General features: G+C 49.1%; 1 protein-coding gene across 1 annotated transcript; it reads right to left on the bottom strand.

Moving 5' to 3' along the window:
* Positions 1-7,516: 7,516 nt before the first annotated feature.
* On the bottom strand, positions 7,517-44,313 carry LOC127580931 (cilia- and flagella-associated protein 45-like). The gene is made up of 12 exons (XM_052034908.1): positions 44,235-44,313; positions 41,654-41,786; positions 31,391-31,536; positions 29,925-30,069; positions 29,482-29,652; positions 28,951-29,129; positions 28,356-28,485; positions 27,306-27,452; positions 20,099-20,212; positions 12,174-12,367; positions 8,131-8,355; positions 7,517-7,652 (listed from the first exon to the last, which is right to left on the bottom strand). Coding segments are annotated over exons 1-12 (1,653 nt in total). The 5' UTR covers positions 44,237-44,313; the 3' UTR covers positions 7,517-7,585.
* Positions 44,314-68,245: the final 23,932 nt, after the last annotated feature.

Below are 68,245 nucleotides of genomic sequence, written 5' to 3'. Positions count from 1 at the left end.
ATAAGCATTGGTAACAAGGAATCAGGTATACATACTTGACCGACTGGAGTAACCCAGGGGCCATGTGGCGCAGAGTACGTACACCCGTGTGCCTTCCGTACTTGTTTTTCTGAGTCAGGGGCATCTCCCTGTAAGTGCTGCACAGTGACCATGTCTGGGGTGCCCTGCGTTGTTACCTTTGGCTTGCAAGCAATTGCCTGTTTTTCCGCAGTCGAAATGATTTTAGACCTCTGGTGTGCTGCCAATTTAGCCTCTGTGTCTGCCCTGTTGTTGCCCTGTGTTACTAGGGAGGCGTCTGAATTTAATGATGGCAAATTTATTAGGGAGGAGGATGGCCTGGAGGAGGTTCTTTACATAAGCTGCATTCTGTATGGGGCTACCTGTAGAGGTCAAAAATCCCTTGTGCGCCCAGAGTTGGCCAAAATCATGGGCAACTCCAAAAGCATAGCAGGAATCAGTAAAGATGTTAGCTACTTTGTCCTTGGCTAAAATACAAGCTCTGGTCATGGCAAAAAGTTGTGCTTTTTGGGCAGAGACTGGGGGCTGCAAAGATACAGACTCCACAACGTGGGAGTCGTCTACTATGGCATAGCCGCAAAGGCGGTTTCCCTGTTCAGAAATGGAGGAACTACCGTCGACATACAGGTTTAAGTCTGCTGACTGGATGGCCTTATCCAAAAGGTCCGGACAGGCTGTAGCCAAAATGTGGTTACGCGTTAAACAGTGATGTGGCGGATCTTCAAGTTCCTCCAGTGGGGCCTGTAGAAAGGTGGCAGGGTTAATGGTGGTGCAGTAGGCAAAAGTGAGGAGTGGGTTATTCAGGAGCGCTACCTCGTATCTGTTTAAGCGGGCCTGGGTAAGATGTTGCATCTGATGAGAGGTCAGGAGTGCTGTTACGGTATGGGAGGAATAAACAACCACTGACTGTTGCAGGGTTATATTGGAGGTTGCTGTTACCAGGGAGTAGATGGCTGGAAGCATCTGTTTGAGCATGGCTGGAGCCCCCTAGCAACCGGGCCCAGCCGAGTGGAGTAATATGCCACTGGTCTTTTTCTATCCCCATGGGTTTGATTAAGGACGGCTGTAGCGCAGTCCTCCAGAACATTCACAAAAAGCTGGAATGGGCGGTAATATAGAGGGCGTCCCAGGGCCGGGGCACTGGCAAGGGCTTGTTTGAGCTTATCAAAAGCCACCTTTTGCTCCTCTGTAAGTTCAAAAGGTTCCACGGACTGGCTTGAAACCAGGGATGTGAGGTGCTTAGTAAGGAGGACCACATTAGGTAGCCATTGTCTGCAGAAATTTACTAAACCTAAGAATGCACGCATACCCTTCGGGGTAGCGGGCGGTGGGGTAGCAATGATGGGTGCAATACGTTCAGGAGTGAGCTGCCGCACAGTAGCACTTAAAAGGGTGCCCAGAAATTTCACCTGACGCTGGGTTCGTTTTACTTTCTGTAGAGGAATTACGTATCCCCAAGAATGGAGTGCGTGAAGTAGTCTGTTGGTGTCCGCGATGTTGGCGGGCTCCGAGGGGCTTGCCAATAAAAGGTCATCGACATACTAGACCATGGTGGATTTGTCAGAAAGTTGCAAACCTTGGAGTTGTTGATACAAAACTTGGGAGAAAATAGTCGAGGAGTGTATAAACCCTTGCGGGAGGTGCATCCAGGTATATTGCTGACCTTGGAAGGTGAAAGCAAACAGGTACTGTAGAGTTGGGAGATAGGGGAATTGCAAAAAGTGCCTGCTGGAGATCCACGAGTGTAAAAATACAAGAGTCAGCAGGGATGCTGCTGAGAATGATGGCCGGGTTCAGGACCACAGGATGCAGTGGTTCCACTATCTCATTGACCTTACGCAGGTCTTGTACTAGGCGCCATTCCATCCGTCCGGGTTTGGGGACAGGTAAAATGGGGGTGTTGCAGGGTGATTGGCAAGGAATCAGAATGCCCTGTTTGCAGAATGAATCTATAAATGGGTTATTCTGTCAACTGCCTCTCTCCGAAGGGGGTGCTGTGGGACAGAAGGCAGTTGTGCTCCCGGTCTCACACGGATTTGGACTGGGGTCACTGGGGTAAACCCTACCTCAACTTTTGACGCAGCCCATGAATCGGGGGTTAGCTCATCTGAAGGGAGTCGGTGGGGCTGATGGTGGCGTAAACAGCCTGTCACCGAGAAAGGGGTGAGGTAATAAGTCAGGGTCCCTCCTGGCAGTATCTGGGGAACCCCGTAAAGGCCTGTATCTGCCTGTGCCTCAAGCCAGTGGGCTAGGAATCCCAGCTCCTTCAGTTTATGACCCTCATTAACTGACAGGGTAATGTGAGGGGACATCAAGCCTGACTGATTCCACAATTGATTAGGCACTTGAACTAAAAGTGCTGTACCCTCCTTACCCGCTACTTCCCCTAAAATAGTAACAGTCACCATGCTACCCAGGAGGGGAGCATACAAAACTTCCAGCTCCCTTGAGACCCCTGAGGGGTCATAAGCCAGCATCACATGCGGGTCAGGGGCCTTAAATGGTGGGTCAAAATCTCCATTCGTGCAGTCCACCGTCCACCACTGAGGAGGCTGGTGAATCCAGAGGGTCCTTAGGGGTTTAGGGCCAGTAATGGTAATTCCTTCAGCCAGACATTGTATTTTGAGTCGGAGGGAGCAGAGCAGGTCCCTCCCAGCCAATTTAACCCCTAGGTCTGGGGTTACTGCAAATTGGATCAGACATTCCTGATCTCCAAATTCCACTTGTAAAGGTTCAGTTAAGGGGTAGGACCTTCCCTGTCCCTCCAGCCCGCTCGATAAAACCATGGCCGTGGACAGTTTAAAATCATGCTGGGCGATACGAGGAGCTTCGAGGGTCGAGGTATTGGCCCCCGTGTCTATCATAAAGGGGATCGGCTTTCCCTCAACTAAGAAATTGACGATAGGTTCATTGACCGGGTTCTCGGTGAGGGTAGGTTACATGGAATGGCTACTTCCCGCAGGTGGAAAACGGGTTGCTAGTTGAAAAAGGTTGTCGTTTACCAGGGGGGGGTCTAGCCTGCCGTTGGTTGTAGTGGGGGCAGTCCCGCCACCAATGGTCAGGTGCCCTGCAAAGGTAGCATCCTGTCGACCTGATGCTCGCCAGTTCGGGTTGTTGGGGTCCCCTGGGTCCTGGTCCACGAGGGGGCGGTGGTGGCTCGTGAGGGGATCCATACGCTGGGGCCTTGGGCCATTGGGGTGCATTGGATACCCTTTACCAGACTGGTTAACCCCTCCTGGAACGCAAAACTGCGGTTCCATTTGATATATTATCGGAGTAGGGAGGTTGGGGCCGAGGGGGTCTCTGGACCATTTCCTGTTTCACCCTTGTGGCTTTCGAATCGCGCCCGTTACTCCAGAAGTAGACTAGGGCCCTCCTCATGGCTTGTCGTGTATGGTCAGGCCAGTTCATGTTATTAGTGTGGATAGCTGACGCCACTCCCTCGGGAATACATTGCAGTAGGAGGGCGTTAAACTGGGGGGAGGCATTGCCTCTGTTGTAGGCATCATCCCCCGCATAGGTACCATAAAGTGCACAGAAACGGTCCCAAAAATCTGGGCCGTCCTCACCCTGTTTCGGTCGGCATTGTAAAGCCTTAGTTATGTCAATAGGCTGTTGGAGGGTTTTGCGAAGGGCAGTTCTAATGGTGTCTACCTGGTCCTGAGGTCAGACGGCGGCCTGAAAGGCTGCCCAATCCGCATAGTTTCCCAGGTGTTCTTTCCATCTTTCCGCCTCATTAGTTGTAAGGGCCATGCAACAAAGACTGGAAAAGTCTTGGGTGGTGGCCTGGTACATCTGAATTGTTCCAATCACATAATCTATGAAATCCTCTGGGTTGGTCTTATGGTTGGGTGCCTGACTCATGATTAGGTACATCTCCTGAGGCTTCCAAGGGGTGTAGATTTGGATCGTAGGATTAGCGCTCGCTTGGGCTGGATCGGGATTGGGAACACTCCTGCTGGGGAACTGTCGTTTATCCTTTGCTCCCTTTACCTTATTCAACATAGGTGGTGGGCCGGGATCTTTAGGGTTGTCATAACCAAGGGTAGAATCGGAGTCATAATCGGTGTCCGTCTGAGGATCTACTAAAGGTCTGTCGTCTACCAAAAAGTCCCGTTGCTTGTCTGTGGCCTTAGAGCCGTTCGTATGTGGGCTTTCTCTCCGTCTAAGCTGATTCCTAATTCGGGACACAATAGGGCCATGGAATTGTCCTTGGGACGGGACTTGGCTAGCAGTTATTGGTGATGAGAGCGGAACAGTTTGCGGACTAGTCGCATTATATGGGGGCGGCAGTGAAACGTGGGGGTAGGTAGGGGCTGTGGGGTGGACCATCCAATCCTCATTTTCCTCTGTATCATTACTTTGGAACAACAGGGAGGTACCTCCACTTTATCATTTTTTCTATTTTTATTCCAATGTTTTTCCTTATTCTCCTGATCTACCCCTTCCCTCTCCCTTCTGTTCCTCTCAGCATCGTGGTCTCCACACTGAGACTTCAGAACTTCCCAACTCTTAGGATTTCCCTTTTCACCACATACGCTAATCCCCCTTCAACGCGCATTATGTTCCCAACTATTCTGTTTAGATCTATTTGTTAGGTCTTCGGCTGTTTTTCTCCAAGCAGAGATTAATATTTTCCATTTTTCCCCTGTATTGCGTTCCCAAATCACCCTTTCTGTCTTTAGGCACTTATCCACATCCCAAGTTCCCCCTAATGGCAATATTTCATTTCCCAATTTTTTATTGAGGCGTGTCGATAATTTACGGAAGTTATTCTCATTTTTCAGATCGTCTTTACATAACTTAGATAGTGGGGTATTGGACCCAGACTTATCGAGAGATTGTCTCATTCTTTTTTCCCAACCGTATGGTACAAATTGCTGCGATTATCCATAAGATCGGTCTCTTTCCTTCACCCACTTCAGGTTCCTGACCTTCCCATGGGGGAATTCCCCTCTTAAGAACTGGTCTAAGGCAGGGTGGTAGTACCAGAGAACCGATCTCAAAACTTAGAGCTCAAAACCTTGAAATTCACAAACTAAAAACCCAAACCTGGGGACTCGAACCCCAAACCTGAAACTAACTGGGGACTCGAACCCCGAACACAAAACTAACTGGGGACTCAAACCCCAAACCTGAAACTAACTGGGGACTTGAACCCCGAACACGAAACTGGGGACTCAAACCCCTCTTACCTGTGGCACTCGGACAGGTTCGTGAGGAGTCCGACTCCCTGAGAGTGATCAAGGTGAATTTTACCTTGTGGGCCCTTCCGTCTCAGGTAGTCGTTATCCCTGTTGATCACTCACCCCGCTTCTGAAACCTCGTCTTGGACTCCTGGCTGGCTCGCCAAATTGTTGGCCTGATTTTAAGTTCCCACTTCTGTCCGCTGCAAAGTAACACAGTGCCACCAGGTTGATTTGATAAAACACGTTTATGAGCAGCACACCGCTAGGGAGAGGTCTCTTCAGCACTCGTTGAGAGCCACTTCCCAAGGTCTCCACAGTACAAAGGAGCAGACAGTAATTTATACAGATATTGTCAGGCACACTTAATGAATGCGGCGCCGCGAGTTTCGGTCAGGCCTCAGAGATCCAAAGGCAGACATCGCACCTATTGTCCAACATAATTGAGTTATAATCAAGAGATTCAAAGACAGGTCTCACCCTCATTGTTTAGGACAAGCTTCCCACTCATTGTTTATTGTACCCACCACCCTTATTGTCTGGCATAACTGGTCTGCAACCAAGGTTCCGGACACAGTAATTATCACCTATCCCTGAGTCAGTAGCTTGCATGCTCTTGCTTGTGAGGTATTTTTCCATTAGTTGTATGTACAGTTACAGTCAGTCACAGTTTCTTAACCCTTTACTTCCTCAGCCTGGCCTGTTTATGTGTCCCGATGTTGGAGTTTGATTATTGGAGATACTCAGCGTTGGTTGTTTTGTTTTAAGGTTTACACTCTCGCCCTTCCTCAGGCAATGTCGAGCACCAGATGGAGACTGAATCCCTGAAGTGCAACAAATTGTGTGAAGATAATTTCATTAAACCTTTCAATTTTGGCCTGAAATGTTTCATTGCTGTTTCTCCAATTTCATTGCACACCTGGCTACACTCGATGAGATGGGAAGCTCCACAGCACACCTTCCCCATCCCCACTTCCAGAGCAGTCAGTCACCCTACCCATCATAGGCTCTACTAGTCTTTCAACCTCCTCCTCCAGCCCATGGATACTTTCCCCCATCCAGACTTTCCCCGTCCACTGAATCACCCACAGTCCATAGATGCTCTCTCCCATCGACTGTCCCCATAGTCTCTCCCCATCACTGCCTCTCCTCCCACAGCCCACAGGCACTCTCCCCATCACCAACTCCCCTCCCACAGCCAAGAGACACTCTCCCCATCACAGACTCCCCTCCCACATCAGGTGGTCTCTCCCCAATTTATGTAAACCCTGATCCATTAGTGTGGTTACCTGAGAAATGAGCCAGCACACCACCCCATTTTGGGACCAACAATATGCAGACACTCAGTGCAGGCCTGGTTGTTCTCTTTCAGCCCCCAATCCAGTTACTCATTTATGAGATATGGGCATCGCTGGCAGGACCAGCATGTATTGTGTTTCCCTAAGTGCCATCGAGAAAGTAGTGATGAGCTGCCTTCGCAAACCTCTGCAGTCCTTCTGGTGAAGGTGCTCTCACATTGGTGTTGGGGAGGGAGTTCTGGGATTTAGACCCAGTGACAACGAAGGAGCGGTGATGTATTTTCCAGTCAGGATAATGAGGGACGTGGAGGGGAACCTGCAGGTGGTGGTGTTCCCTTGTGCTCTTGTCTTTCCTGATGGTAGAGGTGGTGGGTTTGGGAGGTGGGGTTGGAGTAGCCTGGGTGAGAGTCTGCAGTGCACTTGGTAGATAGCCACACTGCAGCCAGTCCACGTCAGTGGTAGAGGGAGGGTATTGTTGTCACATGTACCGAGATACAGTGAAAAGCTTTTGTTTTGTGTGTCATCCAGACAGATCATGCCACACACAAGTACACTGAGGTAGTAAAAAGAAAACAGAATGCAGCCTATAGTGCTAGTTCCAGAGAAAGCACACTGCAGGTAGGCAAACAAAGTACAAGGGCCTTGACGTGGTAGATTGGGTGTTTCCGGTGGCGGATGGGGTGCTGATCAAGTAGGCTGCTTTGTCCTGGATGGAGATCAGCTCCCTATGTGTCCTTGGCTGGGGAGTGAGAAGGTTGGCAGGTGAAAGGGGGTGTTTGAGTGATGAAGTTGACTGTGGTGTTAATGTGAGGGGTCTTAGGTCAGTGGTTGGGACAGAAGGGATGAGGTTGCGAGGCCGTGGCTGTTGGCTGGAGGTTTCTGGTTGAAGGTTCAGTGATGCAGGAGCAGGGTTAAGTGGGACAGGATGGGGTGCATCGAGTGCAAGCTGCAGGCTTCCCAGGCGAGTGGAAGAAGGTGTCAGAGGACATTACGAAGGACAATGACACAAAGACGGTTAATTTACTCTTTATATATTTGACACAAAGACTGCAATAAAAATCTTGGTCCCACGTAGGTGAGTCTCTAGGTTGAGATAGCTTGCAAGCGACGCTCAATTTGATGACAGTATTTCTCCGGGAGTCCGACAGATCTGTGGAAGGGGGTCGGAGAGAAAGGAAGGAAGAATGAAGGAAAAAGAAACCTTCACCACCAGGCTGGGAGGCCGGAGCGATCGCAGTGACACAGACACCCAGCCTTGCCTCCTGACCCAGTGCACTCACTCCAGCACCACGACTCAACTCCAAACCTTTCTGCCAATTCCCGAACCCCAAATGATGGCAAATCCCTCACCACACCTGATTTCCACTGTGCACAATCCCAATGGCACCAGATCCCTGCTCATTCACTCCAGCAGTAACAGTCTCAGTGGGATCCACACCTTCCCAATGTACTCACCCATGGGAACCACCCCTTCCCATTACCCTCCCCCCACACACCGTACACAATCCTTGTGGAACTGACCCTTCTCGTTGCCCCCGCCCACAAAATGTACACAGTCACCATCGACCCAACCCTTCCTATTGCACCACACTCCCCCCCCACCCCCCCATCCCTCCCCCCGGGCTGACCTCAGCTCTTCCAGCTTCTTCCTCTTGATTTGGTCGAGGCGGACCCGGCGCTGGTGAGCTTCGTCCTTCAGACGCTTGCCTTCCTCAAAGAAGGCAGCTCTCTCTGCAATCTGCTTCTGCTCCTTTTCCCGGATCTGCTCCCTCAGATCATTGGCAAACTTGGTCCTGCCGTGTCTCTTCTCCCCTTCCTCCTTCTGCTCCTTCGCCATCTGCTCCTCCTGCACCCTACACGGCCGAGAAAGAGGGAGAGAGCGAGGAGAGCATGAACGGGAGAGAGAGAGGAGAGAGGTGGAGAGGGGTGTAGAGAAATTGGGGAGAGAGAGTGGGTGGAGAGAGAGAGAGAGCAAGAGAGTGAGAAGGGTATAGTGATGAAGGTAGAGGGAGACAGATGGGGGTGGGGGGGGTAGAGAGACGGGGGTAGAAAGAGGCAGAGAGAGAAAGAGAGAAGGGATTTAGAGAGAGGGGCCAGTTAGAAGAAAGGGGGGGGGGAAGGGGGGGAGAGAGAGATGAGAGGGTTAGAGAGAGGTGTGCGGGGGGGAGAGAGAATGAGTCAGATGGCTCTCGCTAAGCATTCATTTCGCCTCCTCCACCAGCGCGGAGCAGTGAGTGCACGGTTACAGCCACTCCCTCACGGCTCCAGAAACCTGGGTTCAATCCTGACCTCAGGTGCTGTCTTTGTGGAGTTTGAACGTTCCCTGTGTGTCTGCCGGGTTCCCTCGGCTGCTCTGGTTTCCTCACATCCCAAAGATGTGCTGGTACTTTAATTGACAACTGTAAATTACCCCAAATGTTGACAAAAGAGCAACAGAACCACAAGGGGAGCTGGTGGGCAAGTGAGGGAGAATGATGTGGATCCACACAGAAATCAAGTGGAGGATGGGTTGATGGGATTGCTCTGCTCGGAGCTGGTGTGAACCTGATGGGTGGAATGACCTTTTTCTTCGTCATAACATCAAAAGTAAGGAGCAGATCAGTCCCCAGCCGGACAGGTACGGCTTCCTGCGGCGGTGCAATGAGCATTGAGGCAATGCACCTCCAGGCCAGGCAGAGATTTACAGCAGCTGACCAACATCGCTGGCACACAGGAGGGGCTGAAGTAGCACAGGGAGCACAGAGAGACTCCGGAGACTGAGAGGCAGGCAGAGGCAGACAGTGAGGATCCATGGAGACTTCAGCAGGTGCGATCCGTTTCCTTCCTTCAGAGGAGGGGGTTCAGAGGCTGGAGGGGTTTACAGAGATAGGATGTAGGGGCTGGGGGAAGTGGGAGGGGAGGTTACAGAAATAGGGAGGGGCGTAGAGATCGGAGGGGGAGGTTACAGAGATGGGGGGTGGTGTGGAGGTCAATGGGCGGGGGGTGTTGTTTATAGAAACAGGGTGTAGGGGCTGGAGGGGGTTACAGAGGGAGGAAGCGGTGTAGGGGTGGGGGGGTTACAGAGATAGAGAGGGGTGTAGGGGTGGAGGGAGGTACAGAGATAGGGAGGGGTGTAGGGGGTTACAGAGATAGGGGAGGGTGTAGCAGCTGGAGGGGGTTACAGTCGTGGCAAGTGCTGAGATGGGCCTGGACCAGTGCAAGGTACAGTTGAGTTTTGGACCATGCAGCCCCTACATTGGGTGGCTCCAGCGCTCCAGGTTTCTTCATCCCAACCTCCTCTGAAGCCAGGGATTCTGAGACACAAGAGATTGCAGATGCTGGAATGTGGAGCAACAAATAATTCTCTGGAGGAACTCAATGGGTCAAGCAGCATCTGTGGAGAAAAAGGAATTCTCGAAACCCTGCATCAGGACGGGAATGCTGAGGTAGGAGTGGTGTTAGGTGGGAAGACACAGTCTCTGCTGCTGCAGACTGCAGTCTAAGGATCACCTCAGGCACCCAGTGGTCTGGTGGAGGGAGGGAGGGAAACGGACACAAATTTGGTTACAGGTGAAGGACACCTTGTTCCACAAAGGCAGTGCTCTATTGGTGCTAATGGACCCTTGCCAACAGTGGCCTGGGCAAGGAACGCAGGGGCAGAGGGCTGTGCACCGTTCTGGCCACCACACCGCAAGAACATAGTACAGAACAGCACAGGAACAGGCCCTTCAGCCCACAATATCTGCACCAAACATGATGCCGATTTGAACTAATTCCCTTTTGCCTGTACATGACCCATATTTATGTGTCTATCCACAAACCTCTTCCACCATTCCCTCTGGCAGCCCGTTCCAGGCACCCACCACTCTCTGTGTAAAAGAACTTTCCCCCTCTCACCTTAAACACATGTCCTCTAGTACTTGACACTTCCACACTGGGAGAAAGATTCTGACTGTCTCCCCCATCTATGTTTCCGATAATTTTATAAATGTCTACCAGGTCTCCACTCAGCCTCTGATGTTCCAGAGGAAACAACCTAAGTTTGTCCAACCTCTCCTTATAACTCATACCCTCTAATCCAGACAGCATCCTGGTAAACCTCATGTACCCTTTCCAAAGCTTCCACATGCTTCCTGTGATGAGGTGACCAGAACTGCACACAATACTCCAAGTGCAGCCTAACCAAAGGTTTATACAGCTTACATCTGTACTCTCCCTTCTCTCTTTCCCCTCTCCCATCAGGCAGAAGACACAAAAGTCTGAAAGCATGTACCAGCAGGCTCAAGGACAGCTTCTATCCCACTGTTATAAGACTATTGAATGGTTCCCTAGCATGATAAAATGGACTCTGGACCTCACAATCTACCTTGTTATGACCTTGAGCCTTATTGTTTGCCTGCACTGCACTTTCTCTGTAACTGTAACACTTTAATCTGCATTCTGTTATTGTTTTATCTTGTCCTACCTCGATGCATTATGTAATGAATTGATCTGTATGAACGGTATGCAAGACAAGTTCTTCACTGTAGATGTGACAAGAATAAGCCAATTTGAATTACTCAATGCCTCGACCAATAAAGACAAGCATACCATGCACCTTCTTTACCACCCTATCTACTGGCGTGGCCACTTTCGCTGAGCTGTGGACTTGGACCCCAAGATAGTTCTGTACATTAACTGTGTACTTTCCCCTTACATTTGGCCTGTGAGGAGGGTGTGATAACATGAAGGAACTGTGCACAGGAAGTTTGCAAGGCTGCTCATTTCACCAAAAGATACAAAGTTCTCTCAGGGTATGACAGATGGATACAGGGAGGATGTTCCCCTGGCTGGGGCACTGACAACCAGGGGGCACAGTCTCTGAGTAAGGGGCCGGCCACTTAGGACCGAAATAAGGAGAAATTTCCTCACCAAGGGGGTGATGTTACCCAGAAATGTGTTACCCAGGAGCTGTGGAGGCTCAGTCACTGAGGGCATTCAGGACAGAGATAGATGGATTTGGGGATAGATAGGGATATGGGGATAGTGCAGGAAGGTACTGGCACATTACAATCTCCAGGCCTCCGAGCCTTTGTGGACCTGTGGATCAGTGTGACCCCAGGCACCGCTCAGAGGCTGCAACGGTGAGGGGAGGGTCCACACAAGACCTCCAGTGATGGACTCCAGGGGTGTGAGGAGACTGGAGAAGCTGTGGGCAGGAAGGCTGAGGGGAGACCCAACTAGAGGGCAGGGGCAGAATTTAGGCCAGAGGCAGGGGAATGGGCACTGTTTAGGCTGCTGGCATTGGGGAAGGACGTGAAGACCCCATACGAGGCTCAGGACACACTCGTCGAGGCGAGAGATTTCAGCTCCAAAGTTGGACTGAAGCTGGAGTTACCCTCCTTGTCTTGAGGAGGGGAGGCAGAGGGAAGATGTCCCCATAAGCAGACGGTTCAAGAAACAGAGAGTGCAGAGGTTTGAGGTTTTGATGAAGGTACGACGGGGAAGAAAGGGAGGTGCAAGGAAAAGTCCAGTCAGAGAGGGTATCTGCCGTGGACTCACAGGGCTCTGCACGAGGGACGGTGTTGGGCAATGGAGAGAGAGAGAGAGGGCAACAGCACGGAGAGGTGAGCAGCGCTGTCGGGCTTACTCCTGTGGAAGTCAGTCTGAGCCGCACTGAGCCTGCAGAGAGGGCTGACACTGGCTGACCTACCTGAGCACTCTCTCGAACTCCTGCCTCTCCTTGGTGGCCTGCATGGCCAGGAAGTGCTGCTTCTGCTGGATTTGGGTCGACCGGGATTTCTTCAGCTCGGCGTTCAGCTTGGCCTTCTTCTGCTCGTCCTCCAGCTCCTTCCGCCGCCACTCTCGCTCTGCGGCCTCCTGGCTTCGCTTGGCCCGCAGCGCATCCTGTGAAACACAGACACAGCTGTAGATCAGAGGCACTTCGTAGGCCAAGAAATAGTTTGGATGAGGACGGGTGCCTCAGTCCCTCTCTCTCAGGGAAGTTCTGTAATTGACAGATGTCTCTCAGTCCCTCTCCCTTTCAGGGGATATCTGTACAGTTTCTGGTGTCCCTCACACAGCCTCTAAGGGTAATACCTGAACACTGATTGGAGTCTCTCAGTCCCTCTCTCCCTCAAGGGATACTTGCATGCTGACTGGTGTCTCTGAGACACTCTCTCTCAGGGGATTTCTGTGCCTTGATGTCTCTCAGTGTTTTTATTTTAGTGACCATCATGTGTTTAATTAAAGTATTAGTAATATTAGGAGTAATAGAAGCAGCAGGTGTGTTAGGAATAGTCCCAGATTTATTGATGTTGATAGTTTTGAGACGGTTGACAATGTGAGGGATCTGAGGAACATCAGGGATGGTGAGATTGTGGTCTTGAATGGAGTGGCGGAAGCAGGTAACGGATATGGTCTGGAATTGTGAAAGATAGTGGTTAAATATCCAGGTACCAGATTTTTATGAGAGTTATGTAGCGAGGGATCTTAAAGCTTTTAGGAAATATTTCAAAAGACACCATCCTGATGTGGTAATCAGCACTGTATGTGATAGTGTGGGAAGGCAGGGAAATATTATACAATTGCTGACCATTATCCTCATTGTAGAATCAGTACCAGTGCTGGTGGTGTTACCGATCTGGATATTGTTAATAACGGGGAGGCAGCTGGTATAAGATTTAAATGTGAGAGTTGCAACATGGAGTTTGCTTCTAAAATAGTGTCAGGTTATCTTGAGGTTCAAAATTTGAAAACAACAGTAGCTGAATGATAATAGGAAAGTACATCTGTGAGAAAGGAGGAAAAGAGAGGGGGGATTCAATCAGTTTAGACTCAAGAGAGACGCAAGAGACCGCAGAGGCCTGAAATCTGGAGTAACACAAAAAACGTTGGAGGAACTCGGCAGGTCAGGCAGCATCGAGGAAGGGAAATGGACAGTCAACATTTCAGGTCGAGACCCTTCATCTGGACTGGAAAGAAAGAGGGGAGATAGTTGGAAGGAAGGGATGGAGCAAGAGCTGGCAGGTCATAGGTGGATCCAGGTGAGGGGGGAGTAAGGCAGATGAGGGAGGGGAGAGTGGGGAAGGTTGCAGAAGCTGGGAGGTGATAGGTGGATGTGACAAAGGACTGAAGATGATGGAAAATGACTGGAGTGGACAATGGGACATTAAATCGAGGGAGGAGGGGAAGTGAACCAGTGAGTGGGTGATGGGCAGATGGAGAGAGTGGGGGAGGGAAAAGAGATAGGGTGATGGGGCCCAGTGGATCAACAGGAGACAGAAAAGAAAAAAGGGGAAAAGGGACAGTGGTTACCGAAAGTTTGAGAATTCAGTGTTCATGCTGCCAGGTTACTCCACGTAGCCGACGAAAAGGCAGGCATGACTGGGGACCATGCAAGTGCCCATGGCTATACCTTTATTTTGGACAAAGTGGGAGGAGCCAAATGAGAAATTGTTGGGGGTAAGCACAAGTTCTGCCAGACAGAGGAGGTTGGTGGTAGAGGGGAACTGCTTAGGTGTGTTTTCCAGGAAGAAACAGAGTCTTGGGGCCTTCCTGATGGGATTCAAGAAGAGGTTGTTCAATTAGTTAAGAAATTTCAGGGCCAGAGAAACATCAGTGTCTTAATAGCTATTGAGTTGACATTGCAAAAGTTCATTAGAAGGCAGGCTAATAGGGACCTCAATGATGGTCAGGAAGTAGAGAAGACATGGCTGAAAATGATGGTGAAATCAGAGATGATAGTGGTTTAAAGGTTGGTATTGGTTTATTATTGTCACTTGTACCGAGGTACAGTGAAAAACTTGTCTTACAAACCAATCATACAGGTCAATTCATCACACAGTGCAGTTACATTGGGTTAGTATAGAGTGCATTGATGTAGTACAGGTAAAAACAATAACAGTACAGAGTAAAGTGTCTCAGCTACAGAGAAAGTGCAGTGCAATAAGATGCGAGGTCACAACAAGGGAATTGTTGTTGAAGTTATTTTTGTAAATAATATTGTAAGCGCTAATATATGTAGACTATGTGACATTATGAATCCTATGAGTTGTTATATTGGCTGATGAAAGTAATGAAAGTAGAAAATCCTGTTTACTTTGACTGATAAAATCTCGCAGGTGATGGTTTTGAAGGGTGCGGTTAGGGTGGGAATGTAAATAGGAATAAAACTGGTAATTGGATACAAAATGCTCAAGCAGATCCATATTTTGGAGCAAGAAAAAGATTCTCCAAGTGTAAAGATAAATATTTGAGGACACAACATTTATACAGGGATAACAGAAGAGCTTTGACAAGACAAATGATGGGTGGTTCTGTTGGGGTTGGGAAATTAGTTTATTATTGTCACTGGTACCGAGGTACAGTGAAGAACTTTTGCATGCCATCCATACAGATCATTTCATCACATCGGTACATCAAAGTAGTACAAGTGAAAAGCAATAACAGAATGCAGAATATAGTGTTACAGTTACAGAGAAAGTGCAGTGCAGGCAGACAATAATGTTCAGGGCCATGACAAGGTAGATTGTGAGACCGTTCAATAGTGTTATAACAGTGGGACAGAAGTTGTCCTTGAGCCTGGTGGTACGTTCTTTCAGGCTCTTGTATCCTCTGCCCGATGGGAGGGGACAGGAGAGACAATTTCTGGGGTGGGTGGGGTCTTTGATTATGCTGGCTGCTTTACCGAGGCAGCGAGAATTGCATTCAGGTCTGTGGAGGAGAGGCTGCTTTTCTGATGTGCTGAGCTGTGTCCACAACTCCCTGTAGTTTATTGTCCACTTGTTGGTTCATCTGTACACTGACTGATGTCCCTCAGTCCTTCTCTCACTCAGCAGGATATCTGTACAGTGAAACATATTTCTCAGTTCCTCTCCCTCAGGGGCATATCTGTACACTGACTGGCGTCTGTCAGTTCCTCTCTCCCGGGGGATATCTGTACACTTACTGGTGTCTGTCAGTCCCTCTCTCCCAGGGGGATATCTGTACACTGACTGGCATCTCTCAGACCCTTGCTCCCTCAAAGGTTATCTGTATGCTGACTGGTGTCTCTCAGTCCATCTCCCTCAGGGGCATATCTGTACACTGGTGTCTCTCAGTTCCTCTCTCAGTGGATTTCCATACACTGACTGATGTCTCTCAGTGTTTCTATTTTAGTGATCACAAATTGAAGTACTAGTAATATTAGGAGTCATAGCAGCAGTGGGTTCGTTAGGTAGAGTCCCAGATTTATTGATGTTGATACAGATAATTTTGAGACAGTTGACAATGTGACGGGTCTGAGGGTGAAGGGGGGCCAGTTGGATCAAGAGGAGAGAGTGAAAAGAAAAAAGAAGAAAAGGGACAGAGAGGGAGTGGTTACCGGAAATTTGAGAATTCAGTGTTCAGGCTGCCAGGTTGGAGACTGCCCAGGTAAAATATGAGGTGCTGTTCCTCTAATTTGTGTTTAGCATCAATCTGGCAGTGGAGCAGGCCGTGGACAGACATGCTGGTGTGGGAATGGGAAGTGGAATTAAAATGCTGGCCACCGGGAGATCCTGGGTGGCACCGTGGACGGAGCTAAGGTGCTTGGCCAAGCGATTCCCCCATACTGCAACCGATCTCACACATGTAGAGGAGGGCACAATGGGAGCACTGGATGCAATAAATAACACTGTGGAATTCACATGTGAAAGACCGAAAGGGCTGTTTAGCACTCTGGTTGATGACGAGGGAGGAGGTGCAGGGGCAGGTGTAACGCTTAGTGTGGTTACAGGGGCGAGTGCCTGGGGAGGGAGGGGGATTGGTGGGGAGGGATGAGTGGATGAGGGAGTCATGGAGAGGGTGATCCTTGTGGAAAGTGGAAGGGGGAGGGGACGGAAAGAAGTGCCTGATGGGGGGATCCTGTTGTAGATGGTGGAAGTTGCAAAGAATGATATATGTGGATGCGTAGGCTGGTGGGATGGTAGATGTGAACTAGGGAGACTGCCTTGGGGGTGGTGGGGGGAAAATGGGGTAAGAGCAGAAGTGCGGGAAATAGATGAGATGCAGGTGAGGGCTCCATCAACAGCAGGTGGGGGGGATCCCTTTTTTCTGCAAAAGGAGGACGCCTCGGATGTCCTGGTGTGGAAGGCCTCATCATGAGAACAGAGGCGGCAGAGGCAAAGGAACTGAGAAAGGGGAATGGCATCCTTGCAAGTGACAGGGTGGGACGAGGTATAGTCGAGGTAACTGTGGGAGTCAATGGGTTTGTAGTGGACGTCGGTGGATAATCTGTCTCCGAAGATGGAGACAGAGAGATCAATAAAGTGAAGAGAGGTGTCGGAGATGGACCAAGTGAATCTGAGGGCGGCGTGGAAGTTGGTAGCAAAGATGATGAAGTTGATGAGCTCTGCACGGGTGCCGGAAGTGGCACCGATCCAGTTGTCGATGCAGTGGAGAAAGAGCTGGGATAGGTTTGGAACATGGATTACTCCACGTAGGCAGGTATACCTGGGGCCAATGCGTGCCCATGGCTATACCCTTATTTTGGAGAAAGTGGGAGGAGCCAAATGAGAAGTTGTTGAGGATGAGAACCAGGTCTGACAGACAGAGGAGGGTGGTGGTAGATGGGAACTGGTTAGGTCTGTTTTCCAGAGTCCTGAGGCCTTCCTGATGGGATTCAAGAAGAGGCTGTTGAATTAGTTAAGAAATTTCAGGGCCAGAGAAACATCAGTGTCTTAATAGCTAATGAGTTGACATTGTAAAAGTTCATCAGAAGGCAGGCTAATAGGGACCTCAATGATGGTCAGGAAGTAGAGAAGACATAGTTGAAAATGATGATGAAATCAGAGATGATAGTGGTTTAAAGGTTAGAATTATTGTTATAATACGTGTAGTCTATGTGACAGTGTGTATCGTATGAAGGTAGAGGAGTATGATCCTGTCAATGTAACTCGTGGTGTTAATGGAAATGATAGGTTTAACGGAATCTGTTTAGCTCACTTGGTCAAAGAGCTGTTATATTGGCTGATGACATTGATGCAACTACTTGAAAATCCTTTCTGGTTTGATCGATAAAATCTCACAGGTGATGGTTTTGAAGGGTGCGGTTAGGGTGGGAATGTAAATAGGAATAAAACTGGTAATTGGATACAAAATGCTCAAGCAGATCCATATTTTGGAGCAAGAAAAAGATTCTTCAGGTGTAAAGATAAATATTTGAGGACGCAACATTTGTACAGGGATAATAGAAGAGCTTTGACAAGACAAATGATGGGTGGTCCTGTTGGGGTTGGGAAATTAGTTTATTATTGTCACTGGTACCGAGGTACAGTGAAGAACTTTGTTTTGCATGCCACCCATACAGATCATTTCATCACATCGGTACATCAAAGTAGTACAAGTGAAAATCAATAACAGAATGCAGAATATGGTGTTATATTTACAGAGAAAGTGCAGTGCAGGCAGACAGTAATGTTCAGGGCCATGACAAGGTAGATTGTGAGGTCAAGTGTCTGTCTTATTGTACCAGGGGACCGTTCAATAGTGTTATAACAGTTGGACAGAAGTTGTCCTTGAGCCTGGTAATACGTTCTTTCAGGCTCTTGTATCCTCTGCCTGATGGGAGGGGACAGGAGAGACAATTTCTGGGGTGGGTGGGGTCTTTGATTATGTTGGCTGCTTTACCGAGGCAGCGAGAAGTATAGATAGTGTCTATGGAGGAGAGGCTGCTTTTCTGATGTGCTGAGCTGTGTCCACAACTCCCTGCAGTTAATTGTCCACTTGTTGGTTTATCTGTACACTGACTGATGTCCCTCAGTCCTTCTGTCGCTCAGCAGGATATCTGTACAGTGAAACGTATTTCTCAGTTCCTCTCCCTCAGGGGGATATCTGTTCACTGACTAATGTCTCCCAGTCCCTGTCTTGCAGGGGGATGTCTGTACGGTGACTGGTGTCTCTCACTCCCTCTTTCAAAGGATGATAGCTGTATGTTGATTGGTGCCTCTCAGTCCCTCACTCCCTCAAAGGTTATTTGTATGCTGACTGTTGTCTCTCAGTCCATCTCCCTCACGGGCACATCTGTGCACCGGTGTCTCCCAGTGGATTTCTGTACACTGACTGATGTCTCTCAGTGTTTTTATTTTAGTGATCTTAATGTGTTTAATAAAGATAGTAGTAATATCGGGAGTAACAGTAGTAGTGGGTGTGTTGGGAGTAGTCCCAGATTTATTGATGTTGATAGTTTTGAGACTGTTGACAATGTGAAGGGTCTGAGTAATGTCAGGGATGGTGAGATTGTGGTTTTGGATGGAGTGGCATAAGCAGGTAACGGAGAAGTTGGGGGTAGTCTGGATTTGTGAAAGATAGTGGTTAAATATCCAGGTGCCAGAATTTCACGTGAGTTATGTGGTGAGGGATTTATAGCATTTAATGCCTTCAGGAAATATTTCAAAAGAGACCACCCTGATGTGGTAAGCAGTATTGTATGTGATACATGAGGAAAGCCAGGGAAATATGACACAATTGCCCACCGTTATCCTCATTGTACCAGTGCTGGTGGTGTTACTGATGTGGATATTGTTAACAACGGGGAGGGAGTTGGTATAAGATTTAAGTGTGAGAGTTGCTATATGGAGTTTGCTTCTAAAATAAGGTTAGGTCAGCATGAGATACATAGACATCCTGAGGTTCAAAATGTGAAAACGGCAGCAGCTGCAGGGCTTGAAGCTAATAATAATGACGAAAGTACATCCGTAAGAAAGGAGGAGAGAGGTGGGGTTTAATCAGTTTGGACTCAAGAGGAGGTTGTCAAATTGTTACAATTAGTTAAGAAATTTCAGGGACAGAGAAACATAAATGTCTCAATAGCTAATAAGTTGACATCATAAACAAATAAACAGATCTCTGATAAAAGTCGGACTGTAGAGTTTCAGAAGGCAGGCCACATCTGTACAGTGACTGATTTTCATGCCAGCTTTAATTGATAAAATCTCGCAGGTTGTGGTTTCGAAGGGTACGATTAGGGTGAGGAATGTAAATAGCAATAAAACTGATTATAGGAAATAAAATGATCATGCCAATCCAGATTTTGGAGCTACAGAAAGTTGCTTGAGATGTAGAGGTGAATTTTCGAGGACACAACATTTATACAGGGATAATAGAAGGGCTTCGTCAAGACAATTGATGGGTGGTCCTGTTGGGGTTGATTGTTCTCTTGCTGGTTTATCTGTACACTGATCGGTGTCTCTCAGTCCCTCTCTCTCAGGGGGGTACCTGTACACTGACCGGTGTCTCTCAGTCCCTCTATCTCAGTGGGATATCTGTACACTGACCGGTGTCTCTCAGTCGCTCTCTCTCAGCGGGATATCTGTTTATTGACTGATGTCTGTCAGTTCCTCTTTCTCAGGGGATATCTATACACTGACTGGTGTCTTTTAATGACTCCCCCGCTGGGATACACTGACTGGTGTCTCTCAGTTCTCTCTCAGGGGAATGTCTGTACACTTACTGGTGTCTCTCAGTCCATATTTCTACACGTGCTTCGCTGATCAGTGGACATAATAGCTATCTGCAAGGCTCAGATGTACACATTGCTGGGCATATTTCCTCTGTCTCTTGGGAAGATTGCTGTTTTAATTGGATGAAAGTTGATTTTTGTGCTGATATTACACTAACCTGCTCAGCCTTGACATCGTGTGCACGTTCCTGCAGAGCCTGGAGGCGAGCAACCTCTATTGCTTTCTCTCGTCTCAAACGCTTCTGCAACTCCTCAAATTCAGCTTCTCTTTTCTAGCAAGGGAACAAGAAGGGAGAGGAGTAGACACAGAGTGAAGCTGCCTCTACACTGTCCCATCACACACTCTCAGGGCACGGGTCAGACACAGAGTGAAGCTCCCTCTACACTGTCCCATCACACACTCCCAGGGCACGGGTCAGGCACAGAGTGAAGCTCCCTCTACACTATCCCATCACACACTCCCAGGGCACGGGTCAGACACAGAGTGAAGCTCCTATTCTCTCATGTCAACACAGGACCTGCAGTGAGTTGGTTGACCGATTGGAAGGCTGGAGGCAACAATATGCACTCAGTGTGCAGGCTGCTGGCATTCAGTGAGTTGCAATCCAGAGACTGAGACTGGTTTGCAGCAATTTGTGCTAGTGAAGAAGAGGAGGGGAAAATACTTTATTCTTGGAGCAGAAGAAAAACATGTGTGATATGTTAGAAGGCTGGTGGCTGCTTGCGGGAGGACTGTAGGGGGAGGTAGATAGGGAGGGAGGATTGTGGGGTTGGGGCTGCCAGGGATTGATACAATCTCGTCTTGCACATGTAAGGTCCATCCCCAGCCCCACCACCTGGCCCACGTCAGTCGGAGCCGCTGGGTGAAGGAGGTTTACTCTTAGACTCTGGTAGGGTGCAGCTCAGGAAGCTCCCTGTGAATAATAGGATGTACATTTCTCAACAGCAGCAGCTTGTGACGGCATTCCTGCACTGAACAATGCAATGATGGTGAAGTCCCGAGGCTTCACCATCCACCACATGGACCGGACGGCGGCATCAGGTAAAGACAGAGGCGGCGGCGTTTGCTTCATGATTAACTCATCATGGAGCACAGATGTGGCAGTTCTGTCCCAGTCCTGCTCCCCCCGACCTGGAACATCTGGCGGTCAGGTGTCGTCCATTCCACCTGCCAAGGGAGTTCTCCACCGTCATCCTGGTAACGGTGTACATTGCACCCCCTGCAAACATCAAGCTGGCACTGGAGGAGCTGAGCACTGATCAGCAGTCATGAGACAACGCACCCTGGCACCTTTCCGATCATCACGGGGGACTTCAACCAGGCCAGCTTGAAGAAGTCTATGACAAACTACCACCAACATGTCACCTGCAGAACCAGAGGAGCCAACACACTCAATCACTGCTACACTGCCATCAAGAACATTTACTGTGCCATCCCGTGCCCACACTTTGGCAAATCCGATCACTTGGCTGTACTTCTACTCCCGACATATAGGCAGAGACTGAAGACTGCAGGTACGGTCAAGGGAAGTGGAGGAGCATGTTGGATTCAACTGTTTTAAGTAATTTTTCTTAACATGTATGGTGTTTAATACACCTCAGGTGGCTGCACAAGGAATGGCCACTTCCAAGCTCATTGGTTCATCCATCAGGTGAATATGTGTTTTGCCATTGGTTGGTTTTGCCACAGGTATCTACTAGGTTTCCCCACTGGACTATTGTTAGCAAAGGAGTACCAAGCACCACGTTGTTTTCAACTCATTCTTGGACTCCTGAAAGAACCTGCAGATTTGAAAATAACCAGATCTGACAATTTTGGTGTAGTTGGCAGGATGTTTATGAGAAACAGAGTTTGAAAATTCCTCAGACAGACAGGAGGTAAGAGCATCTTCCATTTCTGAATCATTGGGGAAATCATCAGATTCTGCTTCAGTACACCATCTGAAGGAAGTTTAAGAGTGAGAAGAAAACTATTTTACCTTGCTATTTGAAATATTTCGGGTTGAAACCCTATTGATAACTGTGATTGACATCTAAGTGAAGAGTATTCATTGAGATTGAACTGAAACAATGGCCAGAGTTGAGAAACAAACCACAGTGTCTCCAACTGAGAGAGAACTGATAACTGGGGGTTTACTTGAATAAAGTACACGAATTTGATGTGATTAACAAAACAATCTGGAAGAAATGTGCTATTGATGCCGGGTTGAGTGAAAATTGGCTTCTGAGTGATGTCGGGAAGATATGGAATAAGATTCAGAAAATGTGGTCGGGAAAGGCAAAAACTGGCTGGACGATCGCAGTATTAACAGAACTGGGAAAGTGTGAGCGTGTGGAGCTGAGAAGCCAAATAAGTGGATTTAAGGGTGAGCATGCTGAGCTCAGGAGCCAAGTAGATGAATCTAAGCATGAGTGTGCCGAGGTAAATAATCTAGTGTGTGAACTAAAGTGAGCACATGGTGAATCGACTGAGCAAGCAAATAAACTAACTGAACAATTGGGGAAGAAGGAAGAATTGTGCAACATGCTGAAGGAACAGTATAATAAAGACAGTAAAAAGTCCAAAGAAAAACTTTCTGCATTAACTGAATGAGTGAGAAAATAAAGTGATAAATGTAACCAGCTTAATACAAAATGTGGGGACCTCCAGTGCAGACTGAATCAGCTTCAATGTATAAGAGTCAGGACTTTCAGTGGGCGGTCCTTTCAGGGGCACGGCACAGAACAGACCCCAGCAACAGCGCCAACTTTGGAACTGTACGGCACTGCAGAATGAATATAACACTAACTCAGCAGAAACCTCTGGTGACTCAAGTGATGATGACAGCAATTGGTCTGGCAGCCACGTCACGGCTTGCCCCAATAATAACGAAGGCAATCAAAGCACGCAAAAATGAGAATGGAGATTATGAAAGGAGCAAGAGGTTTACTATCAACCACTGGACCCAGAAAAAATTGACAAATGGTCCAGAGAAATTCCACATCCTAAAAAAGGAAACTTAAGGACTTGGACTGAACTTCAACAAGTCAAGAACATATATTAACTGCATCCATATGATGGCCTCCAAATCTTGGCCACTATGTTGTCTTCAGTTGAATGAGAGAATCAATGACGGCATGGGAGATGACAGACAGGACCTAGGGGGTGGTTGGAATGCAATTAAGAGATGGCTGAAAGAACAGGCTCCAATGCAGATCGATTGGAGGAAAGTGGTCGATTGCAAACAAAAGGCTTCAGAGGATGTTTCTGAATATGAAGACCGGTATAGGACAGTTTGGATCAGCTACTCAGGAGTTCAATAACTGAAGATAATGTGGAGGAATCCAACAAGCATTTACAGGACTGTTTTGAATCGGTGGACTGGACCAAATTCAGGGATTCGTCTTCAGATCTGAATGAATATGCTACGGTTGTCACCAGCTTCATCAAGACCTACGTGGATGAGTGTGTGCCTTTGAGAACATACCGAGTTTTCCCAAATCAGAAGGCCTGGATGAACCAGGAGATCTGCAGTCTGCCGAGGGCTCGATCTGTGGCGTTCAAGACCGGCAATGCAGAACCCTACAAGAAGTCCAGATCAAAAACGTCAGAGCAAAAACGCAATCCTGTGTGAAATTAGCCACACAATCGATGCATGATAGCTGTTGGCAGGGTTTGCATGCCATCAGGCGAAACCTAACAGAATAAATGCAGTGTTGCTTCACTCCACGATGAGTTCAATGTCTTTTACGCATGCTTTCAAAGGAAGAATAGTGATAACATCTCCTTTTCACTGACAATCAACACAGGCGCACCGCAAGGATGTGTGCTTAGCACGCTGGTCTACTCTCTCTACACTCGTGACTGTGCGGCTCAGCACAGCTCAAATGCCATTTATAGATTTGCAGGTGACAGCACTGTTGTCGGTAAAATCTCAGATGGCAACGAGGAGGCGTACAGGAGTGAGGTCCATCAGCAGGCTGAGTGGTGTCACGACAACAACCTCACACTCAATGTCAGCAAGACCAAGGAATTGATTGCGAACTTCAGGAAGGGGAAGTTGTGAGAACACGCACCAGTCCTTATTGAGGGGTCAGCGGCGGAAAGGGTGAGCAGCTTCAAGTTCCTGGGCGTCAACATCTCTGAGGGATCTGTCCTGGATCCAACACATTGATGCAATCATGAAAAAGGAACGCCAGTGGCTCTACCTCGTTAGGAATTTGAGATTTGGTAGGTCACCAAAGACTCTTGCGAGTTTCTATAGATGTACAGTGGAGAGCATGCTGACTGGTTGCATCACCTCCTGGTACAGAGGCTCCAATCCACAGGACCGCAGGAGGCTGCAGAGGGTTGCAGCCTCAGCCAGCTCCATCATGGGTACAACCCTCCCCACCATTGTGGATAGCTTCAAGAGGCAGTACCTCAAGAAAGCTGCATCCATCATTAAGGACCCTCACCATCCAGGACATGCTCTTCTCGTTACTACCATCAGGGAGGAAGTACAGGAGCTTGAAGACCCACACTCAACAATTCAGGAACAGCTTCTTCACCTCTGTCATCAGATTTCTAAACGGTCCATGAACCCTTGAACACTACCTCTTCCCACCCTGTCACTTGTAAGGATGCCATCTCCTTCTCCCAGTTCCTCCCCCTCCACCGCATCTATTCCCACGATGAGGCTTTCCATTCCAGGACATCAGAAACTGGGGTTTCCCTTCCACCACCATCAATGAAGCCCTCACCCTGCATCTCCTCCATTTCCCACACGTCTGCCCTCACCCTATTCCTCCCCCCCCCACCCCCACCCCCGAAAAAACGGGGACAGGGTTCCCTTGTCCTCACCTACCACCCCATGAGCCTCTGCATCCAACACGCCATTCTCCGCAACTTTTGCTACCTCCAACTGGATCCAGCCACAAGTCACATCTTCCCCTCGCCCCCCTCTACGCAGCCCCCCCACTTCCACGGGGACTGCTCTCTGTGTGACTCCCTTGTCCATTTGTCCCTCCTCACTGATAACCCTCCCGGCACATCCCTACAACCGCAGCTAGTGCTGCACCTGTCCCTACACCTCCTCCCTCACCACCCTTCAGGGGACTGGACAGCCCCCTCAGGTGAGGCAGCACTTCACCTGTGAATCTGAGGGTCATTTATTTCATCCGGTGCTCCCGGTGCGGCCTCCTCTACATCGGTGACCGCTTTGTCGAGCACCTTCACTCCGTCCGCCGCAACAGCCAGGATCTCCCAGTGGCCGCCCGCTTCAATTTCACATCCCACTCTCCATACTGACATGTCTGTCCACAGCCTCCTCTACTGCCACGTTGAGGCCAGACACAGGTTGGAAGAACAACACCTCATATTCCACCTTGGGAGTCTCCAATCTGACGACCTCAACATCGATTTCTTGAACTTCTGGTAACCCCTCCCCTCCCCTCCCTTTCCCTTCTTTCCTTTCTCTCCCCTCCTTTTTTTTCCCCTCTTCCTCCCCACCCCACTTCTTTGTCTTCCCTAATTCCTGTGGCCCACTCCCCTGTTCTCCTTCTCCTTCTCCCACCCTTATGACCTGCCCATCTAATTCCCCACCTCCTTCCCTTTATTCCATGGTCCACTGCCCTCTCCTACCAGATTCCTTCTTCTTCAGCCCTTTGCCTCTTCCACCCATCACCTCTCAGCTTCTTATATCTCCTCCCCCACCCACCTACCTTCCCCCCCCCCCACCTTACCTGCACTCGCCTATCACCTGGACTCACCTGTCACCTATCACCTGCGTGTGCTGCTCCCCCTCCCCTGACCTTCCTATTCCGGCTTCTGCCCTCTTCCTTTCCAGTCCAGATGAAGGACCTCGGCCCGAAACGTTGACTGTTTATTTCCCTCCATAGATGTTGCCTGACCTGCTGAGTTCCTCCAGCATTTTGTGTGTATTAACACTACCTCATTGTTCCTTTTTTCTCATACTATTTACTTATTTTGTAATTTATAGTAATTTTATGCCTTTGTACTGTACTGCTGCTGCAAAACAACAAATTTCATGTCACATAAGACAGTGATAATAAACCTGCTTCTGATTCTGAAGATGGTTTACTCTTAAACTTGGGCTCCAGTAAGATGCCCCCAGGAAGCTCCCTGTGAATAACAGGATGTACATTTCTCGACAGCAGCAGCTTGCAAAGTCATTCTTGTACTGATCATAAGGATGTGGTCTAACGTCTAAAAAGCACATGCCCGTGTCTGCAGGATGTTTAGTGCTATGAATACAATCATCAAGCAGCGTGAGAAACAGTCAGGAGGAATGAACCTTGTGTCTTAGTGCCCTTTAACTCCAGGACTCATTTCTACCATCAGAGGAGTATTTTTGGCCCAATTTCCCCTACCATTGCATGGAGGAGGGGAAATGGCAGTTACACCGGGGTGAATCTGACACGCAAGTCCCTCTTCAGTTTAGTTTAATGCAGCACCCCTTTCAAAACTGGTAGAAGTGCATTAAAACATGTACTCAAATGATACAATGTGCATTTTGCAGCAAAGCAGAGGACATAACCCTCCCCAGTTTTTGGGTTTGGTTGTCTCGGTGTGCATCAGGAAGTCAAACATAACCTTTCAACGGGATTGTTATTTGCTCTGGCATGATGTTTTGATATAAACTCACCCAGGTGACCACAAAAGGAAAAGCCAAAGTTCATCTACTTTGCTTCTCAGAAAATACTGAGATTTTCTGAGAAGCAACCGTTCTTATTTACTCACAGAACCACAAGGTTTCACTCAACCCTGACACCATGCAAGCTAAAGATATAACATGCTGTCATTTCTGTGGCCTTGAATAAAGCCTCAATCACCTGCCTGGTGTGTTTGGCCCACGGTCAATCCCTCATCCTTTCTCTCCCAATCTCACTCTTTCCCCCTTCACACACTGCCCCCCTCCTTCTCATCTGCCCCACATATCCAGTCCCTCCCTCTCTTTCCCTCTTCTTCTCCCTCCACACACTCACCTTTCTGGCTCTCCATTCCTCTCATATGCCCAGTTGCTCCTTCCACATCCTTTCCTATAAACCCGAGAACCCCTTTCTCTCCACATTCAGTTCACCCCTCACTCCACCGGTCCCCCTGCCCTCTCTGTCCACCTCCAGTCTCCCCTCTCTCTCCACACATATACCTAACACCCCCCAACTCTCGTTATCCCTCCCTCACTACACACTTCCCTCACTCCTACTCCCCCCTCACTATCTCCTCGCCCCATTCTCTCACTGCCCCCCATCCAGTTCTGCCCACTCCCCTTGCCTGCACCCAATTCCCCTCTGTCCTCACTTCTCCATCCCAACTCCCTCCATGCTTACTGTACCTGCTGCCCTGCCCCTCAGAGACCTCCCCCCCTCACCCCTGCTGCTCACCATCTTGGCGTTCTGGAACTCGCGAACCTTCTGCTCAGCCATGCGGTCCTGCTCCTGCAGCTGCTCCCTCCTGCGCCGCATGGTCTCGTTGGCCTCCATGATCTCCTGGTGGGTCTTCATCTGCTTTTGCCGCTTCTCCTGCAGGTTCTGGGCAGGCAGAGAGCGGACCAATGAGCACTGCGTGGTGGGGCAGGGCAGGAGCCACAGGGCTGGGAGATGGGAAAGGAGAAGGGGAACAGACAGTGCATATGGGGGGTGGGGGTGTCTGAGAACGAGGATGAGATGGGTGCAGGGGGAAGGAAGGGTGGGAGGTGGGGAAGGACGGGATGAGGAGGAAGGAGAGGGGGAATGGGGTATGGAGGAGGGTCAGACAGGAGGAAAGCGGAGGAGGGTGCAGTCAGACAGTTGAGAGGGCAGGGAGAAGCAGGAGGGGCATGGGGTAGGGAGGGGCATGGGGTGGAGGGGTGATGGATTGGACAGGAGGTGGTGGAGTGGTGGGAGGGGCAGGGGGAAAGAAATGGGGTGGGAAGGGGCAGGAGAAGGGAACAGAGGAGTAGGCAGGCTGGGAGGGTGCGGGAGATTGGGACGAGTGATGGAGCGGGGAGGAGGAGGAGAAGAAAGGAGTAACACACAATCTGCTGCAGGAACTCAGTGGATCGAGCAGCATCTGGTGGAGGAAAGGAACTGCCGGTGTTTTGGGTCGAAACCCCGCATCAGGAAGAAGGTAGTGGGAGAGGCAGAAGGGGGAAGGGGTAGGAGAAGTAGATAGGGAGGACATGAGAGAAGGATTCCATGGCAGGGGAGGATGAAGGACAGGAGAATACAGGGGGTGAGATGAGATGGGGGAAGGGGAGAGGGCGGTGAAGTGACGAGGAAGGGGAGGCGGGTGGTTGAGTGAGAGGAGGTCAGGAAGTGGAGGGAAGGTTTGGGGGAGGAGTAGGGGTAGAGGAGGGTGTAAGGGTGGAGGGGAAGTGGGGAGGGGGAAGGTGGCAGGTGAGCAGGAGGAGGGAAGGGGATGAGGAAGAGGTTCTCTCTCTCTCTCCCCCTCACCTCCAGGTCCTCCTGGTGCAGCTGTTCCATGGCCTGCAGCCTGTCCCTTGCCTCCATGGCCTTGATTTCCTGCTGCAACATCCTGTCCTTTTCCTTCTCCTCCATCTGCTCGATGATGTGAGCTTTAGCTCTGCGAGGACAGTTGAAACAATGAGAGTCATCCCCACATCATCCCTCCTGTCTCTCCTTCCCTGCCCACCCTCTCTCGCTATACCCTTCACTCCCTCCCTCTGTCTGTCCCCCTACTCTCCTCTCTCTGCTCTCTTCCCTTCATCCCTCTCCTTGCCCTCTTACCCCTCTCATTCTGTCCTCTTCCTTCTTCCCCCCCACCTCTTTCTTTCCCCCTCCATCTATTTTCTTCAATCTAAGGTCCTACCTCCCTCCTTCTGCCTCTCCTCTTTCTTCCACTGCACCTTCCCAATTGCAGCTCCTCTCATTCTCAGTTTCTCTCTCTCTTTCTCTTCCTCTCCTTTCCCTTTCTAAGTTTCTTCTCTCCCTCCCAGGTCCTGCTGTCTGTGCACCTCTTATTTCTCTGATTCTCTCCCTCTCCTTGTCACTGCTCTGCTTGTCTCTCTGCCTCCCCCTCTCTTCTCACCTCAGTCCATCCTCTTTCTTTCTGCGCTCGATCTCGTCCTGCATCTTCATAGCTTTCTGCCGATCCACCTCCATCATCGTGTCCAGTCGCCGATCCTCTTCCAACATCTCCTTTGCTATCTGTTCCTTCTCCAGGATCTGGGCGTCACGAATCGCATGGCATCTGGCTCCAACAATGATCTAGAAGAAAAATCACACAAACATGAGAGTGAAGCTCTCCTTATGCTGGCCTATAACAGAAATCGCCCTCTCCCTCTCCCTCTCTCTGCATTCCCTCCCTCTCCATACCTCTTTCCACACATCCTTCTCTCTCCCCCTTCCACAGCTCTGCCCTCTCTCTATACCCTTCCCTATCTCCACAGCCCCCTCCCTCTCCCTATACCTCTCCATCTCCCTCCCTCTCTCCACAGTGCCCCTCACTCCCTCTCCCCACAGCCTCTCACCCTCCCTCTTTCCATAGCCCCTCCCTCTCTCCACAGCCCCTCACCCTCACTCCCTCTCTCCACAGCACCCACCCCATCCCGTCCCTGACCTCGTTGATCTTTTTGATCTCGTCCTCCTGCTCCAGCCGCATGGTGTTGGCTTTCTCCAGCAGGTACAGGGCCCTGTCCCGCGCTGCCTCCTCCACGTCAGTCAGCTTCTCGTTCTTCTGTCTCTCTAACTCCTTGGCTCGGATGAAGTTTTTCCGATCGGATGCCAGTTCCTGCAGTGATCACCGGAAATCAGAGCGGGCGATGGGAGAGAGGAGGTGACAGCAGGGGCAGAGAGGGGCAATGGTAGGGATGAGGGCCAGGGGAGGGGGGATCGAGGGTGGGGGGAGGGGAGGCAACAAGAAGAATGAGTTGGGAAGGAAGTGAGAGCTGGCAGTGAGGGACACTGCTTTGTGAGAGGAAGTGTAGACTCCTTTAGGCGGAGCCACAAGTCCCCGGAGTGGTGTTGTGGTCTTCGTGTGTCACTGGTGGGACAATCACCTACCGCTGCACGCATTTTCTCTGCATCGTTGGCCTTTCGTATGGCCTCCCGCTCCTTTTCACTGATCACCCGGGACGCTGCCTTTATTCGCTCGAAATCCACAGGACTGATGATCAGAGTCTTGCCTGAGGGGTCCTCTGTGGGAATACTGGGGTGGAGACAGAATGGGAGAGAGGGGATGAGTGAGAGAGGGAGAAGGAAGGCAGTGGGAGATGGGTGGATAGTTGCAGAAGGAAATTGAGATAAAAGGGAGAGACAAGCGTGGTGTGGGAGGGGGGGAGTAGAGAGAGAGAGATCAAAAGTGAGAGGGGAAAGAGGGACAGACAAAGGGAAATGAAGAGAAATAGGACGAGATAGAATGAGATGGGGAGAGAGAATGAGAGAAAGCGAGAGAGAGGAAGAGAGGTCAATAAATTAAAGAGACAAAATGGAAATGAGGGGCAGGAAGAGGGATGGAAGATGACAGACAGAGGCATGAGGTATCCAGAGTGAGGCGAGGGTCTGGGGATGAGGGACAGAAAGAGGAAAGGAAGGAGAGTAGGATGGAGGTGCAGGGGTCTCGGGGGGGGGGGGTGAAGGAGAAGGGGAAGAGTGGGTAGGGAAGGGATTGGAGTTGAAGGGTGGGGTACGTGGGGCTGGAATCTGGTTAGGAAATGGAGGGAGGAGGCAGTGTGAGGGTGTTGTAGGAAGGGTGGAGGTGCAAAGTGTCAGGATGATGATTAGGGAGGACGGGGGAGTGAAGAGGATGTATGCAGATGCAGGGAGATGGGAATAATGAGGGGAGGGAGTAGGGGAAAGTGGGGAGAAAAATCTGGAGGGGAAGAGAGAAATTGAGGAGGAGAGAGAGTACGGAGGGGAAGCAGATGGGTCAGGAAGGGATAGGGTTGGAGGAGGGGACGGGGTAAGGGAGAACGTTGGGAAGGGGACTAGGGATAGGGCAGGATTAGGTGGGGGAAGGAGAGGTTGGGGTAGAAGGAGTATCAAGTGAAAATAGAGGAGGACAGTGAGGGGGGAAAGTGGTAGGGATGACGAGGATGGGTCAGGGTGGGATGGGGCAAGAGCGAGCAGGAGCAGAGATGGGTTGGGGTGAGAAGGGGCAAGCTGGGAGGGTTGGGATGGGAGGAAAAAGAGTAGGGAAAGAAGAGGTAGAGGTAGGAAGGGTTGTGGGGAATGGAAGTGGCAAGGCTGGGCAGGAGGTGGGAAGGTGTAGGGGAGGTGGGAGCAGTCATGGGGACATTGAAGGTGAGGGGTGGGGGTGGGAGAAATGGGGAGGAAAGCAAGGATGATGAGGAGGGATGGGATAGGCCAGGAAGGTAGAGGGAAAGGGCTGGGAAGGGGGGAGGTTGGGAAGGAACGAGTGTGATGGTGTGGGAAGGGGAGAGTGCAGGGTAGGGAGAATCATGGAGAACGACCCAAAGATGGGCAGGAGCTTCCCTCACTACCTCCCCTCCTCCCCCTTTCTGTCTTACACGAGGTCCCGGACGTGGTCCTTGGTGATGATCCTCAGGCTTTCGATGACCTTGCTGGTGCCGGGCACAGTCTGCATTGGCTTGGCCAGGGCTTGGTCGGAGCAGGGGTCAAAGTCTGGGGCCGCTCGCTCTGTGGGGGCCGACCTCTGAAAGACCATGCGTGGCGACAATGAAAGCTCACTCCTTCACTCACACAAACCCCACCCCACCACCATCCCTCACTCCATCCACAGCCCTGACCAGGCCTGTCTTCCCTGGGTCAGGTCAGTAGCACCTTGTGGTGCTAAGGGACCAGGATTCTGGCTGGCTCCTTGACCTTTCCCTCAACTTGGCCTCACCCCTCTGCCCCCTCACCCATCTCAACACTGAGGGGAGAGAATTCCAGAGATTGCCAACCTCACGTCAAAGAAACTTTTTCTCATGTCAACATTTGGAGGACCCTTTATTCCAAGACTGGCCCCTTGACAGATTCTCAGCACCCACCCCATCAATTCCTCCTAGGAGGGCAAGGGGATCATCCCTCACTGTTGGAAACGATGGGAGTTGGGGGCCAGTTGAAGAGCTGGGACCTGAGGAAGTAACCTTAATAGCTCCACGGTTGGCCGACAGATTACACACATACACAGAGCACTCTGCACCACTCCACACTCATACACAGACCACTGTGCATACAGGCCCACACACCCAGAGCCTGGCTCACACATATGAGCAGACCACTCTGCACCACTCCACCTGTGTGTACACACAGACGTACACACACACACACACACACACACACACACACACACACATTTTACTACATAATACTGCACCTGACAAATTCTCGCACTCTCACTTAACCAATCTAAGTCTCTTTGTGTCCTCTACACGACTTGCTTACACACCCATCTTTGTATCTCCAGCAACTTTGGCTACAGTACACTTGGTCCTCTAATTCAAGTTATTGATGAGACTAAAGGTAGGACCAATTAGAGACAAAGGTGGGAAGATGTGCCTGGAAGCTGTGGAAGTGGGTGAGGTCCTCAATGAATACTTCTCTTCAGTATTCACCAAGGAGAGGGGCCTTGATGACGCTGAGGACAGTGTTGGTAAGTTAATATCCTAGAGCATGTAGATATCAAGAGAGAGAATGTGTTGGAGCTGTTAGAAAATATTAGGACAGATAAGTCCCCGAGGCCTGACGGAATATTCCCCAGGCTGTCCTCGAGGCAAGCGAGGAGATTGCGGAACCATTGGCTAGGGTCTTTGAGTCCTTGTCGTCCACAGGAATGGTACCGGAGGATTGGAGGGTGGCAGATGTTGTCCCCTTACTCAAAAAAGGTAGTAGGGATAGTCCAGGGAATTATAGACCAGTAAGCCTTACGTCTCTGGTGGGCAAGCTGTTGGAAAGGATTCTTAGAGATAGGATCTATGGGCATTTAGAGAATCATGGTCTGATCAGGGACAGCCAGCATGACTTTGTGAAGGGCAGATCATTTCTGACAAGCCTGATAGTGTTCTTTGAGGAGGTGACCAGGCAGATTGATGAGGGTAGTGCAGTAGATGTGGTCTACATGGATTTCAGTAAGGCGTTTAACAAGGTTCCACATGGTAGGCTTCTTCAGAAGGTCAGAAGGCATGGGATCCAGGGGAGCTTGGTCATGTGGATTCAGAATTGGCTTGCATGTAGAAAGCAGAGGTGGAGGGAGTGCATTCAGATTGGAGGGCTGTGGCTAGCAGTGTCCTACAGGGATCGGTTCTGGGACCTCTGCTATTCGTGATTCTATTAAAGACTTGGATGAGGGGTAGAAGGGTGGGTTGTCAAGTTTGCAGATGACACAAAGGTTGGTGGTGTTGTGGATAGTGTAGAGGATTGTCGAAGATTGCAGAGGGACATTGATAGGATGCAGGGCTGGGCTGAGAACCGGCAGATGGTGTTCAATCCGGAGAAGTGTGAGGTGGTACACTTTGGAAAGACAAACTCCAAGGCAGAGTACACAGTTAATAGCAGGATTCTAGGTAGTGTGGAGGAGCAGTGGGATCTGGGGGTTCATAGCCACAGATCCCTGAAAGTTGCCTCACAGGTGGATAGGGTAGTTCAGAAAGCTTATGGGATGTTAGCATTCATAAATCATGGGATTGAGTTTAAGAGCCATGAGGTAATGATGCAGCTCTACAAAACTCTGGTTAGACCACACTTAGAGTACTGTGTCCAGTTCTGGTCGCCTCATTATAGGAAGGATGTGGAAGCATTGGAAAGGGTACAGAGGAGATTTACCAGGATGATGCCTCGTTTAGAGAGTATGCATTATGAGGAGAGACTAAGGGAGCTAGGGCTTTACTCTTTGGAGAGAAGAAGGATGAGAGGAGACATGATAGAGGTGTACAAGATATTAAGAGGAATAGATAGAGTAGACAGCCAGCGCCTATTTCCCAGGACACCAATGCTCAGTACAAAAGGGCATGGCTTTAAAGTAATGGGTAGGAAGTTCAAGGGAGATATCAGAGGAAGGTTTTTTTTACCCAGAGAATGGTTGGGGCATGGAATGCACTGCCTGGGGTGGTGGTGAACATTGGTCAAGTTCAAGAGATTGTTAGATAAACACATGGAGGAATTTAAAATAGAGGAATATGTGGGAGGGTTAGGGTTAGATAGTCTTAGGTGAGGTTTAAAGGTCGGCACAACATTGTGGGCCGAAGGGCCTGTATTGTGCTGTACTGTTCTATGATTTTTCTATGATTATACACAGCTGAGGTTCCAGCACTGATTTTTGGTGCACTAGTACTTATCACTTGTCAAGCTGAAAATGACCCAGTTATTCTATTAGTCAGCCAACCCTATCCACGCTGATATATTACAGCTAATGCCAGGTCCCTACACAAGGTAAAACTGGTTAACCGAAGTCCTTACTAACAAAGGATATACTTGCCAGAGAGGGAACACAGTGAGGGTTCACCAGACTGTTTCCTGGAGTGGTGGGCTTGTCATATGAGGAGAGATTGAGTGGACTAGGACCGCATTCGAGTTTAGAAGAATTGAGGAGATCCTATTGCAACATAGAATCATAAGGGATTTGTCTGGCCGGATGAGGGACAGATGTTTTCCCTGACTGAGGAGTCTGGGACCCAAGATGAAGCTTCAGAGTAAAGAGTGGGCCATTTAGGACTGAGGTGAGGAGAAATTTCCTCATTCAGAGAGTGTTGGACCTTCAGAATTCTCTACCCAGGTAGATCGTGAGGGCCAGTTGGTGTCCATTTGAAACAGATTGTGATGGATTTCTGGACACCAAGCTAATCTAGGGCTATGGAGCTTGTGATGTAAAATGGTGCTGAGGTAGATCAGCCATGATCTTGATGAATTATGGAACAAGCTTACTGGGCCAGATGGCCTACTCCTGCTCCTATTTCTTATGTTGGATGACACCAAGGAACTGTTACCCATGAGGATAAATTTGAATGAGCTGATAGCATGGCATGTTCTGTGCAGCGGTCTCTGAGTGTAGCGCCATGGAACAAGGACTCGGGGAGCAAGAGGGGAATTTATTTCTATTTTAAGCATTTATTGGTTTAACTTGCATTGAAATTCTCTTGTACTTGTGGTTTAAATTGTAGTAGTCATATATTCATACAGCACGGAAACAAGCCCTTTGGCCCAACTCATCCATGCCGACCGTGTTGCCAAACGAGCTAGTCCCACATTTGGCCCCTGGCTCTCTAAACCTCTCCTATCCATGTACTTATCTAGATTGCTTTTAAATACTGCTAATGTGCCCGCCTCAATGACTATTTCTGGCAGCTCATTCCAAATTCGCGTGAAGAAGCTGCCCCTGATGTCCCTTATAAATCTCTCGCCTCTGATCTTAGACCTGTGCCCTCTTGTTTTTAGGACTTCCTCCCTGGGACAAACACTATGTGCTTTCACCCTGTCTATGCCCCTCATGAGCTTATATACCATGTTATCAGGTCATCCCTCAATCTCCTACGTTCCAGGGAATAAAGTCCTAGTCTATGCAACCTCTCCTTGTAACTCAGGCTCACAAATCCAGGCAACATCCTGGTAAATCTTTTCTGCTGTCTTTATAGCTTAAGAGCATCCTTCCGTTAACAGGGCAACCAAAACTGCACTCAAGGCTTCCTGTTATTTTCCATAACCTTCTACATTGTCTACAACACCACCTATTTTAGTATCATCCGCAAACTTGCTAACCGTGCCTTGTACATTCACATTCAAATTGTTTATATAAATTACAAATAGCAAAGGTCCCAGCACCAACCCCTGTGGCACACCACTAGACACAGGCCTCCATTCCGTGAAACAACCCTCAACATCACCCTCTGCTTCCTATCACTGAGTTAGTTATGGATCCATTCCTCTATCTCCCCCTGGATCCCATGCAATCTAATCTTCCAAACTAGCCTGCCATGACGCACCTTGTCAAAGGCTTTGCTAAAGTCGATATAGACAACATCCACTGCCCTCCCCTCATTTATCCTCTCGATTACCTCCTTGAAGAACCCCAGACTTGTCGGGAATGACTTCCCACGCAAATGCTGACTGTCCTGAATCAGAACCTCTCTCTCCAAATGTTGGTAAATTCTGTCCCTCAAAATCGCCTCCAGCAATTTACCCACCACCGATGTCAGACTCACCAGCCTATAGTTTCCTGGCTTGTTTTTGCTCACTTTTTAAACAATGGCACCACATTAGCCACTTTGCAGTACTCCAGAACCTCACCTGTGGCCAGAGATGAAGCAAAAATCTCTAAGGACCTCCACAATTTCTTCTCTAGCTTCCCACAAGGTCCAAGAATGCACCAAGCCAGGCCCTGGGAATTTATCCACCTTAACACACTTTAAGGCCTCCAATTCTTCCTCCCAGTTAATTCAAATGTGGTCCTTGACAACACCACTCATTCCCCATTTCCTTTCCTTCCATTGTTTTCTCCACAGTAAAAACTGAAGAGAAATATTCATTAAAAACCATTTCCTTTGGTTCCAAATGGCGAAATTGACCCTTAAGGGGACCTATTCTTTCCCTAGCCAACCTTTTACTCTTCATATACCTGTAGAATTTCTTGGGATTTTACCTCACCTTGCCTGCCAGATCCTTCTCATATCTGCTTTTTGCCCTCCTGGCCTCTCTTAAGTGCACTCCTACACTTCTTACTGAAAAACACGGCGACACTGGAGGAACTCAGCAGGCCAGGCAGTATCCATGGAGAAAAGCAGGCCGTCAACGTTTCCAGTCAGGACCCTTCTTTAGGACTGAAGATAGAAAAAGGGGAAGCCCAATATATAGGAGGAAAAAGCAGAGTAGTGATAGGTGGACAAAAGAGGGAGGTGGGATGGGCACAGGGAGGTGATAGGTAGATGCAGGTAAGAGATAGTGATAGGCAGGTGCGGGGGAGGAGGGGAGAGCAGATCTACTGGGGGATGGGTCAAAGGTAAGGAGAGAAAGGAAAAAAAAAGGCAGAGAAAAGGAGGCTAGGAAAGGAAAGAAGAAGTGTGGTGGGGTGGGGGGTGGGTTGTGGGGGGGGGGGATTACCTAATGTGGGAGAACTCAATGTTTTTGCCGTTAGGCTGCAAGGTTCCAAGATGGAAAATGAGGTGCTGTTCCTCCAGTTTGCGCTGGGAATTCTCCCGGCAGTGGAGGAGGCCGAGGACTGTCATATCAGTGATCATGTAGGAGGGGGAGTTGAGGTGACTGGCAACGGGGAGATGCAGATCGCGGTTCTGGACAGAGCTGACCAAGCGGTGAACAAATAGTCTTTGTCAGCCAGGTAACTGAGTTACTTGCTAGAACCAGTTATGTAAACAGGTGAAAGACAGGAACTGATACCTGGGAATATGAATCTGTCGTCCATCTAACAGCACGATGTGTTTGCACTCACACACTTGAGCAAAACTGTGCACAGTGTGGATTTTGGTGAGAAAGAGCTGCAGAATTAAATAGATTACATTTACATAAATGTCCTAACCAGGCAAGAGAAGTGATGTGTTGCAGCTGCATAATATGGGAGCTGATGGAAACCCATCTGGAATCCATGGCAACTACATCAGCAGTAATTGTCTATGGCTCAAGGAAACTCTGCTCAGACTTGATGAGCTGGTTTGAGATTCATGCACTGTGATGCATCAGGGAGGGAGGGAGTAAGTCATCTGGGAACTTTGTTCCTGGAGGCACCCTTTAGACCAAGTACTGTAGAATTCAACAGAGGGAGGGTGTGACTATGGGAGAGGGGATCCAGAAGGTGGCGCTGCAGCAGCCTCAGCCCTTGCCCTTGTACAACAGGTACAAGGTTCTTGCAGCCTGTGTGGACGAGACCAAACACTGGAGGGTGGGTAAGAAAACTGACCATGATACAGATCCATTCTTACTGGGGGAGTGAAGAGGATGTAGTGATGATCAGGGACAGGATAGTTAAGGGGACAAATATTGCTCTCAGCCATGAACAGGAGTCCTGAAGGGCTGTGTTACCAGCCCAGTGCCAGGATTAAGGACATCTCCTTGGGGCTGGAAAGAACCTGAAAAGTGAGGGGAAAGACCCAGATGGTGTAGAGTCGGTCATGGAGTCACAGAAAAGGGCCATTCAGCCCATCAAGCACCCATTGACATTAATCCTACACTCTCACTTATTCTCCCCACATTCCCAGCAACTCCCCACCAATTCTTTCACCATTGGGAACGAATGGGGATTTGGTTTAGAGGATCAGCCACAATATAAGCAAATTAATGGCACCAATAGAGAAAAATGGGGACAATTTATGAGCCATTTCAGGGATATGGTTGCAAAATGACTGAGGATGGGAATTAAATATTTCAGGATACTTTTAGAAGAGGTAGGCAAAATGGTAAAGGCTGTTGGATCGGCCTGATTTTAAGGAGTGTGATAAAGGCAAAAGATAGGAAGGATCTTCACTCTGAACATCGAGAAGTAGAACATGATTGGCTGGGGGGTGAGAAACAGCAAGAGGCAGAAAATGTAGAGAGTTGTTTCACGGCACCAAAATAGTATTGGCGAAGTAGAGCATGGTATGCATCAGGAAATTAGATACACAGGTAATAATATTCATGAAGTGCTTCAATCTAGATATAGAGTGGGCAAACTAAATCAGCAGTAATAGTGCAGAGGATGAACTTATGGAGTGTGTAAAGATATTCTACATGAGTATGTTGAAGAACCAGTGAGGGAACAGGCTATTTTTGATCTGATATTGCAGAATGACCAGGGCAATTTATGATCTGGTTGTTAAGGATGTTTGAGGGATTGTGATCATAATGTGATAGAATTTAATGTATAGTTTGAAAGTGATTTAGTCCCATCTGAAATAAGTGGTCCCCCTGCCTGGCAGGTCGAGAACAATGGGTCACAGTCTCAGGACATAGGGTAAGACCTTTTGGACTGAGATATGAAGAGGTTAATTACTCAGAGGCGGTGATCCCGTGGAACACTTAATCTCACAAGACAGCAGAGGCCAAATCACTCAATATATTTAGGAAAAAGATATGTGGACACACAGTATCAAGGGGCACGGGGAGAAAGTGGGGACTTGGTCTTGAGACAGAGGATTAGTCATGATCTTATAGAATGGTGAAGTAGACGCGAAGGCAGAAAGGTCCATTCTTGTTCCTATTTTTCTGTTTCTTTTCTCTAAAGGCATAGAGCATGTGTTGGCTATGGCAGCTGGAAAACTACATATAAAGGTATGACTGCAAATCAGCAACAACTAATGTATAAAGAATTAATACACACACACATAATGTGTATAATATATCCCATCTTTTAAAGTTAACAATAAAATGAAAGTAAGTTAAAATTGCATGAGCAAAAACTAGACAACATTGTGGCACAAGCTGATAAATGGCAAGTAAAATCCGTGTCACCAAAGCACTATGCAACAACCTTCTCCAGCATGTGAGATTCTAACCACTACCCCATCACATTCAATGGCACTATTGTTGCTGAGTCCCCCGCCATCAATATCCTGGGGATCAAATGACCCAGCCAGATAAATACTGTGGCCACAAGGGAGTGAATCTTTAGGATGATGGATGGAATGGCAATCAAGCAGGTTGCTTTATCCTGGATGGTGTTGGGTTTTTTGAGAGTTGCTGGAGCTGCATTTATCCATGCTCTGGATCTGTATCTATCCATGCTTCGGATCTGTATGTTAGATGGTGGAAAGGCTTTGGGGTATCGGGAAGTGAGTCATTCACTGCAGGATACCCAGCCTCAGGAGAGTGGCCTGGGGGGAGGAGATCAGCCAAGATCTTACTCAATGGCAGAGCAGGTGCTTGGGCCTTACAGGTCACTCCTGCTCCTACTTGTTTTACAATTGTACCTTTTTACACAACATCATATTGAAAGCCGCCTGGAAACTGAAGTATACCATGTCTACTGGTTGTCTTCAGTCACTCTGCTTGTTACATTCTCAAAGAATTTGACTTAATTTCCCCTTTATAAAATCAGCCCTACTATGTTTGTTTGCATTATAGCTTTTATATCTTCTCCTGCTTTCTCAGTAATGGATTCCTTGTACGTGTGAAACAATGTTTGGGCGAGTTCGAGAGAGTGTGTGAGCGTCAATCTACACAACACCAAGTGAAGGAATGTCCATTCTTAAATCCTCCTGTTATCTCAGCCACTCTCAAACAAGCCCAAGACCACGCTCTCCCTGCCTCATCTTTCCATAGAGTTATATAGCACAGAAACAGGCCCTTCAGCCTACACTGACCATTAAGCACCCATTTACACCAATCGTACAGTAATCCCATTTTGTTCCCATCCAACAACAAAGATTCTACCTCTCACCTACTCACCTAGAGGCAATGTACGACTAACCCACACATCCTTGGAATGTGGGCAAAACCAGACCACAGAGGAAACCCACACGGTCACAAGGATAACATGCAAACTCCACACAGACAGCACTGGAGATCAGAATCAAACCTGGGTTACTGGAGCTGTTCAACACAGCATTCTTCTTTTTGAAAGGCTTTTAATGTGTCAGTTTACTCTTCTTTCCTGAGTCCTCCCATTGGGTTGCATTTTCCCAAACCCTTGACCATCGTCTGATCGCTCAACCCCTGGGCTCCCAGTGCTTTCCCTCCCACCTCCCCCCCCCCACCACTCCAGACTACCAGCGCTTGAAACCCCAGCTCCAAGCTTCAGCTCGCATTCCAGAGCCAAAGTGAGCCTGACTCAAAGTCACTGATATGATATCCTGTGATTGTTACCCAGGTAATTTCTTTGACTGCCCTCTTTCAGCTCAGCACTGATATTGGGCTGACCGGGCCGTAGTTGCCAATGCTCTATCCATCATAAAATAATTCTTTGTGAAATAATGAAAATCCTCCTTTGTAAATTGTTGAAACTTTAATCATTCTTTTCCAACCCCTGGCTCCATGCCAGTTGCCAAAGTGGATCAGGAAGTCCTCCATTCCCACCCTTGCTTATTTGAGGAATTTGGGACACATTCTGACTGAGCCTAGCGATTTGTACTCTGTAGGATCCTTTAATATGGTATCCAATGCCATTGAAGTCACCCAGACATCCAATCAGGTATTCCTTCTGGAGCTGGCGGGTTGGGGTGCAGGAGCTGGGAACTGCAAGGATGGTATTGGTATTGGTTTATTATTGTCACTTGTACCGAGGTACAGTGAAAAACTTGTCTTACAAACCGATCGTACAGGTCCATTCATTACACAGTGCAGTTACATTGAGTTAGTACAGAGTGCATTGATGTAGTACAGGTAAAAAACAATAACAGTACAGAGTAAAGTGTCTCAGCTACAGAGAAAGTGCAGTGCAATAAGGTGCGAGGTCACAACAAGGTAGATCATGAGGTCAGGAGTCCCATCTCATTGTATAAGGGAACGGTTCAATAGTCTTATCACAGTGGGGTAGAAGCTGTCCTTAAGTCTGGGGATGGGGACTAGGGGCTCAGGGATGGGCACTAAAGCTTGGAGCTGGGGTCTGGGGAATGTAAAATGAAGCAGAGCTGGAGGCTAGAAAATGGGGGCTGAAGTGGAGCTGGGATTTGGGATGAGAACTGGGGGCTTTGGAATGGGGGTTGGAGCTTGGAGCTGGATGTTCTGGAATGGGGCTCCTAGCACCCACAACCTCAAGACTACCAGCACTGAAACCCCAGCTCCGAGCTTCAGCCTCATTCCAGAACCCAGAGGGTTTGAGACCTTGTCGTGACTGTGCCCAGTGCTCCCTCACACAGACTAAGGAAGAGTGTAGATGAAACAACCTCGGACCTGTTTCGTGCACAGTTTACCTGTTGACGGTTGCCAAAGAGAGACTCGTCGACCTGAGAGGATGTGGCCCTAGGGCGATATCGACGGGTGTGAGCCAGGCCAGTGGACGGAGCGTCCTTGCCATAACGGCCACAGCTGCCATGGCACGCAGGCTGGAAGAGGCAGAGGTGGTGGTCAGAAGTGAGCAGCGACTCCAAGCCCGGAGTTGGCCGGGAAACCAAGGAGGCATGGAGGAAGCAGCACACAGACCCCAACCCTGGCCCCGGCCTCTGCCCCCTCCGTGACCTCTCCCCCTCACTCACTCACTCCTCATTCCCCCCCATTCCCCCCTCCCTCACTCCCTCCCCCCTCCCCCCCTCCCTTCACTCTCCCCACTCACGTCCCTCCCTCCCCCACTCACTCCCAACTCAGTCCCTCCCCCTCACTCCTTCCTCCCCATTCACTCCCCCACCCACTCACCCACACCCCCTCCCCCTCTCACTCCCTCCCTCTCTCACTGCCCCCTCCATCCCCCTCCCTCTCTCCCCCCTCCCTCCCCCCTCCCTCTCCCTCTCTCTCCCCCCTCCCCCTCCCTCTCTCTCCCCCTCCCCCTCTCTCCCTCTCCCCCTCCCCCTCTCTCCCCCCTCCCCTCTCCCTCTCTCCCTCTCCCCCTCCCTCTCTCCCCTTCCCCGCCTCTCCCTCCCCCCTCTCCCCCCCTCACTCCTTCCTCCCCATTCACTCCCCACCCACTCACCCACACCCCCTCCCCCTCTCACTCCCTCCCTCTCTCACTGCCCCCTCCATCCCCCTCCCTCTCTCCCCCCTCCCCTCTCCCCCTCCCCTCCCCCCCGCCCCCTCCCCCTCCCTCCCCCCCTCCCCCCTCCCCCTCCCTCCCCCCCCCTCCCCCCCTCCCCTCCCCTCTCCCCCCTCCCCCTCCCTCCCTCTCCCCCTCCCCCCCCTCTCCCCCCTCCCCTCCCCCTCCCTCTCCCCCCTCCCCCCCCTCTCCCCCCTCCCCTCCCCCTCCCCCCCTCCCCTCCTCCCCCTCCCCTCCCTCCCCTCTCCCCCTCCCCTCCCTCCCCTCTCCCCTCCCTCCCTCCCCTCTCCCCCTCCCCCCCTCCCCTCTCCCCCCTCCCTCCCCCCCTCTCCCCCCCTCCCCTCCCTCCCCTCTCCCCCTCCCTCCCCCCCTCTCCCCCCCTCCCTCCCTCCCCCCCTCTCCCCCCCTCCCTCCCCCCTCTCCCCCTCCCCCCCCCTCTCCCCCCCTCTCCCCCTCCCCCCCTCTCCCTCCCCCTCTCCCCCTCCCCCTCCCCCCCCTCTCCCCATCCCCCCCTCTCCCTCCCCCTCTCCCCCTCCCCCCCCTCCCCCCCTCTCCCCCTCCCCCTCCCCCCCTCTCCCCCTCCCTCCCTCCCCCTCCCCCCTCTCCCCCCTCTCCCCCTCCCTCACTCCCCCTCCCCCCTCTCCCCCTCCCCCTCCCCCCCTCTCCCCCTCCCTCTCCCCCTCCCTCCCTCTCCCCCTCCCTCCCTCCCTCTCCCCCTCCCTCCCTCCCTCTCCCCCCCTCTCCCCCTCCCCCCCCCTCCCCCCCTCTCCCCCTCCCCCCCCCTCCCCCCCTCTCCCCCTCCCCCCCTCCCCCCCTCTCCCCTCCCCCCCCCCCTCCCCCCCTCTCCCCCTCCCCCCCCTCCCCCTCCCCCCCCCTCCACCCCCCCTCCCCCCCTCTCCCCCTCCCCCCCCTCCCCCTCCCCCCCCTCCCCCCCTCCCCCCCCCTCCCCCCCCTCTCCCCCTCCCCCCCCTCCCCCTCCCCCCCCTCCCCCCCCCTCCCCCCTCGCCCCCTCCCCCCCCTCCCCCTCCCCCCCTCCACCCCCTCCCCCCGCCCTCCCCCCCTCTCCCCCCTCCCCCCCCTCCCCCTCCCCCCCCTCCCCCCCCCTCCCCCCCTCTCCCCCTCCCCCCCCCTCCCCCCCCCTCCCCCCCTCCCCCCCCCTCCCTCTCCCCCTCCCCCCCTCCCCCTCCCCCCCCTCCCTCCCCTCCCCCCCCCTCCCTCTCCCCTCCCTCCCCCTCCCTCTCCCCCTCCCTCCCCCTCCCTCCCCCTCCCCTCCCTCCCTCCCCCTCCCTCTCCTTCCCCCTCCCCCCCCTCTCCCCCTCCCCCCCCCTCTCCCCTCCCTCTCCCTCCCCTCTCTCTCCCCCCCTCCCCCTCTCCCCCTCTCCCCCCCCCCTCCCCCTCTCCCCCCCTCTCCCCCTCTCCCTCCCCCCCTCTCCTCTTCTCCCCCTCTCCCTCCCCCACTCTCACTTCCCCCCCCCTCTCCCCCTCTCCCCCCCCCCTCTCCCCCTCTCACCCCCTCCCTCTCCCCCTCTCACCCCCTCCCCCCAACACCTCTCACCCCCCCGTCCCCCTCCCCCCACCCCTCTCACCCCCCCGTCCCCCTCCCCCCACCCCTCTCACCCACCCGTCCCCCTCCCCCCACCCCTCTCACCCCCCGTCCCCCTCTCCTCCCCCCCCCCTCTCACCCCCCCCGTCCCCCTCTCCCCCCTCACTTCCCTACACTCTCCCCCACCCTCATCCTCCCCACATTCCTCCTCCCCTCACTCCTCCCTCCCTCACCCCTCAGCCCCCACTCCTCCCCGCCCTCACCAATGGCTTCTCGCCGTCTCTTCCGTCACTATGGAAACGGACGCTCAAACAGGCCGGCCGGAAGTGACGCGTCGCAATCTCCTGCTGAGGCCGCCTCCGCAACAAGCGTTGCCGTGGAGACCGGCCGCGCGCTCTCGCCCTGAGGAAACAGAGCCGGCGAACTGACGGCGGCTGCCAATCACCAGACCCCGCCCATCTGCGACAAGCCCCGCCCTTTGGCTGGAGATCCCGCCCCGCCGCTCAATGACTCCGGAGCCTGACCACGACCTCACGCCCCGCCCCCGATTCCAGGCCCCGCCCCCCCGCTGCAGGCCCCGCCCCCGATGCCAGGCCCCGCCCCGGCGTCTGACCCTCTCCAAGTGGCGGAAGGCAAAGGGGATCGGAGGGGTGAACATCCCCCCGACGGGTAAATACCCGCCTCAAAGGGAAACAGCAGCCCCCAGCTGTGAATAAATGCCCCCATCCCGTTGCAAATACCTGCTCCCGAAGGTTAGATGTTTGCCTCCAAGGGATCAGTACACCCGGCGAAGGTTAAATACCAGCCTTGCAAGGAATGGGCAATAGACCACCGAGGGGTAAACAACAACCCCACATGTGGTGAACTCCAGCCCCCCGAGGGTTTAATAACAGCCCCCGAAGGGTAAACGCCAGTCCGCTTGGGGTAAATATCAAAGGGCCAGGATCCTTGCTGTTTGTTATATGCATGAGCGATTTATATGTATATATTGAAAATAAGATGAAAAGAGTGGAGACTAGAGACTGCAGATATAAGATTAGTAAATTTGTAGATGACGTGGGATTTGGCGGCATTGCAGAGAATGAAGAGGGTCCTGGTAGGCTACAGGATGTTGTTGATCAGCTGGTAAAATGGACAGGGCAATGGCCAGGTGGAATTTAATCCTGATAAGTGTGAGTTGATGCACTTCGGGAAGATAAGATAAGATCTTTATTAGTCACATGTACATCGAAACACAGTGAAATACATCTTTTGCGTAGTGATTTTGAGGGGCATAAGGATAGGATATACCCAATGATCACTGGAGCGCCGAGGAACAGATGGAGCTTTGGTTACAAGTCCACGGATCCCTAAAGTGGCAGCACAGGTAGATAAAGGAGAAATATGGATACTTTCCTTCATGAGCGGGAGTATAAAATATTAGGGCAGGGAGGTTGTGCACATGAAAAATTTTTAAAAAGCAGCAGATGCTGGAAATCTGAAATAAAAGAAAATACTGGAAATACTCAGCAGACCAGGCTGTATCTGTAATGTTTCAGGTTAAAAAATCATTCATCAGACCTGGGAAGGAGAGAAAAGGAGCTTGTAGGGAGGAAGGGAGCTGCAGGGAGGGTGGGGGAGGGGGATGACAAAATATAAGTAAGTTTGTGGATGACGCAAAAATTGGGGGCAAGGAAGGTTGTCTAAGGCTAAAAAATTGGGGGCAAGGAAAATTGTCTAAGGCTAAAGAGGCATATAGATCAGTTGAAAAGTCAAGCAAGTGTTGGCAGAAAGAATTGAATCCTGACAAGTTTCTCAGACTGGAGGCCTGTGTTTAGGCCTCTGGGGCTCAGTGTGGGGGCCTTTGTTGCTTGTAATTTATATAACTGATTTGAGTATGAATGTTAGTAAATTTACAGATTATACTAAAATAGGTGGTGATGTAGACAGTGTAGGAGATTATAAAAAATTACAAGGGGGTTCTTGATCAGCTGGGTATGTGGGCTGAGGATTGGCAAGTGGCTTTCAATCCAAATAAATGTGACGTATTGCATTTGGGGAGATCAAAGCAGGGTAGGACTTACAGAGAATGGTAGGGCCCTGGGTAGTGTTAATGGAACAGAGGGACCTAGGAGTGCAAGTGAATAGTTCTCTGAAAGTGGCATCACAGGTAGATAGGGTGGTGAAGGCGGCGTTTGGCACACTGGCCTCCATTAATCAAGGCACTGTGTATTGGAGTTGGGAAGTTATGTTGCAGTTCTATAAGACGTTGGTGAGGTCGCACTTAGATAAGATAAGATAGTTATTTATTAGTCACGTGTACATCGAAACACACCGTGAAATGCATCCTTTTGTATTACTGAGAATGTTCTGGGAGCAGCCCACAAGTGTCGCCACTCTTCAGGCACCAACATAGCATGCCCACAGCTCCTAACCTGTACATCTTTGGAATGTGGAAGGAAACCGGAGCACCCGGAGGAAACCCATGCAGACACACGAGGAGAACATGCAAGCTCCTTACCGACAGCGGCAGTAATTAAATCTGGATTGCTGGCATTGTAATAGCGTTACACTAACTGCATTGTGTACTATTTTAATCACCCTGTTATAGCAAATATGCTGTTCAACCAGAAAGAGTGCAGAAAATATTTAGCAGGATGTTGCCTGGATTTTGGGGCCTGAGTTACAAGGAAAAGTTGCATAGACTAGGACTTTATTCCCTGGAACGTAGGAGACTGAGGGGTGACCTGATAGAGGTATATAAAATTATGGGGGGCATAGATAGCATGAAAGCACATAGTCTTTTTTTCCCAGCGAGGGGGGTGCTAAAAACAAGAGCGCATAGGTTTAAGATCAGAGGCGAGAGATTTAAAAGGGACACCAGGGGCAGCTTCTTCATGGAATAAGCTGCCAGAAAAAGAGGTTGAGGTGGGCACATTAGCAACATTTAAAAGCCATCTAGCTAAGTACATGGATAGGAGAGGTTTAGAGGGCTATGGGCTTAACACAGGCAGATGGGACTAGCTCGCTGGGTAACACAGTCAGCATGGACGAGTTGGGCTGAAGGGCCTGTTTCCATGTTGTCTGGCTTTATGATTCTAAGTGTGAGGTGATGCATTTTGGGAAGTCAGGCAGTGGTAGGACATATACAGTAAATGGTAGGGCACTATGAAATGTGGATGAATTGAGGGACTAGGTCCATAGTTACTTCAAAGTAGCCACACAGGTAGATAGGGTAGTGAAAAAGACATACATCATGTTTGCCTTCATAGGTCGAGACATGGAAAAAAAGAGTTGGAATGTTTATGTTGCAACTTTACAAAATGTTGGTTAGGCCACATTTGAAATATTAGGTGCAATTCTGGTCACCACACGATAGGAAGGATATGATTTGTCGTGGAAACTCTAATTTAATCTGCAAAAAGAGACGATAACTCCGAGTTTCGTTCCAAGGCTTTATTTATACATGGTACCATGGAGAGTGGGCAGCGACCTCCACCGTCACCCAGACTCTGACATACAGAAGGTTACAAGCTTATTTTATATGTTAAAACAACGGCTATATCACGTGACTAGTTCATTAACGGTTGTTACACACTTAAGAATTTAATCAATGTGTCACATAGATCAAGATAAGATAAAAACACCAGTCGGTTCCCCTTATCAGTCTGCTGAAGGCTGACCTTGCACCCTGTTTTATTTCAAAGTCTGGTTTCAGCAAGCTTCTGCAGACCCGCTGCCTCCAACCCCAGATTTACTGTTGGCTGCAAGCCTAGTACTCTAATACAGTGTCAAGTGTCCCATCAGCCCCAGTATAGTCAAAAGACACCATTTATTCTTCTACATGATTGCACTGGAAAGAGTGTGGAGAAATTTCACCAGAATGTTCCCTGATTAGAGGACTTTAGTTGAGGGGAGGAGAAAGAAAAGGCTGGGCTTCCTTTCAGTGCAGTGAAGGAGGCTGAGAGGTGAAATATATAAGATTATGAGATACGGTTGGATACATAGTCAAAATCTTTTTCTCTGATAGGGCCTAGGTTTAAGGTGAGAGGTAAGAGTTCTAAAAGGGATCTGCGTCTATGTTTTCTTTACAGAGAATGATTGATATCTGGAATGCACTTCCAGAGGAGGTGGTGCAATCAGATACATTTACTATGTTGATGGCATTTAGACAGTTGAAATGGCAAGACATGCAAAGATATGATCCTCATATGACACATGGGATTAGTGCAGGTGGGCAAAATGGTGGGCATGGACATGGTATGCTAAAGGGACTATTTCTGTGCTGTTTGACTCCTTGATTCCTTTGACTATATTTTCCACCCGGAGGGTAGTAGCAGGTATTCTCACAACATTCAAACTGTGTCCAGACAGCACTTGGATCCCCAACCGATGAGATGGGACGAATATAGCTGGTCAGCATTGACATGGTGGACCGAAGGAGGCCTGTGACCTGTGCTGTGCTACAGGGATTGATGCTGCGACCTCTGTTGTTTGTCGTATATATTAATGATTTGGAGGAGAATGTAGCTTGCATGATTAGTAAGCTTGCAGATGATGTCAACATCAAAGCTGAGTTTACTGTCGTATGAACAAGTCCATGTGTGCACAGGTGCACTGAAGGACTTACTTGCAGCAGCATCACAGGCACATAAGCAGCATTCACAAAGAAAACATAAATTAAACATAAATTATGCATAATATTTACAAGGAAGAATACAATTAGAACAAAAAAGAGATGTCCATTTTAGTGCAAAGTGATCAAAATGGTCATAGTGTTGCTAAACCGCAGTGATTAGGGTTGTGCCGGTTGGTCCAAGAACCGAATGGTTGAAGGGAAGCAACTGTTCTTGAACCTGGTGGTGTGGGACTTCACGCTTCTGTACCTCCTGCCCGATGGTAGCTGCGAGAAGATGGCACGGCCCGGATGGTGGGGATCTTTGATGATGGATGTTGCCTTCTTGAGGCAGCGCCTCCTGTACACACCAGCGATGGTGGGGAGGGATGTGCCTGTGATGTATTGGGCAGAGTCCACTAGTCTCTGCAACTTATGTTCCTGTGCACTTCAATCACTGTACCAGACCATGATGTAACCAGTCAGGATACTTCAACAGTACATCTGTAGAAGTTTGTTCTAGAGTTTGGTGACAAGCCAAACCTCCTTAACCATCTAAGAAAGTAAAGACACTTCTTTCTTGTGTTTGGTGACAAGTCAAACCTCCTTAACCATCTAAGAAAGTAAAGACACTTCTTTCTTGTGTTTGGTGACAAGTCAACCTCCGTAACCATCTAAGAAAGTAAAGACACTTCTTTCTTGTGTTTGGTGACAAGTCAAACCTCCTTAACCATCTAAGAAAGTAAAGACACTTCTTTCTTGTGTTTGGTGACAAGTCAAACCTCCTTAACCATCTAAGAAAGTAAAGACACTTCTTTCTTGTGTTTGGTGACAAGTCAAACCTCCTTAACCATCTAAGAAAGTAAAGACACTTCTTTCTTGTGTTTGGTGACAAGTCAAACCTCCTTAACCATCTAAGAAAGTAAAGACGCGCCTTCCTATGTGCTGGGCCCAGGACCGGTCATCCGATATGTTAAAGTCCAGGAGTTTAAAGCTGCTGGCTCTCTCCACCTCCGAACCCCAATGTAAACTGGTGCATGTTTGTCCTCCTTCCCTTCCTGAAGCCAACAATCATCTCTATGGTTTTACTGACATTGAGCGAGAGGTTGTTGTTACAGCATCACTCAACAAGGTGACTCATCACCTCCTGTGATTGATGGTGTAGTGGACAGTCAAGAAAGTTGTCCAAGGTAAAGCCAGTATATAGATCATCTGGGAAAGTAGGCAAGGGAATGGCAGATAGAATTTAATTCAGACAAATGCAAAGCGATGCATTTTAGGAAGTTAAACCAGGGCAAGACATACTCAGTGAATGACAGGGTCCTGGGGAGTGTTTTGAACAGAGAGACCTAGGGGTCCAAGTACATAGTTCCCTGAAAGTGAGAACATGGGGTGACAGAATGGTGGGGATGGCTTATGGCATGCTTGCCTTCATCAGCTGAGGCACTGAAGATAAGAGCTGGGATGTCACGTTACAGTTGTACAAAGCATGGGTTAGGCCGCACTTGGGGTATTGTGTACAGTTGTTGTTACTACACTATAGGAAAGGTGTGATTATACTGGGGAGGATGCAGAAAAGTGACAGATACTTAAAAAGGCAGGGCATAGAAGGATATGATCCTCATACAATTAGTGTAGCTGGGCAAAAATGTCACAAGGATATTGCCTGGATTGAAGGCTTGAGTTATAGGGAGAGACTGGATGGACTGGGACTGTTTTCGCTGGAGTGACGGAGGCTGAGAGGTGACATGAGTTAAAACATAAAATTATGAGAGGCATGTGTTGGGTAGAAAGTAAGTGTCAGTTTCCTATGGTAAGGGTGTCTAAATCTAGAGGGCATAGGTTTAAGGGGAGAGGGAGGAGAGGTGATCTGGGGTAAATTTTCGATACAAAAATGTCTGGAATGAGCTGCCAGAGGAGGTGGTGGGGGCAGGAACAGTATCAACATTTATGAGGCATCTGGGCAGCTACTTGAATGAGCAGGGCACAGAGGGATATGGAGTTAAGGCAGGCGAGTGGCATTTGTATAGGTGGGCATGAGGGTCGTCATAGACGCGGTGGGCCGGTTTATATGCTGTACAGCTCTATGACTAGCCCCATCCCGTCCCCGTGGGGACGTAGCAGGGAGAGAGTGTGAGGATGAGAGGGTGGGGGGGGGGGGGGGGGGGGGGGGGAGAGGGCGGCCAAGTGAGGGAGGAGGAGAGTGTGGTGGGAGTCAGTGCCCTGTGCTCATCCTGCGCCCACTGCCCAGCGCCGTTATCAACGTTGTGGTGCCGGACCATCTCAGCGCAAATCAATACAAAACAAACTTTGATTTACACGTTAATTGTTTAATATTCGAAATGCACCTTGAACTTCAATATACATGAACATCTTCCTTTAAGTCGTAACTTTCTTCCTCATTGTGAAGATGGAGGTGATTTTTTTTTTCGAGGTCATCGTTACACCAGGGCGGTAAGATTGATTCGGAGAGAGAGAGGGTGTGGGATGGTGGGCCGGGGGTTGGGGGTGATGTCAAGAGAGAGGGCGCCTCCGATTCAAGGTCCTCTCGTTATTTGAATAAGCCCGCGAGGAAAGTGAAGGGGTATAACAGCGCCCTCCCCAGCTGCTCTCGGAACTTGGTCTGGGCGAAGGCGTAAACGCCTGTATTTGTGCAGCAGCTGAGATGTTGCATGGTGAAGCCCAACCTTTGCACAATCTCAGGTGGGACCACAATCCGATAGCCCAACCAGTAGATCCGGTTCCATATAGAATGTACTATGAAGATAGACCACAACAGGATGAAATTGCCCGAGACCGCCAGGAGCAGGATGATGGACTTCTGCGGCTGTCCGTCCCCGAGTCCTTGGGAGTCTCTCCGCTGCTGGGTCCCCGGAGTCTCTTGCGGGCTCGGTTGGCCACGAGGATGTGCCTGACGGTGAAAACGTTGAACAGCATAACCAGAAAAAACGGGGCCACCGGGGTGATGAGGTAGTGAATCAACTCAACCGCTGCCCACACCGGCGATTCCAGGACACCCGGCCGCTCCCAGCAAATCCAGGGGTCGTTGTTGAAATTGTACTCTCCGGTGAGCATGAAATACCAGAAGCTGTTCTTCAGGCAGCTCAGGAGGGCCAACGTCCACAGAACGATGGCCGCCGTTTTCTCCGTGCAATACTTCAGTTTCAGCTTCTGGCCGCAAATGGCCACCGATCGGTCGAAGGTGAAAGCCACCGTGAACCAGACGGAACAGTCGGCGTCTGCGTAAAGCAGGACGGCGTGGATATTACACACGGGGACGGTCCACAGGAAACTAAACTGGTCCCGGTAAGTCATCGGGATGTGCCTCCATATCAGGTCGAGGACAACGACCGTCAGATCCGCCGCTGCCATGGCCACCAGGTAGCGGGTGACACACTTGGACAGACCGCACTTGCCCCGGGAGAGGATGACAATCGCCACCGAGTTCACTGTGAGGGAGGAAGTAAACAGGGCGTTACACACGCGGCTGGGAGCATAGTTAGCAGAGTTACCGAGAACCAGCCAGCATAATCAAAGACCCCACCCACCCAGGTCATTCTCTCTTCTCTCGTCTTCCATCGGGTAGAAGATACAGGAGCCTGAGGGCACGTACCACCAGACTTAAGGACAGCTTCTACCCCACTGTGATAAGACTATTGAACCGTTCCCTTATACAATGAGATGGACTCTGACCTCACGACCTACCTTGTTGTGACCTTGCACCTTATTGCACTGCACTTCCTCTGTAGCTGTGACACTTTGTACTGTTATTGTTTTTATCTGTACTACATCAATGCACTCTGTACTAACTCGTAACTGCACTGTGTAATGAATTCACCTATACGATCAGTTTGTAAGACAAGCTTTTCACTGTACCTCGGTACAAGTGACAATAGTAAACCAATACCAATACCAAGACTTACAAATACTTTCTCGTGTCCAGCGATGATTGGGGCCGGAGGGAGGGAATCAAAGAGTAACAGATGCTAGAAATCTGAAATAAAGTTCCGGACATGCTCAGGAGGTCAGACAGCGGCCGTGGAGAGAGAAGCAGTGTTAGTCTCAGAGTCAAACCGGCCCAGCGAGTCCACGGCTACTATAGAGCACACATGTACAATAATGGAGGCACAGTTGGTGCTGGAATCTGGAGCAACAAACAAACTACTGGAGGAGCTCAATGGGTCGGGCAGCATCTGAGGGAAATGGACATTCGAAGTTTCGGGTCGAGACCCTTCGCCTGGACGAATTTGATCGTCATAGGGAGAATGTGCGGACAAGATTCAGACAGCAACGGAGGTCAGGATTGAATGTGAGGCAGTCTCTCTAGCAGCAGCGCCACTGTGCCAGGTCAGAGACCGCAGGAGGCCCCGGGGTCCTGCATGTTTCAAGGGGATGGGTGCAGGAACCCCAACTTTTACTAATTACGGGGATCGCTCGAATGTTTTCTGAATTTGCTGATGACACGAAGATATGTGGGGAAAAATGTCATGAAGAGGACACGAGGAGGCAACAAAGAGATTGTGATTGGACAAAGATCTGGAAAGTGGTGTTTTCTGTGGGACAATGTGGAATCGCCCATTTTGGGAGGGAAAATGAATCAATAAAGGAAGTATACTACTTTAATCGAGGGAGGCTGCAGATCCCTGAGATGCAGAGGTATCTGGGTGTCTTAGTTGCTGATCCATAAAAGGTTCAACAAGTAATTAGGTCACGGAATGTTATCATTTATTGCTGGGGAACCTGCACACACACAGGGAGGTGATGCTCCAGTTATATAGGGCATTGGTGAGACCACATCCGGAGTACTGTGCATTGTATTGGTTATATTTAAGGAAGAACGCAAATGCATTGAAAACAGTTCAGAGCCGGTTCACTGATTCCTGCAATGGGTGTTACTTCACACCTCGATGGATTAAATTCTATCTGCCACTCCTCAGCCTATTTCATCAGAGCATCGCCATCTTCCCGCAGTCTCCGTACTGCCAACTACACGCACAATTTTTGTACCATCTTGATCCTTAATCACAGCCCCCCCCCCCCCCCCCCCCCCCCCCCCCACCACACACACATATTTAGCTCTAAATAATTTCTATCTACAACACAGAGCGAGGGACGGCGCACTGACCCTGTGGATCCCACTGGTAACAGCTCCAGTCACGGAAACACACATCAACCATTATCCTTTGTTCCCCTCCACTGGGCAAATTTTGGATCCAATTTGCCTCCCTCCCTCGGGTCCCGTGGAATTTAACTTTCTTCACCAGCCTGCCACACGGGACCTTATCAACAGCTTCACTGAAATACACCTAAATCACTAAGTCACTAAGCCGCCCACCTCCAAAACAAAAACAATCATTACCCAAACGGGATCTTCCAGTTTACCGGCCGCCCCTGTTTAATCTCGACCTTCCCCAGTGAATATCTACGCAGTCCCTCCGAATTGCTTCTAACAATTAGCCCAACAATTAGACGAGTCGCGGGTAAGCCGGCAAAACAACCCATAGAGCAGAAAGAGGGGATATGCAGAATAGAAATGCAGTTAGTCAAGGTTTGTAGAGAAATAAACGGACAGGGTTACTTACCAGGCACAGTGAAAATGGCAAGGAGGGGAAAATAAATGGGTTGAATACCTCTGAGAGCCAAAATGAATTGTTCTTCCAACGAGAGAAAATCATAATTCGTAAAAAGATATTCAAATGCCCAGAAGACATTTGTTCCCAATGTTGAATCATCTCCGGTTATAGGTCCCGCATCCCGACTTATTGACGGAGCGTTCGGGTCTACCATTCCTGGATCCCGACCCATTAAGGTAACATTCCCGACTGTCATCCCCAGATCCTGACCCGTTGATGTAACGTTCCCGACTACAGTTCCCAGATCCCGATCCATTGATGTAAAATTCCACTCCAGGTTTCCCACAGAGCGGCCGCGCCTCGCCGTCGTTGCGCAACTACAGAGACCTGTAGGTGCGGCAGACGATGCATTCAATGGTAACGTGAACAGGCACCCCTTATTAAGAGAAGCAGCAAACCCTCCGATGACACAAATAGGCTCTAAGGAGACTCGGGCTAATTACAGTCATTGAACAAACAGTCTCACTTAACCCCTTTGAGCCTAACGCTTTTTATGCCAAAATTGAAGTAGAACATGAAGAGGATGAGGTGCGTAAGGGTTGAGGGGGGAGTGCGGTGCGAACGCAAGCTATTGCAGTCTCATACTAATGAGAACCTCACATTACTGAGATATCCAATCAAACATAAACTAATAGAAACCCCAAAATTAATAGAGATTCTAAGACGAACAGAGGCCTTAAAACTAATAGATTCCCACACCAATACAGACCAAAACTAATGGAGACTTTCAATCTAATAGGGATCTCAAACTATTAGAAACATTCAAATTGATTTTCTCTCAAGCGAATAGAGACCCCAGACTTACTGAGACTCCCAAACCGACAAGGACCTTGAAACTATAAGCAATCACCAAATGAATAGAGATCCCAACCTAACACTCAGAAGCCAACAGAGATCATAATGCTAGTAGAGAGCCTCAAATGAATGGATAACGTCAAGCTAACAAAAACTCCCAAACTAATGAAGGCACTCAGTTCGCGAGTGTCTGCCGAGCTGTAAAGAAGGAGGGGTGTGGGAGATTTAAAAAGGAAGCTTCTTTCCGGCAGACACAGCCCCTAGAATCAAAATAAATGAGGCAGGCTCGAGATGAGCGGCCGTTTTGAGAGCGGCTGCGTTTGAGTTCCAGCTGCTATGTTTGAAAGGAAAGAGCCGAGGCTTTGGCTCGAGAGGCTTCGTCGAGGAGGCTGAGCAGCAGATTAAGGTAAAATAAGGTAAAGTCTTTTCAACTCTCCCCTTTTGCCTAATTGCAGTCAGGATGGTAGTGAGGGCAGTCTTATGCTCCTCTTGCAGGATGAGGGCGATCGGAGAGACTTCCAGACTATACCCGTGGGAAGCGTGTCCAGCTGCAGCTCCTGACTGCATCCAGAGGCTGGAGCTTGCAGTTGGACTCACTCAGGAGCGTCCGTTATGATGAGAGCATCAAATGCAGGAGTATTAGCTAGGTGGTCACACCTAAGGAGCAGGCGACAGGTAGTTAGGTGACCGCTAAGAGCGGTAGAGGGGATAGGCAGATAGTGCGGAATTCCGCTGTGGCGATTCCCCTCAATAACACATCTACCATTTTGGGCACTGTTGGGGTACGGCCTGTCAGAGGAGAGCAGCAGCAGCCAGGTCTGTGGCACCACAACTGCCGGAAGGGCGGAGACTGAGAAAGCTGCAGTGGTAGGAGAGTCGATAGTTAGATGGACATACGTGAAATTCTGTGGCAACAAACGAGATACCGGGATGGTATGTTGCCTCCCGGGTGTCAGGGTCAAGGATGTCTCTGAGCAGCTGCAGGAAATTCTCAAGGGGAAGGGTGAGCAGCCAGAGGTTGTTGTACATTTTGTTATCAATGACATCGGTAGAAAAAGGGATGCCGTCCTACAGAATAAATATAGGGAGTTAGGCCGGACGTTAAAAAGTAGAACCTTGAAGGTTGTAATCTTTGCATTATAACTGGTGCCACGTAGGAATAGGAGAATATGACAGGTGATTGAGTAGCTGAGTAGCTGGTGCAGGGGCAGGGATTCTACTTTTTGGACCACTGGGATCTCTTCTGGGGAGAGGTGACATGTATAAGTGGGAAGAGTTGCACCTAAACTGGAGAGAGACCGATATACTGGTGGGGAGATTTGCTAAGGAGGGTTTAAACTAGTCTGGCGGAGGGGTGGGAACCCTAAAGGGCAGCGAGGCAAATGAGAAGGTTGAGGCAAATACAGAAGTTAAAGCGAGCAAGTTCAGTAGGCAGGACAGACAGGGCAGGACAGGGAAGGAGGAAGGTCTGATAGACTAAACTGCATTTATTTTAATGCAAGAAGGATGACAGGTAAAGTAGATGAACTCAGGGCACAGATAGGCACATGGGACTCAGATATTATAGCTATTACAGAAACATGGTCGAGAGACTGGCAGGACTGTCAGCTGAATGCTCTGGGGTACAGATGCTGCAGGTGTGATCGAGGTGGGGTAAGAGACGAGGGGTAATTGGTAATTGGTTTGTTATTGTCACATACCGAGATACAGTGAAAAGCTTTGTTTTGCATGCCATCCAGACAGATCATTCCAAATATAAGTACACTGAGGTAGTACAAAAGGAAGAGCAATAACAGAATGCAGAACGTCGTGTTCTAGTTACAGAGCAAGTGCAGTGCAGGTAGACAATAAGGTGCAAGGACCATGACGAGCTAGACTGAGAGATCAAGAGTTCATCTTTATCGTACAAGGGGTCTGCTCAAGAGTCTTATAACACCGCGATAGAAGCTGTCCTTGAGTCTGGCGGTACATGTTTTCAAGCGTTTGTATCTTGAGCCGAATGGAAAGGGAGAGAAGAGAGAATGGCCGGGGTGGGTGGGGTTTTCGATTATGTTGATTGCTTTCCTGACACAGTTGAAAGTTAGACAGTGTCAATGGAGGGGAGGCTGGTTTTCGTTATAGACTGGGGCGTGTTCACAACTCTCTGCAATTTCTTGCAGTGGGAGATATTTTATTTTGATTAGGGAGAACATCATGGCACTACTTAGGATATTTCTGGGGATTTGTTCAGTGAGGCTATATGGGTGAAAATCAGAAATAAGAAGGGATGATCACTTTGATAGGACTGTACCATTGGTCTCCCAATGGTCAGCGGGAAATAGAGGAGCAAATATGTTGGTAGCTGTTGCTGTACGATGTAAGTTGAGATCGCAGATAGCTGTAAGAATGATAGGGTTGTAGTAGCAGCGATTTTAACCTTCCAGACATCAACTGGGACTGCCACAGTGTTAGGGGCTTGGATGGGGAGGAATTTGTTAAGTGTGTTCAGTAAAAAAAAATCTCAATCAGTATGCAGATGGCCCTACCAGAGAAGGAGCAAAACTCGACCTCTTCTTGGGAAATGTGCAGGGTTAAGTGACTGAAGTGATAACAGGAGAGCACTTTGGGACCAGTGATCATAGTTCTATTAATATTAAAATGTTTGTGGAAAAGGATAGGACTGGTCCATAAGTTAAAGCCCTAAATTGGGCAAGGCCAATTTTGATGGGATTAGACAGGAACTTTTAAAAACTGATTGAGGGTTGGCAGGGTGGGATATTTGCAGGTAAAGGGACGTCTGGCAAGTGGGAGGGTCTTAGAAGAGAGATAGCAAGAGTTCAGGGCTATCATGCTTCTGCAAGAGTGAAGGTCAAGGCTGGGAGGAAGGAGCAGGGGACGCTGGTGGACAAGAGATATTAAGGCTTTAGTCAAGAAAAAAGGAGGCAGGTACAGGAAGCTGGGAAGAAGTGAATCCCTTGAGGAATATTGAGGGTGTAGTACACGATAGGGACATTAAAACAGCTCTGGCAGATAAAGGAGAATCCATAGAGATTCTACAGATACATTAAAGGCAAAAGATTAAATAGGAAGAGAATTGAGCCCCCTAAGGATCAACAAGGTTGTCTATGTGTGGAGCCATAGGAGATGGGCAAGGTCCTAAACGAATATTACCGCGGAGAAAGACATGGATGCTAGGGAACTCAGGGAAGTTAATAATGATGTCAATGGGAGGTTCTGGATGTCTTAAAACAAATAAAGGTTGATAAATCCCCTGGAAATGATCAAGCATATACTGGGACATAGTGGGAAGCTAAGAAAGAAATTGCGGGGACCCCTAGAAGAGAAATTTTATCATTCATGTGCTGGAAGACTGGAGGGTGGCTATTGTCGTGCCTTTGTTTAAGACAAGCTGCCAAGAAAAAAACCTGGGAACTATAGACTGGTAAGCGTAAAGTCAAATGTGTGTAAGTTATTGGAGGGGATTCTGACAGACAGGATCCACATGTATTTGGAAAGGGAGGGACTGGGTAGGAATAGTCAGCATGGTTTTGTGGATGGGAAATCATGATTGAGATATTTGAAGGTGTGACAAAGAAGATAGAAGAGGGCAGCGTGGTAAATGTTATCTACATGGACTCTAACAAGACCTTTGACAAGGTTCCACATGGTAGGCTGGTCCAGAAGTTTAGATCACATGGGATCCAGGGCGAGCTAGCCAATTGGATACAAAAGGTGTTTTTTTCAGAATCAAAATCAGATTTATTGTCACTGACATATAACGCAAAATGTGTTGTTTTGTAGCAGCAGTACAGTGCAAATACATAAAAATATATAAATTACAAAAATAAATAAATAATGCAAAATGGAATAATGAGGTAGTGTTCATGGGTTCATGGACCGTTTAGAAATCTAACGGCGGAGTGGAAGAAGCTGTTCCTGAATCGTTGAGTGTGGGTCTTCCAGCTCCTGTACCTCCTCCCCGATGGTAGTAACATGAAGAGGGCATGACCCGATGGCGAGAGTCCGTAATGATGGGTGCCGCCCTCTTGAGGCACCGCCTCGAAGATGTCCTCGATGCTGGGGAGGGTTGTGCCCGTGATGGAGCTGGTTGAATCTATACACACTGGAAGACTGTGACCAGCGGTGTGCTGCAGAGATTGGTGGTGGGTCCACTGTTGTTCGTCATTTAGAATAAGGATCTGGCTGAGAATGTAGGTAGCATGGTTACTAAATGATATTAAAATTGGTGGGGTAGTGGACTGTGATGAAGGTTATATGAGATTACAACGGGATCTTGATCATCTAGGCTATTGGGCCCAGGAATGGCAGACGGAGTTTAATTCAAATAAATACGTGGTGTTGCATCTTGTTAAGACAAACCAGAGCAGGTATTATACAGTATTGTTAGGGCCCTGGGGAGTGCTGTAGAACGGAGAGACTTGAGAGACCGGAGAGAAAACGGAAGGGCATGTGTTCCGTGCCGTACAGCTCTATGAAATAGAAACCTGCAAAGTAATGGAGACCAAATAACTAAAAGAGACGCGGAAATACATTGTCCCGCAAACTAAATGAGATTCACAGACAATAGCTATGCCAAACAAATGAAGGCACCAAACTAACAGAGACCTTAAACTAACAGGGACCCTAAAGGCACAGAAACTACAGACGAACAGGGATGCTCAAATTAATGTGGATTCCAAACTAACAGAGACCCTCATACTAATATAGATCCCGAGACTATTGGAGACGCTCAAACGAAAAGGGACGAGCAAACTAAAATGTCTCAATTGCTTCATTCCACTGACAGTTTTTTATTCCCATTGTACTTACACCTGTTTCTGTTCGTAAGGGACTTACATTTACCTCCTTTAGTCTTTCTCGTTTTGCAGAACTATTGACGGTATTATAATTTGCTTCTCAAATGTCCCTTGCACGTTTGTCCTCCTATTGAATTTTCCCCTTTCTTTATCTACGAATTGGTCATCTTTCGATGAATTATGCAGTGCTCAAATCCTCAGTGCTTCTTCTAGCAAAATTTTACAACTTTCCAATACACTTAATAGTGCTTTTGATGTTTCTTGTAGTTCATAGTTGGACCATTTTTTCCCCTGCTGTGTGCTTGTGCCTCACAGTGTTCTTGATGGTCGCGATTTAAATGTAGGGGGCATGATGCAGAAGTTTGCAAAAATACAACTGGACGAGTCGTTGACAATGAGGGAGAAAGAGCTAGACTGCAGGAAGTTGCGGGTGGTCCGGTTAGTTTGGCAACGTGACCTTATTTGAAGTGTATGAGATTAAGAGGAGAGGAGATAGAATAAATAGGAAAGGCCTATTTGCCTTCGCAGGATGTCAAAGGACAGGAGGCATGATTTAACATAACTGGTGGGAGGATGATAGGGGAAGGGACAATGTTTATTCTTAAATGGAATTCTTAGCTTGCTGTATAGATCAAACACCTTCCCCGGGACAGGACCATAATCGTCACGGTGTTAACTGCGAGTAGGAGAATCAGTCAGTTATTTTATCCAGCAAGCTATAGCCGCAGAAACCAGTTTGAAAAGGTAATCGTTGAGATTTTCCCTTGGGTCCTTGTGACCAGTGACGTAGTGAAATATTCGGACCTGCGGCGCGGTTATCCATTAAACCGTGGTATTCCCATTCAGATAGGGAAAACAGTGAATGGAAAAGAGAATTGGGAATGAACTTACACTTGGGAATGTCCCCATGTCTGGTGCGTCCGGCTGATGTGACCTCCGGGCTGTGAGGTTCTCCATTCAGTTCGAACAAGAGCAAACGTTAGCAAGCGGAATTGGAAGGTGTTTCGCTATCCCTGGATGAAGTGGGAGATTCGGGTAAGCCACAGCTCCTGATCATTGGCAACTGAATTTGGGTCCATGTGCTCAACCAGCCTAAACTCCTGTGCTTATCGTTACACAGTGATCCCGGCGTCAGTGTTGAGGTACCAGTTTAGGTTTCTACTCCGGATTATAACTGCGTGAGCCTGTGTTCGTGGCTGGTGTCGGCTCGGTTTTTTCACTCCTTATCGCTACCCACTGACCGTAGATCCGTGCAGTGGAATCAGCAAAAGTTCCTGCACCTGATCATTGAGCACAGCCGCACGATTGGGATTTCATTGCACGTTTCTGTTCCCGATCAGTAACGTTCCGTTCCTCAACCATCTTCTTGGTTTTGAAGGGATCTGTCAGCTTCTTTGCCAGGGTTTCTACACTGCAGGCTAAATTATTTAAGAGGCTTTAAGGCACAATGGCACAGCAGGGAACTCATGCAACAATGGATTACAGCAAAATTAAAGATTGCATTAAATCTAAGGAAAAGGCGCAAGAAATTACCAGCACAAAAAGAAGTAAACCTGAAGATTAGGAGGGCTTTAGAGTTCTCCAAAGGAGGAAGAAATTAATCAGAAAAACAACAATGCAAATGAGAGCAAACCAGCAAGGGGCGTAAACCGTAGAGTTTATATAAGAGCTTCTGTCGATATGAAGAAAGAGCAGACCAGTGAGGGGGCAGTTATGGGTTCCTTATATTCAGACAGAAGAGAATGTGAAACGTGATACAGGAAATGGCGGAGGAAGTTAGTGACTGCTTTGTGCCTGTTTTCGTGCAAGAAACTGCAGAAGATCAGCCAGAAATACCGAGGAACCAACAGTCTGGTACAAGCCAAGATGTAAAAGGAGTCAGTGTCGGTGAAACGCGACTAAGGTAGTTAATGTGCTTGAAAACGGATTAAACGCCACGGATGAGATTGGAAAGAAGCGGCGTGGAGTCTGCGGATTCAGTCACATCTTCCAACATTGTACAAAATCGTGAACTTTCCCAGCAGTTCTGATGTTCGCCGATGCAAAAGGGATAAAGAGAGAAAGACACCGCCTCAAGTAAGGACTCCATTCCGTACTCCATTTCCTTCCACCTCCGTCGTATTTGCGCCGATTATGAGACTTTTCCTGCACGGGTGTTTCTGAAATGCTTTCCTTTCTACTGTATGCGCAAAATACTGGAGGAACTCAGCAGGTCAGGCAGTATCTATGGAGGCAAATACACAGCCGACGTTTCGGGTCGAGACCCTACATCAGGACTTGAAAGGAAGAGGGCAGAAGTCGGAATAAGAAGGTGGGGAAAGGGGGAGGAGCACATACAGGCAGGTGACAGGTGAGTTCAGGTGAGGGGGGAAGGTAGGAGGGTGGGGGTGGGGGAGGGGGAGAAGTAAGAAGCTGAGGGGTGATAGGTAGAAGAGGCAAAGGGCTGAAGGAGAAAGAATCCAGTTAGAGAGGGCAGTGGACCGTGGAATAAAGGGAAGGAAGTGGGGAATAGGTAGGCAGGTCATGAGGGCGGGGCAAGGGGAAAGAGAGGGGGAAAGGCCACAGGAATGAGGGAAGACAAAAAGAGGGGAGGGGTTACTTGTACAGTTGCAACCTGAAATCCCAACTCCTGTACTCAATGCCCTAAAAAGGGATATTCCCGGAGATTCAGAAATACGAGGAGGTGCTGGTTGTCTTAAAGTGCATAAAGTTGCATAAATTCCGGGTCCTGACCAGTGGTATTCTGGAACATTGTGGGAAGGTAGGGAAGACATTTCTGCAGCCCTGGCAGAGATAATTGTGTCATCGCTAGCCAATGGGTGAGGTACTGGAAACCTGGAGGATGTCTTATTTTGTGCCTTTATTTAAGAAGGGCTGAAAGGACAAGCCAGGGAGATACAGGCCGGTGAGTCCAAAATCAGTGGTGGGAAAGCTACTGGAGGGCATTCTGAGAGACAGGATCTACCTGGATTTGGAAAGTTAAGGACTGATTGGGCATAGTCAGCGTGGCTCTGTGGGTGGAAAATCATAGATCACAAATTTGATCGAGTTTTTAAGAAGGGGTGACCCAGCGGATCGATGTAGACATTGTCAACATGTACTTTAGCAAGGCCTTTAAAAAGGCCCCATACAGTAAGCTGGTCCAGAAGCTTAGATCACGTAGATCCAGGATGAAAGAGTCAATTGGATACAAAATTTGTTTGGTGGAGAGAGTCAGAGGGGTAGTACTGGAGAGTTGTTGGAGAATGCATTTGGCATGGTTGGTAACTTTGCGGATGACAGCAAAATTGGTGGTTGTATTGGACGGCGAAGAAGGTTCTCTGAGATTACAAAAGGATTTAGATGAGCTGACGTAATGGGCCAAGGAATAGCAGGATGGAATTTAAGTCGGACAAGTACGAGGTGTCATTTTTGGTAAGTTAAACCAGGGCAGGACTTACACAGTAAATGGCAGGGCCCTGGAGTGGTTTGTAGAACAGAGAGACCTAGGAGTACAAGTACATAGTTCTCTGAAAGTGGCGACACAAATAGACATGTCGAAGAAAAAAGCATTTGGCATTCTTGCCTTTGTCGATCGGGGCATTTACAGGGGTTGAGACACCATGTTGCAACTGTCCAAGACGTTGGTGAGACCACATCTGGAGTTATGTGTGCGGTTCTGATGGCCCAGCTGTAGGAATGATGTCAATAAGCTAGAAAAGCTGCAGAAAAAAAAATCACAAGGATGTTACCGGAACTGGAGGTCTTGAGTTATAAGAAGAGACAGGATAGACTGGGGCTTTTTTCTCTGGAGCTTAGGAGGCTGAGGGGTGACCTTGTATAAAATTACGAGGGGCATAAATAAGATGAATCGTCACCGCCTTTTTTTCCTGGGGAGGTGGAGTCAAAAACTAGAAGGTATAGAAAGGCGAGGGCGGAAATATTAAACGAGACCTGAGGGACAACCTTCTCACACAGAGGGTGGTGAGTATGTGGAATGAACTGCCAGAGGAAGTGGCAGAGGCGGGTACAATTACAACGATTGAAAAAAAATTGAACAGGTATATGGAAAGGAAAGGTCCAGAGGAATATGGGCAAAACACAGGCAAATGGGACTAGCTCGGGTAGGCAAATTGGTTCGGATTGGACGAGTTGGGCCGAGGGGCCTGTTTCAGTGCCGTCTAATTCTGTGTACGAGAGTATAGTATCCCAGGAGGTCCTGAGAGAAGCAAGGACATTGTAAATGCATACGCTCTAAGAATAAATCCAGACAGAGTGAGAGAAAGAGACGTGTATTTGTGACTTTAGGGACCGGGAGTTCCTGTGGTCTGCACGGAAGACTCTGAGCTTCCCGTTGGCTCTCACTTGAACTTCCCTCCCACTCCCACACTGACCGATCTGTCCGTGGCCTCCTGACCTGCAATAAGAAGGCAAACGTAGGCTTCAGAAACAACACCGAATAATATAAAAACAACACCCTTTTTTTTATATTATTCCCTCCCTCCCCCTCTCTCTCTCTCTCACTCATTCACTCGCCTCACACTCATAGCCTTTATTTTCGCTTGTTTGTATTTTCTCCCCCCTACCCCCCTCCTCAAACTCTCAACCAGGAGACTTCATGTTCGGCTCCCTCCACAACCCCACCCTCACCCCGTCAGAGACATTCTGTTTATTCACGCGTCACCCAGTCTCAATGGAAGAAAACCTTTCATCTCCCTATCCAGTTACGTTGGGTTATCCATCTGAGAGGTTCAATCTGTTTCTGATTCCACAGATGTTGTCTGACTTGCTGGGAGTAACAAGTACTGTCTATGCTTTTAAAATGTATTCTGGAATGTGTCTGGGTCCCGCATTGAATTCGGATGTGTCTAGATTCTAGATTCATTCAGGTGCGAACCTGGGTCACACTTTCATTCTGGTGTAGGGGTCGTGGGTCCAAAGAAATTCGGTCTGGACCTCGTCCTGCATTTAGTCTGGTTTGCACCTGGTCCACGTTAACCGGGGGTTTATTTGAGTATTGCACTTATTCAGGTCTAGTTCTTCGTCTACTTATTATGGCGTTGGTCTGGTCCAATGCCCATTGGAGTGCGTGCCTGCATCCAACATTAATTCGTGCGTGGTTCTGGTATTGTACAAAATTTTACCTTTCGTTTGGGCACCACATTTATTCCAAGGTGGATCTGTATCTGGCGTTGGAACGGGTGTGTGGCTGGATCACAGATATTGTCGTGTGTGGGTCTGGGTCGGACATTTGTTCGTGAGTCTGTTCGGGTTTGAGATTTATCCGGGTGTGGTTGCTGGTCGCACATTTATTAGGATATTTGTCTAGACCCCCCCCCCCCCCCGACCAACTGGAGTATCGGTCTGATTCCCACATTTATTTGGTCCCAGAGCCTGTTGACCGCGGTGATCACTTGGCTCCCATTGTTTTCTGTGTGGGAAGATATTTGCCAGTTTACGCTGTGAACAGGTTCACTCATTCATTGAAGATCACTCTGGGTATATAATCGGCGTCCTTGTGTTTGGAGTGGGTTCGGTGATGCATTACGTTGGGTGCACTATAGATATTACATATCTATGTAGAATTATGATAATATATATATTACCTATATACATAAACCTGTAGTTTCAGGCCCTGGGGAATTTATCCACCTTAATGCATTTTTAAGGCCTCCAATACCTCCTCCCTGCGCATTCGTGTGTGGTCCAAAGCATCATCACTCACTTCCCCCATTTCCTTAGCTTTCATCGTTCTCGCCTCAGTAAAAACTAAAGAGGAATATTTATTAGAAGTCTCTCCCATTTCCTTTGGTTTCAAATACAGGCGGCCCTGCTGATCGTTAAGGGGACCTATTCTCTCTCTCGCGCCACCATTTTACTCTTAATATAGAATTTCTTATGGAATTTCTTGGGATTTTGGCCCACCTTGTCCACCAGATCCTTCTCATATCCTCTTTTTCCCCTCCTCACTTCTCTCCTAAGTGCACACCTGCACATCTTGTATTCATCAAGGGATTCATTAGATCGCAATTGCTTATTCAATCGTTGTCCCCCTTCTTTTTCTTAACCACAGAGTCAATATCTTTCGTCAACCAGAGTTCCCGAAACCTGCCAGCCTTTGCCCCCTTCACCATAACAGGAACATGCAAGCGCTGAACTCCTGGCATCACACTTTTAAAAGCTTCCCACTAGGCAGACGCTCATTTCCCTGCAAACAATCTCGCCCGAACAACAACTGCAAGGTCCCTCCTAATGGCTCCGAAATTTGCTCTGCCCCAGTTGAGGACCTTAACCTGTGAATCGGTTCACAAGATCATAAGATCACAAGACAAGGGAGCAGAAGCAGGCCATTCGGCCCATCGAGTCTGCTCCAAGGAAAGGGAAATAGAAATGACAAATGGGGAATGGGGGAAGAAAAAGAAAAAAAATAAATAAAAATAAAAAAAATAATTAAAAAAAACTATTCTAATCCCAATTACCGGCCTTATCCCCATATCCCTTGATATCCTGACTATTTAGATATCTATCTATCTCCTCCTTGATCGCCCACACTGATCTGGCTTCCACTGCTGTACGTGGCAAGGAGTTCCACAAATTCACCACCCTCTGGCTAAGGAAATTTTTCCTCATCTCTGTTTTGAAACTATACCCTCTAATTCTAAGATTGTGCCCTCTGGTCCTGAACTCACCCACCAAGGGAAACAGCCTAGCCACATTTACTCTGTCCTTTCCTATCAATATTTTAAATGTCGCTATGAGGTCCCCTCTCATTCTTCTGTACTCCAATGAGTACAGTCCAAGAGCCGACAAACGCTCCTCATACTTAAGCCCTTTCATTCCTGGAATCATCCTCGTAAATCTCCTCTGAACCCTCTCCAACGTCAGCACATCCTTCCTAAGATGTGGGGCCCAAAACGGCGCACAATATTCCAAATGAGGCCTCACTAGTGCCCCGTAGAGCCTTATCAATACTTCATTACTTTTATACACTATACCTCTCGAAATGAATGCCAATATAGCATTCGCTTTCTTTACCACCGATCCGACCTGGTGGTTAACCTTTAAGGTACCCTGCACGAGTACCCCCAAGTCCCTTTGTACTTCCGTGCTTTGGATTTTCTCTCCTCCTAGATAATAATCTGCCCGCTTATTTCTGCTTCCAAAGTGTACAACTGCACATTTCCCTACATTGAATCTCATCTGCCATGTCCTTGCCCATTCTCCTAAACTGTCTAGGTCCCTCTGCAACCTTCCTATCTCTTCAATACTCCCTACTCCTCCTCCTATCTTGGTGTCATCCGCAAACTTAGCCACGAAACCATTTATTCCATCATCCAAATCGTTAATGTACAAGGTAAAAAGAAGCGGTCCCAACACCGACCCCTGCGGCACACCACTAGTAACCGGTAACCAGCCAGAATGAGATCCTTTTATTTCCACTCTTTGCTTCCTGTCAACCAGCCAATGCTCCACCCATTCTGTTATCCTACCTGTAATTCCATGACCTCTCATCTTATTAATCAGTCTCTTGTGAGGCACCTTATCAAAGGCCTTTTGAAAGTCTAAATACACAACATCTACCGCCTCTCCCTTATCCACCTTGCCTGTGATTTCTTCAAAAAACTCCAATAGGTTGGTCAGGCAGGATCTTCCCTTCACAAAACCATGTTGGCTAGGACCTATCCTGCCCTGCGCCTCTAGGTATTCCGTAACCCCGTCTTTGAGGATAGATTCCAATAACTTTCCCACCACTGACGTCAGACTAATAGGTCTGTAATTACCTTTATGCTGCCTCCCTCCTTTCTTATACAACGGAACTACATTTGCGACCCTCCAGTCCTCCGGAACCACGCCGGAATCTATCGATTTCTGGAAAATAATCGCCAATGCCTCCGCTGTCTCTAAATCCACCTCCTTCAGAACCCGGGGATGCACCTCATCCGGTCTGGGAGACATCAGTCTTTAGTCTATTTAGTTTTCCTAGCACCTTCTCCCTAGTAATCTTTGTATCCTTCTCCAGGACTATTTTAAAACCGATAGAATTATGGTCACGGGACTCAAAGTGCTCGCCGACAGACACTTTCATCAGTTGCCCGACCTCATTCCCCAGGAAGAAGTCCAGTCTTGTACCTCCTTTAGTAGGTCCCTCCATATATTGATAAAGGAAGCTTTCTTGGACACATTTCACAAAATGTCTCTTGCATTAAAATAAATGCAATGGTCTTTCCTCCCGCTTTACGGTGTTCCTGTCAATCCTGACGACTCAACTTGCTCTCATTGGCTACTGATTTCTCAGCAGCCACTGTACTGCTCAGAGTCCCACGCCCCTTCCATTCTGGTTTAAACCCTCCCGAGTAGCACTAGCAAATTTCGACTGACTCCCCCAGAATAACGCTCGGTCAGAAGGTAAAGATGAGGAGAACCGGGGCTGAAGCCCTTGCACTAATCCAGAGTCACTGGACAATAGCCCGGTGCAGAA

Source organism: Pristis pectinata, chromosome 20 (genome assembly GCF_009764475.1).
Source record: "Pristis pectinata isolate sPriPec2 chromosome 20, sPriPec2.1.pri, whole genome shotgun sequence".
Taxonomy (NCBI): Eukaryota; Metazoa; Chordata; class Chondrichthyes; order Rhinopristiformes; family Pristidae; genus Pristis; species Pristis pectinata.
Note: the sequence above shows the minus strand (reverse complement) of the source record. Positions and strands in the feature narration are given on the sequence as shown.

Excerpts from the sequence above, each read along its gene's own strand:
- LOC127580931 (XM_052034908.1), bottom strand. Across the intron at positions 31,537-41,653 it reads TCTTTGGCAACCGTCAACAG|AGGTCGGCCCCCACAGAGCG; the intron begins GTAAACTGTGCA and ends ATGGTCTTTCAG. Across the intron at positions 7,653-8,130 it reads AAGAAGCTGGAAGAGCTGAG|ATCTGTCGGACTCCCGGAGA; the intron begins GTCAGCCCGGGG and ends CCCCTTCCACAG.